At 42.1% G+C, this 60,948-nt stretch overlaps 1 protein-coding gene and 1 non-coding gene across 2 annotated transcripts; both read left to right on the forward strand.

The window, feature by feature from the left end:
• Positions 1-38,516: 38,516 nt before the first annotated feature.
• FUCA1 (alpha-L-fucosidase 1) lies at positions 38,517-57,648 on the forward strand. Its single transcript, XM_089676700.1, has 8 exons — positions 38,517-38,931; positions 48,753-48,887; positions 49,007-49,144; positions 53,275-53,380; positions 53,689-53,889; positions 54,433-54,623; positions 55,031-55,130; positions 55,276-57,648. Exons 1-8 carry the CDS (start codon positions 38,582-38,584, stop codon positions 55,414-55,416), a joined length of 1,362 nt encoding a protein of 453 aa, XP_089532826.1. The 5' UTR covers positions 38,517-38,581; the 3' UTR covers positions 55,417-57,648.
• Positions 49,562-49,664, forward strand: LOC149462667 (U6 spliceosomal RNA). Its single transcript, XR_016312640.1, has one exon. It is a non-coding gene; the product is annotated as a U6 spliceosomal RNA (small nuclear RNA).
• Positions 57,649-60,948: the final 3,300 nt, after the last annotated feature.

Raw genomic sequence — 60,948 nt, forward strand, 5'->3', positions numbered from 1 at the left:
AAGCCGTACAGTTTTACTGTGTCATTGGCAGAGACAAACATATACAGTGTGTATACTATGCAATAATAAAAGTTCTTTTTCATCTGTATAAACTATAATCCCTGAAAAAAGATTTTTAGGCTAAAAATTTAGACACATCAGTGCATATACCAATGGACCCAATGCCCATTGCACTGGAAGGTCCTGCAGCCCAACTTGTGTGCAATCCATTATATATTCCAGGATTATTGTTTGACAGAATGCCCAAGATTGCCACATGGTGGTAGTTGGCCAGGTCAATATGGTAAAAAATATTTTATTCTCACAGAATGTAAATTTAATGTATAACTCTCCAATATGGATTCACCTTAATCGATTTTAGAAGGGTAACTATTTTGTAAGGGATTTAATTTGCATTAAAAACACCCATGAATTATTCTGGAAACATTAGAGTGGGGAAAGCAACATGTTGATTATGACCTACTCCGCTGATTACTACATGTGACAGGTTGATCAGGTCCCTGCCATTCCGACCATTCATCAGAAATGTTCCCGCCCCAAGCAGAGCAGTGCAGGGAAGTCACATACAAGCACTTGGTATGCATAGGAGAGATGGGTCAGCAGGGAACTAGCCACCGAAACTCCAGAACAGTAAGCTGTGTCTCACCTTAACTTTCCTGCACCAATCTGCATAATGGTAGTACTGGAGAGACACAAAGGCGGCACTGGAAGGGGATATTGGTGGCACTGGGGGGAAATAGTGGCATTGAGGGTACATATTAAAAATGAGCAGCTTCATGATGAGGAGCAATACAAATGGAGGAGCTGTAATGGGGGCTCATTGACCACCATTGTAAGAGGGGATGTTACTAGGGCTCCGTACTGACCAACAATGAAAATGGGGATGTGTTTAAATATATAGGATTGAGTCTCCCCCACACAGTTGTTCAGCACCCTGGATACTGCTCTTTCAATTTTTTAAAAATAACCTCTTTTCTACATTACAATCAGGCAAATGTAAGAAAAGTGCATTACATGCTTTACTGTAAAAGGGCTACAGATTGACAAAATACCTTAGCTCATGGACGTTTGGTCCTAGTAGCAGAACTGCAAGGGATATTTGCAAATATACTTATCTGTTCCATTTATATCTGTCCACCACAAATCACTAACCTTTTTCACAACTGTCTACACCTGTGGCATGCAATTCTTGGGCAGGCTGGCTCAAGCACATGAAAACTAGATACTGCTTCTATTTTTCACATGCTCACAAAGGCCATTTTAACAAAGGTCAAATATCCAATCAGTATTAAATAGATAACTTTAGAAAATAATTAATTCAGCTGGCTCTAATTTATTCTAGAAAATAAAAAGTAACATTTTTATTTCTCCTTTTAAAGCCTCAAGGAGCCCTTATTGAAGTCCCATTGTTTCAAAAACTCCATAGCTGATATTTATTTGCTGCTTCTCTGCTATTTAAATCTAACTTCCAAAAAATGGAGAAAATATGAAATCCCTTTTATTACTGCTCCCCTTTTTTTCACTGTTTTCTTTTATAACAATTCAACTTGGAGCATGGACTTTTGTAGCACCCTCCTAGAATTAGATAGATAGATTCGGTTCTGGCTCACTGTTTTAAGTGAAGTTGCATTTTTGTTGTTAGGTAAATTTGGCTCATCTCATTGTACTCAGTGTGGCTGAAATCCATCCTTGTGTTAGGCAAATTTAGTTCTAGCTTGCTGTAGTCAGTACAGCAGAATGTAATTGGTGTGTTCTGTGCCTCACAGGCTGATGGTTGGATTGCTCTCTCCCTGTCTTTTCAGAACTCTTTAGTTAGTTTTGGAACATAGGTGTGGAGAAATGGTAACGGGCAGCATGAATATTTATACCGTTCCAGCCAATCTTGGTAAAGCCTTGTACAGGTGGTTCCTGGGAAAGGGTATAAATAGTCTAGAATCTGAAGAAGTCTTGTCTTGTCCTGAGGAGAGGAAGTCCAGCCTAGAGGGCATGTTGCCCTCCTGTCACGATATAAGGTCAGGTTCAGAGACCAGTTGCTACAGCAGTAGTAAGGCTTACCTGAAACCAGCAGGATAGGTACACCAGAGGCCCACCCTGGGAATGACGCAGGCTCACCTGAGGTGCGGGGTCTAAGCATCCACCGGTCTTCCCCAGAGCTCCTAATGGTGGAGATAGATTTGGCTGCGTGTGAATGCCAGGTCGCAGATCTCAGGATCACCCCACCAGGGAATGAGTAGGCTGGAAACCAAAGCGGATCAAACAGTTCAGGGATCAAACAGGAGCGGAGTCAGTCACAAGCCAAGGATCGGTCACCAATGGTAGTAGATAGGATGAGGCAGAATCGTAGTCAGTAGCAAGCCAAAGGTCGGTAACGTAGATGAAGACAGCAGCAGGAACAGTAAGCGGGATATTGCCTGGTAAGGCACAATAATCTGGCAAGGAGGAAGTGCATGGACATGGCTTTTATAAGGAAGTTCATGGGAGGAGCAAGGAGTTCAAGGTACAAGAGAAATCAAGGCACAAGGCAGGATTATCCAAGAATTGTCAAGGAAGCTGTCTAGCATTCCAGATAGCTCAGTGAGAAGAGACATTGCCTCCCACTGCAGAAGGACCAGGTTCGATCCCAGGCTCTGACACCTCCTCGGCAGCCAGCATGTGCTTCTGCTTTCTGATGTTCATCAAGGTACCAGCTCTGCTGGCCTGGGGACCCATTCTACAGTTACTTTGTTGAAGCTGACCAAGAAGAGGTTTTCTCCTTAGGGTTTAGTCTGATATCACTGGAAAAAGGAGCCTGGAATATATTGGAAGGAGGATGCCAATAATTATCCAAGGACTTTTGGTGAGTACAGACCTGTGTGAGAGATCTCTAAGACTGTTTGTTGCTATACCTCTTGCAATAGAGTCAGCTTATGTCAGTTCTACCTAAAGGGAGTGCACTATTATAGTGTTCCTGAAAAGCTCAGTCCAATATTTGCTGCAAGCAAGGACTCATGATCTCATTTCTAAGAGGAAGCTTATTGTCCTCAACTTTGTTGCTAGGGGTTACTAGAGTATCTTACAGACACCCTTTACCTATCCAAGTTCAAGATTTCACTAAAGCATCAAAAAGCATACCTCTAGAGTAGACTGAGCCTGAAGAATAACTGGAACAGTGTGTTTGGTGGAAGTGCTTTTAATAAGGAAAGAACCCAGGGCAAATACACAGCGGCCTTTGCGGGGTTGAGCAATACAACTTTCTTTTGCAAAAATATATGACTCTGCACCAACATAAATATATATGTGTTTACCTAACATTTTTCTCCACAGTGGTGGCTTCATCAGATACTTATAAATCATGTAATAAGAAAGATTACTATTCAGGTTCGCATCCAGTGATTCACTGACAAAGCAATGGCTGCTAAAGCACTTTTCCTATTTATAAACCATATGTAGATTAGAGCATTTTAACAAAATCTTTTATTTTAATGTATATTAGATTGCCTCATCATTTGCGAACAATATTATACAAATCAAACAAAAATGGGATGCTTACACTAACCTTGGTTTGCTTCACAGAAACTAAGGGCTCATGTACACGGGGCGTTTGGAAAACTCTTCTGAACGACGGAAACTGACTGCTGGAAAACATAGGTTAAAAAACGTCAGTTTAGCTGCATTTGCATACTGTGTTTATGCGCATTTGCGTTTAGAAGCATTTTTAAAACAACCTCAGGAGACCTTCCCAAATGCCCAGAATGCACTGAAAAATAGTAAAAAATTAACCATTTCACACATTTTGAGAGGAATAGAGAGATCAGAAGCAGAGAGAGCAGTATTTGTTGAGATTACCTATCTTTTCTGGTATTCACTATGGATCCCATCATGAGCATAATGCAGCACGTTCTATCATGTTTTCCTTCACACGAAACCTGGAACTGACTGCGCTGGTGTACTGGATACACGGAAAACGCTTTGCATGCATTTCTGATGAGGAAAAAAGGTTTTGGACAGCATCTAGACATGGAACAGTTAAAAAATGCTTATAAACACGTTTAACTGCGTTTACAAGCGTTTGGCATTTGAAATGCCGGTAAAATCTACCCCTGAATGCAACTTTGGTGCGTTAAAAAAAAAGACTGTAAACGCAACTGCCTGTAAATGACTGTAAACGCAACTGCCTGTAAATGACTGTAAACTACATAGTGTACATGGACACATAGGAAAACATTAGGGAGAGTTCAAGGGCTGCTGAAAAAAACACTCAACAGCTCCTGAACGTCATTTTAGGAGCTGCAGTGTACATGAGCCCTAACACATTTCTAAACCCTTTGGATGAATTGTACCCCTAAAAATTTATATATAATGAAAATCTTAGGGGAGACCTGTAATGCAACTGCTGAGCTCTATTCAGCTGCATAAGTTTTAGCCCTTAATGCACACTGGACGTTTTTACAGCGGCTGTTTTTGGCTTTTGACGGTTTTTTCTACAGCCAGTAAACCCCCTACCATGTTATCCTATGTGTCCATGCACACATAGACTGTAATCAACGTTTTTTGGCTGGAAAAAACCCAGGACTAGTGGGCTCCTAGAGGAGTTTTTTAGCTATAAAACCGCTCTAACAATGAAAAACTCAGTAAAACATGGTAACACGCCACAAACCAGCGTCTTTTGATGTTTTTTTAACCAGAAAAAAAATTTTCTTTGGTAAAAAAAACCGCTTAAAAAAAGTGGAAAACCGCAGCTAAACGCTAATGCAAAAATACTAAAAAAAGCTGAAAAACTCATGTTTTTAAAGTGACTTTACACAGATAATGTTACCAGCGTTATCAAAACGTCCAGTGTGCATGAGGGCTTAGGCCAGTGTTTCTCAACTCCAGTCCTCATGGACCCCCAACAGGTGATGTTTTCAGAATTTCCCTCAGATGAAACAGCTGTGGTAATTACTAAGGCAGTGAAACTGATCAAATCACCTGTGCAAAATAATGGAAATCCTGAAAACATGACCTGTTGGGGGTCCATGAGGACTGGAATTGAGAAACACTGGCTTAGGCCAAGAATAAATGTCTTCACCATCTTTGAGCACCTTAAAGTACACCTAAAGGCAAAACTTTTTTATTTCTTTTGGGTACCTACCTCACGTCAGCACACAGTGGGTTAACGCTTACTCTAGAACCCACAGCACCACCTGTTTCTTAGCAAAATAAAAGACAGCCCCTCCCCAACTGAAGTGTTTTGGCCATGCCCCAGGCTATCTGTTGATGATAGTTGGTAAGTACTTTGTTTGCTGCAGGTATTTCCCCCCGCCACACCTACCCCTCCAGGTTCAGCCTCTCCTGGTGTTGGAAGACCCAGAATGTTGAAAGTAAACCTTCCAGAAAATGGGTGCCCTGTGTTCTGGGCCATTGGCAATGCTGCTTAAATGACATGAGTATTGTACAGGTGTGGCATCAGAAAAGCTCTGCAATGTTGCCATTGCCTCTCCCTGGGGGTTTTTTTCTTGTCTTGCATAGGCAGCACACCACATTGCTCTCCTGGCTTTATTTTTAGTCAGAGTGGCTGTGGATGATGTCACAGAGGGCAGGGAGATGGGGCAGAGCGGGATAGTGACCCCCAGCTGCCAAGCAACAGCATAAACTGTCTTCAGGCTGGGTTCACACTTGTGCAGTATATCGCATGGGATTCGCACAGGAACTGCAATCCTGTGCAAATGTGAATTGTGTGCGGTGCGATTGGAGCCATACATTTTGTATGGCTCAAATCACACTGCATCCGCACCAAAAATGTGCAGGGTCCTTTTTTTTTGGTTGGTATTCACACCCATGCGATCTGATTCTGCACATCGCACTGAGTTTTGCGGACCGATGTCTGGGTGTTGTTAACTTAACATACACACCTGCAGCGGTTCACATGAATGGGGTGCGATTGTGAAGCGGTGCAGAATTCGCACAGGAAACGCTGCAAATTCTGCACTGCATCAGTGTGAACTTAGACTTGGTTCACATGTGTGGGTGGTGCCACTGTGGATCCACACGAAAATCCGTGCAGCCACACCACCCGCACAGAGGACCTAGTTCTAATGGCACGCTGCCCGGATTGGAAAATTCAACTGTACTGGTAACCAAGGTTCCCATGCAGGCTGCGTTTTCAGAAGTGCAGGGACTTCTTCCCTGAGTGGCATGGGATTCCATTCAAATGAATGGGCTCTTGTGCCTGTGCAAAGCAAGGCCACATATATGTGAACCAGGGGTTAAAAAGTCTGCAGAGGAACTGGCTTCTCTCCCTCTCTATTGTATTTGCATTCTAGCCAGGTAAAGACTTGTTGCTGTTTCCCCCTGCTGTGCTGTGTGTGCCTGGAGGTTGGGCAGTCTGCCTCTGGATGTGCTCCCCTGCTATGCTGTGTGCTCCTGTAGGTTTGACAGTGACTGGTTTTGGGTCTCCTGTCTGCCTCTGGATGTGCTCCCCTGCTATGCTGTGTGCTCCTGTAGGTTTGCCAGTGACTGGTTTTGGGTCTCCTGTCTGTCTCTGGAAGGGCAGCCTGGGCTCACCTGCTGCTGTTTCTGAAATGGATGAAGGCAGATGAGTCTTAAAGAGACAGTGTACCTGTTTTTGGTGAGAGGTAAATATGATTTTCAAGAACTGGAATTTTGGACATCGCCACTGTGCTCTTTTTGGGGCATGCCTCTCAGCCCAGAAGATGGGATGATTCTGACAGCAGATGCCAGTCTCCAGGGTTGTGGAGTCCACTGTCTGAAAAGGCTTGCGCAAGGCCATTGGAGGCCCATGGAACACAGACTCTTCAATGGTCTTGAATGGAAGGAAGCTTTTCTAGTGTTGCATGCCTTTCAGGATCTTCTTCATGGGGATTGACAACAAGACAGACTTGGCCCACAAGGGGACACCAAAAGTCTTTTTCTGTTACATCTTGCAACAAACTTTTTGCTGAGCAGAGAGCCACTTGCAGGCAGTTAATGGTGATCTTCTTGCCAGGAAAGTAGAATCAACGAATGATGGATCGGTTAGGTAGAATATTTTCCAATGAGTGCCTCAAACCAATATTATTATTATAGAGTATTTTATATAGCGCCAAAAAGTTTGCTTAGCGCTGTACATTATAGTGGGGGACAGTACATGAGACAATACAGTAACAATACAATACACGAGGGGTTTGAGGGCCCTGCTCTTTCAAGCTTACAATCTAGGAGGAAGGGGATAGTGGTACAGGAGGAAGTGGCTTTGGGGGATGGAGTGGTAGGAGGAGCGGAGGAGATCGGCTGTTAGGTGAGGGCGGGGTAGGCTTCCCTGAAGAGATGGGTTTTCAGGGTGCGCCTAAAGATGAGGAGGGTAGGTGACAGTCTGATGGATTGGGGTAGTGAGTTCCAGAGGATGGGGAAAGTCCTGGAGTTGGGCATGGGAGGAGGAGACCAGGGAGCTAGAGAGTAGGAGGTCTTGTGAGGAGCGAAGAGTACATGTTGGGTGGTATTTGGATATCAGGTGGGTGAGGTAGTTTGGGGCAGTGTTATGGATAGCTTTGTACATCAATGTTAGTAGTTTGAATTTGATCCCTTGGGCAATCGGAAGCCAGTGGAGGGAATGACGGGGGGGGGGGGGGGGTGGCAGATTTGGAGCGGTTGGTAAGGTGGATGAGTCTGGCCGCTGCGTTCAATATTGGCCCTATGGTGCTTTCCAGCTGTAGTTCTCAGGGAGACTTCACTGAACATGCAGCTTCTGATATTTGCAACAGGATACAAATGCAAAGACTCCATGATACAAGATATCTTCACCATGGGACTTTCTGTTTAATATTTGCCTCCCATGTGTCCTTTTTTACGTTTTTAAAGCTGCTGTTTTTGGCTTTTGACTTTTTTTTTTTTTTTCTACAGCCAGTAAACCCCCCAGCATGTTATCCTATGTGTCCATGCACACATAGACTGTAATCAAGGTTTTTTGGCTGGAAAAAAAACCCAGGACTAGTGGCATTTTTGGACTTTTTTGACCCCAAAAAAAGTTTTTTTGCTTCTGAAAATTTGACCAGCACAAGTTCATGCCATACAGGTGCTTTCCACCTACCAAGAAGGCCTTGGCTTTCACAGCTTCTCCAGATGTCATCAGCACCACCACTTTTGTTTCTGGTCAAATTAAATCTTTTATGGCAAGGTCAGTGACAGCACCCTAATTCAGTTTTGGATAGAATGGAGAGGGATTAGAACACCTGTCAATTTTTATCACCCCAATGGGACTCAGGTGGCAAAAAAACCTGATGGGGTTATACCCCTTCCTTACTCTATTCACAATTGAAAAAAAAAGGTTTTGCCTTTAGTTACACTTCAAAGAATATCTAAACCCAAGACATAAATGTAATATTTTGCAGCTTTTTGGGCCTTGTATTTGATGGCTGCATTAGTTTTCATATATCAAGCTAAGTATGTTTTCTTCAAGCACCAAAATTACTTGTTAATGTTGTCAGAAATGCAGTGTACTTGTCATTTACTGTGAGATTAACTGAATGCACAAACCATTATCTGCCTTTTACAAGTTATATGCCTTTTAAAATATCTGACCTCATTCACACTGGGTGTATAATACCATATGCCCATGCGGGGCCGTGTTTTCCCTCTCACGGATGCACAGTTGTTCTGTGTATCCCCATGCAGGAAGTCCCATTGAAGTCTATTGGGACCATGTCCCCAATCGCAGTGAGAGTTTGGGGATAAAGACCTGCACCAACACGGATGTCATATTGGGACACAGTATCTGTGTCCATGCAGCTGTTGTGCCCCAATAGATTTCACTTGGACTTCCCGCATGGGGATACACAGAACACCTCTGCATCTACGTGTGGTAAAGTTTGTACTTCAAATTAAAGGAGCACTCCAGGGTGACAACACTGGTCCTCTGTAGATAGTGACTGAGAATGTCCACCCTAGGACAGGAAGTGTTTAACGGCAGAGTCACTAGGTGAAAATAAAGAGAAAAAAGTAAACTAATGCAGCCACCACCTCCTCTAAAAACATTTGGTTTTCAATATATACAATTTTTTGGTGGGTTAGGATACACTTCAACATGTACTGTGGGATGTTTGAAAAATCTAGCTCTAGCACAATATGGTAAAAATGGCTATAATCAAACTGGTTAGAGATGTACTGATACCATTTTTTTTTTTTTTTTCAACACCGAGTACCGATACTTTTTTTTTTTTTAAAAGGTACTCACCAATACCAATTACTGATAACTATTGCAGGCATAGCCCCACTGCATGGGGAGAAAAAAAGTTTTCGCAGAGTTCTTTAAGATAATCGGCTAGGATTGTCAGAGGGGGATATGGAAGCATCAAAGTGCAGGGGACATGAAAGTTGTCCCATAGATGTGTGCAAATGTGCTGTTTGTGTGTGCAGTGCAGGCTCTGTGTCCTCTAATGTGGACCCCCCCCCCCCCCCCAATCCAGTGTGCTGATCACTTCTGGACGCAGGTGAAAGACCAGGAGATAGCAAGAGATCTCCATCTTTTATGGGTGTAAATCAGTGGACAATGATGTCCCAACTTTACACCATATGGATTACCTGCACAGGATCCTGGAAGCAGGTCAGGGGGCTGGGGGTATCGCCACTGTCCATGTCAGTTGTCCACACACAGGTTTTGCCTCTTCCTCCTCCTCTGGATCTTGTTTATTCTCTTACCTGCCTCATCCTCTGCAGGGAGCCTTACTGAGTCGTAACAGCAAGGTATATCTGGGGACTTTACTGGCCCTCCCCCATCATAGCGCCCTGCCTGTGATGCCTCATGCTGGCGCTGACCCTGTTGAGAGGGGAGGAGGAGATGGGAGGGGAAGGGGAAGCTGACAGCTGAAAGGTCATTGGTTGTCAAGGACGGGGTGGCCCCAATGCCAAAATTCAAAGGATCCAAAGCGTTACATACCACGAGCTTGTAAGCAGGCTGAAGTGCTGGTTAGTGAGACAGCTGCTGCCCCAACTGAAAGGGAAACTGTTAACCTGTTTCCCGCACTTTCTACTGAGTTTTGCCTCTTTCCCTGTGCTGATGATAAAAAATGGGAGAGCTCAGCCCAGTCAGTATGCATGGGAGAGAAGACAGACAAGCCACAGCATGTAATCTCCAGCTGCTTCCAGAGAAGAGAAGGGGGAGCAATTCCACCTCAGAGAGCAAGCCTTCCTCACATCCACTATGTTGGGCAATAGCTGGGACTTGCAGTGCTCCTGTGAGATGGGGAAACAGCACTCATTGTTTGAACACTGTGTGGAAGTAAATTAATGTTTTGACTGACATTCTGCGGTTTAGCCACAAGATGTCACGGTTTTTCTAACATAGCCTCAGACTGCATAGATATTTGTATATTCATGAAGAGGTGGGGTTTTGCACTGAGAGTTTGGAGTTGAGTGAACAGGAAGAGGAGACTGCAGCCATGTTTTGGACAATGCTGAATGAAGGGGCCATGTGAGCTGAGAATCTGATGACATCCAGGTGTGAATGCATCCCTCAGTAACCAGACCTGCAGCTGAGTGAACCTGATGTGTTTGCTGCCCGGAAGCTGATGAGAGCAGAGGAACTAAGCAACATATACGGCAAGACCACATGCTTTTTGGAGAGACATTTGTTCTGTTCAGAGTCACCAGCGGATACAAAGCAGACCCGGGTCGGTAAGATCGTGTACGCACCTCATTTCAGTGTTGGCGCCTTGAGACTGAGTTCAGGCCTATAGTTAGTCTCTGTTTGTGTCAGGCCACAAGTGTGGTTACTGATTATTGGAAGGACTCCACAACTTAAAGTGGCATTTCACATTGGAGAGCTGATAAAATCCTACAAACTCAAGCCAGACTGGCGTTTTGCTCAGAAGGAATACTCAGGCTTGTGCTACAGGACCAGTTATGGGAGCGGGAATACTGTAGATTTGTGTAAGATTGTAAGCTGTTGTGCTGCACCGCAGGCTAGCCCATACCGTACACCCATACACAGATTCCTGCTCTTTTAGGGTAATAACAGGTAAGGTGTGGCAGCTTAGTTGTGCCCGCCAGTAGGTAAATTACTACACTTTCTACCTTCATCCATCAGAAGGTGCCGTGCTGTGCAGCACAAGGGTCTTAGCCTTTGGGCTGGGTGTATGTAAATTTATTGTATGTTTCCAGCATTTGTGGTGTTTATTTGCCACATCTAAGTAAAATTCTGTTGTGGCAAAAGCTGGTGTTGGGGTTGCTTTCCTCGTTCGTAACTTCACTGTATCCTGGGGAGCCCACCCCGGTACACGGCTTACACTCTCAGACAAACACCAGTTCTGGAGATCTGCCACTGTGGACTCTGCTGTGTATGCCTATGCAGGTAAACTGGGGCAGCCAAAACCTGAGCTACGAACTAGGTTAGGGAAAGACCGTTGCTGCTCTGTTGGCTGTAATGCTGAAGGTATTTAAGTTAAGTGCTGAAACTTTTGTAATGCCTAGTCTGAAGTTACTAAAAGGGGTGCATGGTGTATGGAAGAACAGGGCTGTAACTCAGAGTGAAGTGGTGACGGGTGCTAGGGACAGCAAGTACAAGTGAAGGATGATATGACAGCCAGACAGCTGGAGAGCGGTACCGGTAGGGGTGACAGGTCTCATGTATGGTGAGGGGAGCAGTTCATAGCATAAGATGAGGAAAAATGATGTAGCACTACTCAAATGAATAAATCGCATATCATAAACTCATAATTAAATAAATGTGATAAAAAAAATATAAAGTGACACAGTGCAAATTTCATGAACGTGACCTGATCCACATGGGATCCATAAATGCCTGACCGTGACCTGATCCTCTACGGATCCAAAGTGAGCAAAGTGAATGGTAATCCACCAAGGTGAAGGTAATAACAGAAATGTGTACCAATACTTACAACAAGTATGGTATAAAAGTAAATAGATCCTAAGTGGGATCTAAATTGATGGTGGATAATCAACCAGAAAATAAACTAGTCCAAACTGGACTAATAAGTAAATATTGTCCAAAATATGGGACTCCACTCAAAGGAAAATGCACATACATGCAAGTGAATACTTCTATAAACCATTTTGCACACACTAAATATCGGAAAATATTTCAACCCAAACCCTGAATAGTGTTTCTATACAAAAAAATTAAAATATAAAAGTAAAAATATGTCACGTGACAATAAAAATAAATCAATAATAATGAATTATACCTCCTGAGCTGTTGGTGCCCCAGCAATAAAGATTGGACCAGCATGGTGGAGACCCTAGGAACCTAGCTATATGGTACGGAAAAGAAAAGGGTTAATTGTGTGCATACATGGGGTCTGCGCTGGTACCTGGCCAGACTCCTTTCTGTCACTGGGAGGGAGGTGGCAGACTCAAGCTGAACTGGTGGAAAGGGACACTCTAATCTGTGGTGTCTCCTTCAAAATGTTGCATCCTGACCAGGTGTATGTATGAAGAGACCAGGCGGCACCTGTATAACCGCTTCAGGTTATGATACAGAGCATGTACGGCTCACTTCTAGGTGGGTTACCACCATAGTGTTGATGTCACATGAATGTGGCCCCACCTGGTCCTGGGCATTAGCGAGAGAGCACACCAGAGAGTCTGAAGGAAGGAAAAGAGTTGGAGAGGGCAAAAGGCCCCATGTGCCCGGGTGAGTCAGCCCCACCCACAAGCTTGACATTCATTCTAGTCAGAGCAACAACAATTATCTAAATCTGTGTTTCTCAACAGGGCTTCAGTTTGTGTTTCCACCATGATCTACCTGTCAATCACAGACAGCTGATGGATAGATTGCATCCCCACTCAGCCAACATTCCTGTCATATTTTTTTTTTTTTTTTTTTCTTTTTTTACCTCTCATGCAGAGTGGTGCAGGGAAGTAACAAGTATCTCTGCAGTTCCCTGCCAGTCCCTTCTCTCCCCGTCTTTCCTAGGTGCTTATATGTGGGGACAGATGAGAGAGTAGAACTGGGGAGGGGGAACAGTGTGCCATAAGGACTATCACTGTGGCTTCCCTGCGTTGCTCTGCATAAGAAGGAAACCGCTACTGTAATGTGCCCTGCCTTCATGTAATGCACTCTCCTCCCATGTAATACACCCTGATCTCATGTAATGTGCCCTCCTGATCCCCCCTTATTCAAAGTGCCCTCCTGACCTCCTGTGCTCTGCCCTGCTAAACCTTTGTGCTCTGCCATGCTGACCTCCTGTGCTCTGCCCTGCTGTACCCCACCCTGCTGCCCCCCTTTACACTTGTTATCTCAAGTTTGACCCAAACTTGAGCATGTCTGTAGGAAAAAAACAAGCACAAGTTTCACATTAACCTCTTTCCCGCTGCCCTATAGCAGGAATACTGCTACTGGGTGGCAGGGGTGCACAAAATCACATATATATAGGGGCATGGCCTCAGCTGTCAATCACCGGGCACCCGGTGATCGACAAGTATTCCCCATGGGGGGAGATAACTGTATGTTAACAATACAGTTCTCTCCCCTGTCAGCTCCAGCACACTGCTTTGTATGACTCTGCATAGCAGAGCCATACAAAGCAGTGTGCTTACAATTGAAGGCATGCACATCTTACTGTGAAACAGCACACATTTAACCCTTTTATTGCCCCAGATGTTAATCCCTTCCTGCTCAGTGCCATTAGTAGAGTCAGTGCTTTTTTTTTTTTTAAGCACTGATCAGTGTATTGGTGTCACTGGGGATGTTGGTGACACCAAGTCAGTTCCCCCTAGTGTCAGAATGCCCGCTGCAGTCCCGCTATAAGTTGCTGATCGCTGCCATTACTAGTAAAAAAATAAATACATTCCAGTATCCATACCATTTGTAAACACTATTGTTGCAAATGTGCGCAGCACACAGTGAAGGACGCAGACTCCATTTTAAGAGTATCCATTTTCTCCTCTCACTCCCTCTCTGAGAGGAGACATTTGGCGTGTGTGTGTGTGTGTGTGTGTGTGTGTGTGTGTGTGTGTGTGTGTTGGTTGTGGGTCACTGGCAGGCCAAGGCATCTCTGAGCTAGGTGCCTAGCTGTCTCGGAAAGCTGTACCATTTCACACCTCGGAAGAGATAAGGCAAGCTTTCTCCAGAGTTGAGAGAAATTCCAACCTCGTAAAACTTAACTCCGCGTAGATGACAGAATCAGATAACCTCGGTTAAAACCATTTCTCCCCTATGTCTCATATCTTGGAATATGAGAGACTAGCATTAAAACCAAACATATTGTCAGATGGACGATGAGCAGGCGAACAATTTGATGGGTCACTCGCCTTGTCTCGGACACACAGGAAAGCCGAAAAATAGATCTTGTGAACCGTTTAGTGTACACTTTCATAATTCATATGTAATCAATCATCAGACTTGTCTGCATAATAATCTACCCGCAGGTCGAATGTCACTTGTGCAGATGAAAAGTTATGGGCCAAATATGAGTTATGGGAGATTTTTGCTCTAGTTGAAGCATCCACCCATCTCTCCACGCCCTAAGCGGAGATTGGTCCTTGACTGCAGAGCCACCCCCTGCTGGGGACTACAAAACCGGCTGTCAGGCCTAAGATTAGGAAGTTGAAGACGTCTCCCATTTTTAACATCAATACCACCTGGGGAGACACGTGCCCTCTTGCTCTGAAACTTGGATCTTCTAACGCAGAACTTTGGTAAGTACCTTAACCCTTTCACCTCTCTCTTATATCTCTTTGCTGTGCTATGGTTCTTTGTGTGTGTATGTGTATGTGTGTGTATGTATATGTGTGTATATGTATGTGTATATGTGTATATATATATATATATATATATATATATATATATATATATATATATATATATATATAATATCTTTGTTACATCTTGTTTCTGTAAATATTTTTCTTGCACCCGTTTGACCTTTTTTTTTTTTTTTTTTTTTTTTTTTTTAGTAATAAAGCTTTCTTTCTGAAAGTGTTGAACTGTTTCTATAGCTCTGTATTGCAATTTACGAATCCCTGCCTCTAAAGAGAACGCTACTGTTTGTTTAACCCTCTGTATAACAGGCCTGTGTTATGACCGTTTTATACAGACAATTATCTCAATCATTATAGTGTTATAGCTGATAACGCCGAGTTTCCTTTTTTCGCTGTACAAAAAGGAGGTGGTGGCAGTGTGAAGGGTTAATTGTGTAATTAACCTGACCCAGTAAAAATCGCCCAGGCTGCCGGTACATCGATTGTGGTCCATTAGCTGGAAAATCATTGTGCAGGGTGCAGCTGGGTATGGCATTGTTACGCACGTCACATCGCGGTTTTATGTTGGCTAGTCCTTCGGTCACGAGTGTGGTGAGAAGGTCTGACACTGCGATCGTGACATATTGGTGGCAGCGATCGTGACAACTATAACTTTCACTTAACCACTTGCCTACAGGGCACTTGTACCCCCTTCCTGCCCAGGCCAGTTTTCAGCTTTCAGCGCTGTCGCACTTTGACAATTGCGCAGTCAGGCAACACTGTACCCATATGAAATTTTTATTTATTTATTTTTTTCTTTTTGAGACAGAGCTTTCTTTTGGTAGTATTTAATCACCTCCTGGGTTTTTTATTTTTTGGTAAACAAACCAAAAACAACTGAAATTTTTGAAAAACCTTTTTTTTTTTTTTTTCTTTTTTGTTATAAAATTTTGTAAATAAGTGATTTTTCTCCTTTACTGATGTGCGCTAATGAGGCTGCAGTGATGGGCACTGAAAGGCAGCACTCGTATATGGCACTGATAGGCAGCACTGACTGGCAGCACTGTTAGGTGGCACTGATAGGCGGCATTGATAGGTGGCACTGAAAGGAAGCTCAGATGGGCACTGATATGTGGCATTGATGAGGCAGTGATGGGCACTGGCAGGTGACATTGATGGGCAGTGACAGCTGGCATTGATGGGCACTGACAGGTGGCACTGCTGGGGCTACACTGATCATCAAGGCACACTGATCATCAGTGCCCTGATGATCAATGTACATGTCCCCTCTGAGGAATGCCGATAACGGCTCTCCACTCCTCGCGAGCTGTCAGTGTGACAGCTCGTGAGGAAAGAAATGCCGATAAGCGGCAGTTCCCTATATACATGCGATCAGCTTTGATTGGACACAGCTGATCACATGACCGAGCCGACATCTTTGTCTCTCTCCATTAATCTGTGTCATATGTCCTCCCAGAACGAGAGAACCGCCTTGCGCCCGTCATTACCTTATATGGTGGGCGGGAGGCGGTTAAACAAATTAATTTACACATATTGGGATTTTTTTTTTTTTTTTTTTTTAGCAGAATACATTTTGGCCTAAGTTTGACTAAACTAGATTCTTTTAATTTTTTTTTACTGGACATGTTTATTAGCTTTTTTTTTTTTTTTTGTTTTTTTTTTTTTTCAAAATTGTCGCTTTTTTTTTTTTTTTTTTTTTTTTTTAATGGCATAAAAAATGCACAGACTGTCAAATACCATCAAAAGAAAGCTCTCTTGTGTGGGGTGGGGGGGGGGGGGGGAAGGACGTAAATTTGATTTGGGTGTAGTGTTGCATGACCACGCAATTGTCAGTTAAAATAACAGAGCGACGTCACACAAAAAAATGGCCTGGTCAATAAAGGGAGGTAAATCCTCTGGAGGGCAAGTGGTTAAATAGGTATGCTTTAATATTGATTATATTATGTAATGCTCTTTATAATAGTAATTGTTATATTAACTGCTTGCTGATCATACCAATGTTCCATGAGCTCTAGATGTGAATATTATTTCAGTGGTTCCCTAGATCTGACTTTTTGCCAAAGGAAAAAAGGATGAATAACTCTGGTCTAAATGCTTTCTAACAACATTTTACATGGTATTGTTGTTTTATGTGTCACAATAAGAATACTTTTTTATGGACGGTTAAACTATAATATTTTCTCTGTTATACTGACTTTACTATGCAAGTTAGATATACTGGAACTGGTTTTTCATGCTTTAGTTCGTTAGTAAGATAAGCTGTATGTACTGTGTGTAATAACCTGTTTTACTGGCTCATGTACCTTATTTCTCTGTGTTAATATGTAGTCTTCTTTATGTACGCCCATCAGTAGCGTTTTCAGAAGTGCTGAGCATATCTGCTAACATAAAACAGGTGTAATATTTTGCATGACTTTTTTCCAACTTCTTTTTTTATTGAATCTTGTATGAAAAAAGATACAAAACGCCAATTGGGCGTTTTCCGGCTTGCTCAGAAACAATAGAAAGCTATACAGTCAAACATTCAGAACAATACCTTACTGTCGCGTGCATTGCATGATACTTTTTATTTTGTACCTGCCTCAGAGGGTTGCCATAGAAAGAACTGCCAGAATATAACTAATTATCTTGAGTTCCATGGTGTTGCTTCAGGCACTCTGTCCTGAAGTTTCTGCTGATTTCAATATGTATACAGGTAAAACTCGAAAAATTAGAATATGGTGCAAACGTTAATTTATTTCAGTAATGCAACTTAAAAGGTGAAACTAATATATGAGGTAGACTCATTACATGCAAAGCAAGATAGTTCAAGCTGTGATTTGTCATAATTGTGATGATTATGGCTTACAGCTCATGAAAACCCCAAATCCACAATCTCAGAAAATTAGAATATTACAGGCAATCAATAAAACAAGGATTGTACATAGAACAATATCGGACCTCTGAAAAGTAGAAGCCTGCATATGTACGCAGTACTTGGTTTGGGCCCCTTTTGCAGCAATTACTGCCTCAATGCCACGTGGCATAGAAGCTATCAGCCTGTGGCACTGCTGAGGTGTTATAGAAGACCAGGATGCTTCAATAGCGGCCTTCAGCTCTTCTGCGTTGTTCGGTCTCATGTCTCTCATCTTTCTCTTGGCAATGCCCCATAGATTCTCTATGGGGTTCAGGTCAAGCAAGTTTGCTGGCCAATCAAGCATAGTAATCCCACGGTCATTGAACCAGGTTTTGGTGCTTTTGGCAGTGTGAGCAGGTGCCAAGTCCTGCTGGAAAATGAAGTCCGCATCCCCACAAAGCTCGTCTGCAGAAGGAAGCAGGAAGTGCTCCAAAATCTCCTGGTAGAGGGCTGTGTTGACCCTGGACTTAATAAAGCACAGTGGACCAACACCAGCAGATGACATGGCTCCCCAAATCAATACAGACTATGGAAACTTCACACTGGACTTCAAGCATCTTGCAGTGTGTGCCTCTCCATTCTTCCTCCATACTCTGGGTCCTTGGTTTCCAAATGAGATGCAAAAGTTGCTCTCATCAGAAAAGAGGACTTTGGACCACTGAGCAACAGACCAGGTCTGTTTTTCTTTAGTCCAGGTAAGACACTTCTGCCGTTGTTTGTTGTTCAGGAGTGGCTTGACAAGAGGAATACGACGTTTGAAGCCAATGTCCAGGATCCATCTGTGTGTGGTGGCTCTTGATGCACTGACTCCAGCCTCAGTCCACTCCTTGTGAAAGTCCCCAACACTTTTTGAATGGCCTTTTCCTGACAATTCTCTCCAGGCTGCGGTCATCCCTGCTGCTTCTACACCTTTTTCTTCCACGCTTTTCCCTTCCATATAACTTTCTATTAATGTGCTTTGATACAGCACTTTGGGAACATCCAACTTCTTTTGCAATTACCTTTTGAGGCTTTCCCTCCTTATGGAGGGTGTCAATGATGGTTTTCTGCACAACTGTCAGGTCAGCAGTCTTTTCAATGATTGTGATTCCTACTGAACCAGACTGAGAGACCATTTAAAGGCTCAGGAACCCTTTGCAGGTGTTATGGCTTAATTAGCTGATCAGAGTGGGACACTTTGAACCTAGAATTTTGCACCTTTTCACAATATTCTAATTTTCTGAGATTGTGGATTTGGGGTTTTCATGAGCTGTAAGCCATAATCATCACAATTATGACAAATCACGGCTTGAACTATCGTGCTTTGCATGTAATGAGTCTATCTCATATATTAGTTTCACCTTTTACGTTGCATTACTGAAATAAATGAACTTTTTCACAATATTCTAATTATTTGAGTTTCACCTGTATAGGCTCTTGTCTTCTAAAGCTGCTGTGGTGCCATTTTTCTCCATGTGGTGGAACTTCTTCAGGCGGTTCAACCTCAGGGTAATGTTTAGGAGGTCCCATTAATAGTTAATGTATATCCAATAACAATGAGGAGGGTAGCCATGTACTTTGTGAAGGGTAAGTCTTGTTTGATCCTAGCAGGATAACTGCAGGATACATTTAGTAGCGAAGATCCAATCTCGTGCTTCCTACTCCATGCCCAAGCCTCTCCACTCCAGTTCCATGATGCCCCATCTACTGTGAGTTCTCACCTCTTCTGCATTACTAATGCAGGAAATCTCCAATCAAGCAGACACAGGAGACTAAATCTGTATCCAGGTGCTAATAAATTCAGAAGAGGTGAAAAAAGTAGCAACAAGTGACTTTTGCTGTGCCTGCTGCATTCTAGCCTTCAGTGTTTCCAGATAAAGGGTCCTGGACCATCAAAGTCTCTCCCTGTGAAGACCATGGTTTGCATGACAAGTATTCCAGCAGGGGTGGATCTTGATTCATTTAAATCTACTTTAACCTAAGTAAGAGGTACATTATGGGGTGGAGCATCACTTTTGTGATTCAATGGTGTAAGACATTATGAGCTTCTCACATATAATCACATCCAAAATGCAACCACATATCATCTTCCCTGTTGTACCATCAGTTTGTAACGTGTATAGACAGTTTTAGGGTGACCCAGGTCTGTTGCAATTCTAGCAACACCACTGATGCCCACAGCTCTGCTTGTTCACATCCTTCTTTCCAACATAAAATTTTGAGGGCTGGAGTAAGCTGTGTCATGGGCTGTGTTCAGCAGGGAGTACTGCCTATGGAGCACAACACTGGAGATAAATGTGGCCAATCTGCATCACAGTTGTGACAAATGTACACCTCCACCCACTGGTTTTGTAACTTAAGGGGGGGGGGCAGTTTGGGGAGGGGCAGTAAAAACACAACTTAGCCCCCACCCCAACTGCAAGTGTAAACAATGTCTTACAGGGTAAAGCAAAATAATCAAACATGCAGCCTGGTGTGTTTCTTATAAGCTGGAATAGAGGGGGGGGGGGGGGGGGGGGGAGTTCTGTGAATTAAAAACATCCTGAAGCCCAAAGAGCCCTTTAAAGTACAACTATAGGCAAAACCTTTTTTCCCTTTTGGTTTAATATTAATATTATTATTATACAGGATTTATATATCACCAACAGTTTGCTCAGCTTTACAATATAACGGGAGACAATACAGTTCAATACAAGAGGGTTAGGAGGGCCCTGCTCCTTGGAGCTTACAATATAAGAGATGGAGTAAGAGAAGGTTATAACCCGTCAGGTTTTTTTTTTGTTTTGTTTTGTTTTGTTTTGTTTTGTTTCCCATTGCGAAGATTTCCCTCCACTTCCTATTCCATAGCCAAACAGGAAATGAGAGCATATCCCTGCAAATTAAGGGGGTTCTTTGGGGATCCCTAGGTCAGCAGAACCAGTGTCCCCATTGGCGGATTTACAATCTATTACTTTTCTGGGGACAACCTAAAATATGGGACTTTCTTTTACTTTCAATGATCATGGTAAACAGGACAAATGTAGGAGCTGAATCTCCATAACAGACAGCAATAAAAACTAGCAGGCGTTCCAATCCCTCTCCACTCTATCCAAAACTAAAAAAAAAAAAGTTTTGCCTAGTTTATATTTTGCTACTTGTGGTCAGTGAGGGTGAAAATAGCTGAGCTCCCCATTAAGCTGCAAAGGCAGCCTGGATAGTAATATTAACATACAGTGGTCAAAATGTTTTAAGGAGTGTCAAAAATTATTGCCCTTGTTGTGTTCAGTAGGGAGCACCACTGGTGAATGTAAATTCAAGTGAATAGGGCTGCGTTGCAACTACAAGTCAAACACCAAGCTTGCAGTTACAATTCACTATTATCATCCAAAAAGCCTTTTTGGTAGTAAAAAAAAAAAAAAAAAGCACCTGTGCTGCTCTATGAAAAGCGATCCACACAAATCGCTCTTGAATGACCCACAGGTCACACCACTTAAGGTGTGACTAGGTCTGCATGATGTCTAAATACAGACCTCCACATCACGTATCCAAAAATGATCACCTATAACCCTTGATGGAACAGTGCTGTGTTGTGTGCAGAAGCATGATGGAGGAAGTGGCAAAACAGAATTTAAGTCACCTTAACTAAGGTGACTTCCTTCCACACCTTAAAATGTTTACTGAAAACGTCTAAAGTCGGCTCCTGGACAGATTCAAATACAAAAAAAAAAAATCAACCAGGAACCACACGGATATGCCTAGCAACTTGTTACTGAATGTACCCAACACGATTGTTGAGAAGTGCCCTGTGTGAGCGATCAGGATAATGGGTTTATATGCATGGATGATGTTGAACAACATTAGCAGGCTACAAAAAACAAGACCTGCTCTGACAACACTTTTTTTTTTTTTTTTTTTTTTTGACTTGACTTTTTTTATATCGCTGTCTAAAGATGTAATAGTCTAAAGGAGCCGCAGTTTAAGATGCCCTGTATTACATCATCCTTTCTCATACTGATCATACAATGGACGGTAAAATGTTTTCCTACTGTTGGACCTATGTCATAGACATAGAACATTCCTCAGACTTTTATTAAAATTTATGTTTTACAAAATTCCTTTTTTCAAAGACAGAAGAATAGTCTATGGAAATACATGCTTTGAGAAGACCAGGATTCTTCCAAATCCTTTTAGGCCCCTTTCACACGGGTGTTCAGTGTTTGTTTTTTTTTTTTTTTTTTTCTTCATCAGCTCAGTCACATTTTTTCCAAGAAAAAAAGGATCAGTTTTTTGTCAGTTTATGTCCGTTTTTTCGTCAGGTTTTTCATCCGTTTACATCAGTTTAACAGAAGAAAAACAGGGTTTTTTTTAAAGTATGTTAATGGATGTAAACAGATTATCTTTTTACATCCGCTAGTCCAGTGGTCGGCAAGCCGCGGCTCGCGAGCCACATGCGGCTCTTTACACACTTTAATGCGGCTCTTCTGTGTGCCGGGCACCCGCTTCCCTCCCTCCTCTCGGGTGGCCGCCCCAAAAGTCAGGACTCTGCAGCTAGCCCATCAATGGGCAAACTACGGCCCGGCGGACCTTTTAATCCAGCCCGCGGAGCGTGGCAAACATTGGCTGTCAGGATGTAGGCGGGGCAGCGTGACGAACTCTTCTCCTCTCACAGTCCGCCCTGAAGACCGGAACGGCGCGGGAACACGGCGAGAGGAACGCGCGGAGCAAAGGTAAGTGAATTGGCACAATATGGGGAATGAATTACTATATGGGGGGTGAATTACTATGGGGGATGAATTACTATATGGGGGATGTATTTTAAGTTTTAAAAATGTGGCTCTCAAAATAAATTTCAATCGTGGTTTTGGCGAGATTTGGCTCAGTTTAAAAAAAAGGTTGCCCACCACTGCGCTAGTCCATAGAAATACATGGGTGTCCGTTTTTCACCCGTAAGTGGACATACGGAACACCTGTGTGAAAGCGGCCTACCGCAAAACTTCTGGCTAACAGCCCTGTTCCAGGCAATCCTCAAACAGCAAATTGCCCTAAGGTACACTGCTTACTGGCATCTGCCTCCTTCCCACCCTATATGAAAGATTCAGGCTGAAAAATATATTTATTTTTTTTTTCTCATATACCCTATAAACTTCATTGGCACCAGGCAAAGAAGCAATCAAGCTGGGCCACACAGACCTATACTGTAATTCCCCAATTGATGTGACTCTGCTGATGAATTTTGCCTTTTAATACTGGTTTAGACATGGGTCAGTGAGTCTAGAGGGTAGTGACCTAAATACCTCATTGTGACACCTATCATACAAACACTCTTAAAACTATAAAATCTAACATTCATTGCATTATTCTTAAAACTATAAAGCTATAAAATATAACATTCTTTGCAATAATTTTAAAACTTTAACATATAATGTTCATTGCATTTTCATGGATCTGACTAATTTTCTTTTAAACACATGACCACTGACAAAGCTTAATTTCAGGTTTACTATAAACTTTAAAGTTCATTTGGACCAAATTAACTTTTTCCTTTATAGCAGATACTCCCACTGGCAGTACTGTATAAACTGTATGTAGCATCAGCTAAATAGAGTATACAGCACTATGTTCCCGCAGCAGGACAGACTTCTGGTCCTGTTCCAGGAACAAAATCGAGTCAGGACCGAGAATTGCTCAGCCATTCATAGCCTTGTGTTTTTATTTATGAATACAAGGCTTCCTCTGACTAGCTGACTCATCCAACCAGAGGAAGCCTTGTATCCATTCATAAACAAATACAGTGCTTCCCAGGAATGGCATAGCAGCTCTCGGTCCAACTCTATTTTATTCTCGAAACAGGACCAGAAGTATCTGTCCCACTGTGGGCATAAAATGCTATATACTGTATGCAGTGGGGTCACTACATAGGGGCTGGGGGGCAATTTCCCCCCAGGTTATTCCTTTCCCACTCGTGTGCCTTCCCCCCTTTTGCTAAATTAGGCAGCTGGGCAGTGTCATTGCGGTGCATGCTGCATCCTGCGGGTGCCCATATGAAGAGATCTGACTGAGGGACATGCAGAATATCGAGGCTAGTACTTACCGGCTACCTCTTAACAACCACCCCCCACCTGAATAACCACGTGACTCTCCTTTTTTTGGTAAAAAACCGGCCATAGCAGCCCCATTTATTTAACATAACTCTTACAAAACATAAAATTTCTTCTGGTACAATTACACAATAACTCACATTAACAATCCCCAACCAGGTCCCAGGTCTTCAAAAGCACTGTTACTCACATCAATAACTTGGCTGTATCAGACGCCCAACGAAAAAGGCCCCCAGCCGCTGCTACACTGCCTCGGGGACAATACTACAACTAAGTAGTCCCAGATACAGCCAATGAACTCCCACCTTACCAACAACCTTATAATTAGGAAGGGACACCCATACCTAGGATGGGCCCAACCCATAATCCATAATGTATGGGCTGCCTTACTGAACCTACCTTAACCACTTGTCGTCATGAGGATTTACCAGCGTTCCTGCACTACGTTATTTTAACTGACAATTGCGCAGTCATGCAACACTGCACCCAAATTAAATTTCCATCCTTTTTTAGCTTTCTTTTGGTGGTATTTGATCGCCTGTGTGTGTGTGTTGTTTTTTTTGTTTTGTTTTTTTTGGGGGGGGGGGTTTGCTATAAAAAACCAACAATTTTGAGGAAAAAAAACAATATTTTGGATTTTTTGCTATTAAACATGTCCAGTAAAAAATGTTTAAAAATTACATTTTCAGTAACACCAGTACAGTGATCAGTGCTAAAAAAAAAACACTGACACTGTACTAATGGCACTGAGCACACAGTCATCCAAAGCAGTGTGCCCAAGCTGACAGGGAGAACTGTTGGTAAACAAAACAGTTCTCCCTGTCAGAAATCACTTGGCGCTGATGAGTAATTACCGGCCGGGACCCGGTGATTGACGGCCGCGAATGCCTCATTCCTACGAAATATATATGTGATTTTGCGCACCCGTGTTGCCCTGTAGCAGTATTTCTGCTATAGGGTGAATGGAAAACTGTTGAATTTCATTAATACCAGCAACTGCTGGGACAATGAACAGCTTAGTCAGGTCTATGTACAGTATAATGTATAGAATACAGGGGTCAGGAGTAAGTAAAACATATGGAGTGCAGCGGTCAGGATAAGCACCATGCTCACATCAGAGTCCTCCCCTTGCATCAAAGTCCCCAGCCATACCTCTATACATCAGTGTGCCCTTACATCACACCGTGGCGGGGCGCGCCCTTACATTGGACCGTGGCGGGGCACGCCCTTACATCACAGTTCAGTTGCTAACTGGACATGAAATGGTTAAGTGTGTGAAGCTCCTGGAAGAACAGAGAGGGGGAGGGAGATAGGTGGATGGGGGGGGGGAGAAGGGAGGGACATGGGAAAGCTCTGTTAGAACAGAGATCACTCACTCCAGGCTGCTCTGTGCAGGCTCAGAAAGCGGCATTAATGGTATAGCTAGATCGATCTTCAAATTTCCCACCCACACATCCCCTTCCTCAAGCAATCACTGGCCAGAGTTGGGCAGGGCAGACACAGAGGAGAGGGATGGGAAGAGGTGGAACAAAACGATCTCTCCTCCCATCTGTGCGGAGAGAGGGAGGGGGGTGCGTGTGCTTGGTGGATGAGTGTTACAGACACTCGGCACACACAGCTGCAGCCATTTTGCCACGTTCACTGGTGAAAGAAAAAAACATCTGCCTGGTGCCCTAAACTACATGTCCTGGACGTTGGGCGATAGGATTGGCACATCCCTGGTGTTTGCTGAAATTGCTTTAAACTATAAAGAATAGCGTTTGAGAGTTTTTCCTGTCTTTCCCAGGTTTGAAGCAATACCTGAGGAAGAAAGAAACTCTTGAAAACTTGTCTTTTGAGTGTTAGGTTAGTACAATGAGGTATAATTGCATACCACATTACTCTCGTATTTTGTAATTAAGTGTTCTTGCATGGCAAGACCACTTACTGTTATCTCGCATATATATTCTTATTATTATAGCCAAATTTATCACCCTAACTCCTCCCACAGTTTTTATACTACATAGACAGTAATATACCGACACGTGCGGATTGTTCCCGTTTGGTGTGCTATTACTTTGTGGAACGTTTCGCCAAATGGTTCAAAAATATCGGCATTTTTGTGGTGAAATTGGTCCCATAGGAATGAATGGCGGAATGTGCAAAACTAGAGTGGGAGCTGACAAAAGCTAGAGTGTGAGCTGAAAAATCAGGACATGATTTCTAAACTGCCATCACTCCCTCATTTGCAAGCCCACCTACACAAATCTTATATCAAAACGTTCAGCTATCCCTGCTGCCACTAAAAATGTCCACGGCTAAGCCATAGTCCTGATAGTTTTCACAATATGACCTTTTGTTTGCAACTCACGCAGCCCATTGACATTCATTGAAACTCCACTCTAGCCACCTCAAATTTGAAGGGACATATATAAACTGCAACTGTGCCTTCATTTTTAATATTTCAGAGACATAGTATGCATCAAAATGTAGGTCTGGGTCTTGTGATTCTCACAATATAAAGCTCTTCGGTGTAGGATTTACAATTTTTAAACTACAACCGTTTGATGTGCTATATAAATAATTAAAAGTTGAAATGCATTTCTCACTCTATCAAGCTTGCCATGTGCACTTTTTAAATTTGATCAATCAATTGGTTAGTGTAATGTTTGCTATCTTTACTCACTCCAAACACTCCACACAGTTACTCTGCCCACTCCATAAAGTTACTCTGCCCAGTCCAGCCTTTTCACCGTTACTCCAGCCACTCCAACCACACAACAGTTACTCAAGCCACTCCACCCAGTTACTCTGCCCACTCCAGTTGTAGACTACTGGTGGAGGCAAGAACACTTCACACAATTTCCCCAGAAATGGTAGCTTTTCTAGTTTGTATATAATTTTTTTTTTTTTTTTTTTTTAGTGGTGAAAATTATTAGTGACCCCCAGTTTTGTCTGTTACCTTATGTGCCCCCCCATATTTTGTTCCTAGAGTTGCCACTGACTATGTAGCTAATGCTACATACAGTTTTCTGTATATAGCACTCCCAGTAGGAGCATCTGTTATACTGTAGTTCACTTGCTCCAAATGCACTTTAGTCACAGTAAACCTGGAACTAAGCTTTATCAGTGGTCATGTGTTTAAAAGCAATTATTTTTTTCTAGGAATGGAAAGTAGGAAGTTCCTATACCACTGCCACAATACAACACTGAGAACTGTATGTAGCTGATGATACAGTTTCTAAGGTGCTGACATTTGACACAACTATTAGTATCTGAGCCCAAACAAACTATTTAAAGTCACCGTAAACCTGGAGTTAAGCTTTAAAGTTGTTGTGAACATACAATGGTATAGACACTTTCTAATACAGTTATAACTATGCAGGCACCATACTTGTTTTTGCTTCGTTTTAATAATTCTATTTCTTAGGCTTTGTTTACACCTGCTTTGCTCTCTGAGGAGCAAGCGGTGTTCAGATTGCTTTTCAGAAAGCATTAGACAGGACCTCCTCATATCCTGCTTTAACCCCATAAATATCACACAACTGCAGGTGTTGTGCGTGGTTGCGAGGTGATTGCAGCGCAGTCCCATTCAGAATAGGTCTTGTTCAGCATGCGAGACTGTACTACCTAATGACTGTGACAGGTTGAATAATTCCTACCACAGCCACAAAGCATCGTGGCCATGGCATGTGTATAAACCCAGCAGCTGAGGGGCAGTATAAACATGGCTCAACAGGGTTTTATTGCCCCCAATCAAGTGTAAACAAGCACTTACCTTTTTACAAGGTGAAAGAGTTCTGTCATCTGACCATGCATCTCTTATTCTTGATAGGGTGGGGGGGGTTACAGGACACTGTGCAGACACACAATGTGCCTGTTTTCCATAGTCTGTTCAACCTGAGGAAAGATGCAGGCTGTAATTGGAAGGGAGTGTGTGCCATAGGCAGGTTGAGTTTGGTAGGGGGCAGGGGCAGACTGACCTCTCATGGGGCCCCCAGGCAATAGGGGATCATGGGGCCCCTATGTCCTCACCCACACTCAAATAGCCCATAAAAGGTACCAGGGGCATTTCATGGGGCCCCTACTGACCCCTGGCCCTCAGGCAGTGCTGGAAAGGTCTGTCTGCCCCTGATAGCAGGGCATGGTGGTTAAGCAAACTACCCAATACAGGTATGTTGTGTGTCTGCACAGTGTCCTGTTCCTCTGAATGACCTCTCAAATGATGAAAACTGACCACACGAACACAGATTAACTTCTGTGCTTTGCGTGGTCAGTTTAGAACAAGGAAGAATGGTGGAAGACTGGCAGGATCTACCAGTTACTTCAGATGGATGAAAAATTAAAATGACAGACTATGATTTATAACCTATACATATGTGAACACACAAAATATTTACGGTAACATACACTTTAAGTACTGATGTGCACAATGAAAACATTTGTTTTGTTTAGGATTGATTAGTTAAATTGATCATTTTGTTTCATCATATTTGTCATGTTTGATTCATTTTTGGAATTTGTTTCTTATTTTGGGATTAGTTTTGTGTATTTGGATTAGTTTCATATATTCTGATTCATTTCGTATATTTGGGAAGATTGGCTATATTTGTTATAACATGTTAATTTGTTATTTCGGGAGATTACTTATGCACTCTGAGTCTTCCCTGCAAGTTCAACCCACAGAGAGAAATAGAATGAGCTGATTTTATTTTTAATTCAATGAAAATGTTAATGCTACATAAAAATTAAATGTATCTGAAAGAATGAACAGAATAGAACTGAAAATTCAGTATCATGTCAGGAAATTCACGTGACAAAAGCAGAAGTGCATACTCATTACTGACTAGGAACCTTTGTCAGATCTCCACATTTTTGGGAATAGTGAGTATTGAGTGTGTGGGGTCATGCACGGTCACGGCATTACATAACCCCCAAAAAACTTTCTTCATATGCAACTCCATGGATCAAAGCCTTTTTCATTTACCCCATTCATAATATTTACATTTCCAAAAGTTATAAGACTACACACAAAAATGTGGAGGGGTGTATTTCCCCCCCACAAATAGAGCTTTTTTTCGGCGGTATTTGATCACCTCTGCTTTTTTTGTTTTTGTTTTTCTGCGTATAAACAAAAAAAGACCGACAATTTTGAAAAAAAAAATATTTTTTACTTTTTGCTATAAAACATATCCAATAAAAATTTTCAACATCTAATTTCTTAAATTTAGGCAAAAATGTATTCTGCTACATGTCTTTGCTTAAAAAAACACAATAATTGTATATTAATAGATTTAAAAGAAAGTTATAGCTGTATATATATATATACTGGGTTTTTACATTTTTTTTATACTAGTAATGGCAGCGATCAACTACTTATAGCAGGTCTACGGGACTGCAGCTGGCATTCTGACTATTCTGAAAATGAAAATTCAAAATGCACTTGGCCGAAAACCGAAATGCGCAGTTTTTAAAAATGAAAAAAAAATATATATATTTTTTTTAAAATACACTTTGATTAAAAAAACAAAACACAACATATACCCCATTTTTTGGTAAAATATGAAAGCGGATGTTGCGGCTTTATTAGAATTATTGCTCTTGCTCCGACATTGTTCATGGCGATACCTCATGTGTGGTTGGGCATGGCCTACGTATGCGTTCACCACTACGTGCGGGCATGGGGGGGGACGGGGGCACGTTTTTTAAAACTTTTTTTTTTTTATCACTTTAAGGGCTCGTTCACACTAGGCTGTTTTGCCAACGCTTGCCAAACGCCCCTATAGCGTTTGGCAAGCGTTGGTCCGGTGTTTGCGGAGCGTTTTTAACGCTCGGCAAACGCTCCGCAAACGCCGCATGCGCAGTTTAGCGGAGGTTAATAGGCGTTTGCCGAGCGTTAATAACGCCCCACAAATGCCTATAATGCATTTGAGTGGTGTTAGTGGTGAGCGGCACCATAGACGAGAATAGGAGGCTTCAAAGCCTCCTGACTCGACCAGAGGCGTCCGTTTTGCCGCGACGCAACGCAAACGCTCCTGTTAGAACAGCACCATGTGCTGTAATGTGCAGAATTGGCAGAGGCGTTTGGGAAGCGGTAAAAACGCTTCCCAAACGCCTCTCTGCCGCCTGCACACAAGGCTAGTGTGAACGTAGCCTTATTCTTATCACAAGGAAAGCATGCATCCCTGTGATAGAAATAATTGGTGACAGGTTCTCTTTATGGAAAGATATGGGGTCAATAAGACCCCACATCTCTCCTCTACAATGTAAAGCATTAGATCAAAAAAGCATTGATCTAGTGCTTTAAAAAAAAAAAAATGTCCGGAACTGGAAGTGACCGCTCCGGTCATCCAAGGGCATAGAGATGAGTGGAGGCCATCTTTCCTTCACTAATCTCTATGCCCAGTGCCGGGATCATTCGATGGTTTCTCAGGTAAGGCCGGGTGGTGAGAGGTGGCAGTGGTGGGCGAGGGGCGGTGCTTTTTTTCATAATGGCGTGTTTTCAGCCAAAACGTTTCTGGCACTGAAATTTCAGTGCACCCCTAATTCTGACACTGGGTACTGACTAACTGCCACTGACATCCCAATGATACTAATCCAGTGATCAGTGCTAATAAAAAGCACTGACACTGTACTAATGACACGGGGCAGGAAGAGGTTAACATATGGGGCAATAAAATGGTTAAGAGTGTGCTGTTTTACTTGGGAGACATGCTGCTTTGTATCTCTTGGCTGAGATACAAAGCAGCATGTCCATGCTGGCAGGCGGAAGACCTGTGTTGTTTACACACAGGTCTCTCTTCTGTCAGCAGTGCCAACGTTCACTGAGTTCTGGCCTTACCCAGGAATTGCCAGCCAGGACCCGGTGATTTATATCCCCAGCCACCAATAGCGGCATGGGTAGGGTGGCGCACGCGTGGACCCGATACCCAGAAATGCAAATCGTGTGTGTGTGTGTGTGTGTGTGTGTGTGTGTGTGTGTGTGTGTGTGTGTGTGTATATGTGATTTTGCACAGCCGTGCCACCCTGTAGCAATATTTCTGCTACAGGTTAACAAAATGCCATACTGTACATTTCACACTATTCGTTGACGTGAATGCGTGGCATGCAAAAAATGCATGAAAATCCCCTACACAAAATTGCGAACGAGATTGCCAGTTTCCTCTACATGAAGTGTGACTGGGGCCTTAATTCTGTCAGCTGATCGGCCTCTAAGCACAGTGCCAAGAACAGAGAGAAACTGAGCATGTGCAGAGCAGGGTGAGACAGTCTATTACTGGATTTTAAGCAGTACTGGCACTTATTTGTAATGTTTTACATAACTGTAACGGCAAAAGGAGCTAGCCTGACGTCATCTAGCAGGACTTAATTTTCTGACTAAAGTTCCACTTTCACAAGGAACTCCAGGTTTCCTGTCACTTCAAATACTTAGGGTCAGCTTGGTTAAAACAAATTTTGACAATGCCAGAATGGTCTTGGCCACTGGGGCTGCTGTAATACACTGTATTGAAATTTGCTACACACAGCAAGTGCTGTCCTCTTCCTGCAGGGGTACCACCGACCTCCCCTCTGCTGCTGGAAAGATACCGTTGTTTACACAGCACATCTTTCATTCAGGAACAGCCTTGTATTTATTTCAATTAATACATCATGATGTCATTGAAAAAAATTACAGGTTTTTTTTAATTTCTGAATGGCAGAGGTGCCATTTAAGCATCTGTTTCTCTTTATGGCAGCAGAGGGGTAGTCGTGGTATCTGTTCAAGAAGGTAATAGCACTTACTGTGTATAGCAAAAGTTAGTACAGTGTATTACTGCGTCCAGACTGTTGGGGCATGGTAAAAATGTAGTTTTAACCAAGCTGGCCCAAAGTATTCAAAGCAACAGAAAACCTGGAGTTCTTATTTTAAATCATGCTGGATCATGAGCTTTGAGTACCTTACAATTGACTTAAGCTGGCCATACATTATACAATTTTTTTTTTTCTTTTTCAATTTCCTTTAGATTTAGCTTCAGCTTTGTAGTGCGAGGGCCTGCCAGCACACAAATTTTGTTTAGGTTTGACCTCATATTCTATGGTTTTTTGTAATGCAAACACAGGATGGCAGTGTCCTGCAGAACAGTGGCATTCACACTCTGTAGAGCAGCCTCATGGAACTTTTATGCTAAACCGCAGGACTTTACTAAAGAGCAGCATATCTAGGAACTACATTTCCCAGAGGGGCTGGCGTGTGGGCAGAGGGATGGATAAATATATATATTACACACACACAAAAGTCTGGGAGACTGGGGAAGAAGTGGGAGGAGAGAGATCTGGAAAGAGGAGTCTGCTGACTGTCGGAGGACCGGACCAGGACGCAGAAAGAGAGAAATGAGGCAAAGAGAATATGCTGATCGCTGCCTTGCCACATTGTCTAGAAAGTTAATAGGTCAGCAGGCAACCAGACGGAACACTGCAAGGTGGGACCAGAGAGTGCGTGGAGGCCCCATCGGAGGAGAGGACCGCCAGAATTTGTCAGATGCCATCCCTCAGGTTAGAGTCCCAAGCATAACCAAGGAAAGGGAACACTGACACTTGCTCAATATTTGCTATTTTCCTACACACAGTTGTGATCGCTGCACATAGCTATTGTTTGACAACACTCAACACAGCCTTATCAGAGCTGATAGCAGGACAGACATTCCACCAGCAGAACCACAGCTGTGTCACCACCATCATCATTTACTCTTTTAAAGAGCCCTTTTCCTGTTGTGCCAACAGCTTTGCAGTTCAGAGACGAGCCGCTCTGTCTCAACAGTCACTTCTGCCAACTTAACATCTTATGGCTTTAGGGCTACTAGTGACTAGTGCATTAAAGGGACATTATACAAGTCAACTGCTGCTTTCAGGAGGAGTGCTGTTCTTCCCTTTCTTTATTACATTGTTCTTCAGAGAACCATTATTCACACTTCCTCTCATTGTGCAACAACTGGGCCCCACCAAGCACACATAAGACCCTTCACTGCATTTAACAGGACATTGTTTGTTTGGGATAAAGAGCTCTTTTCTTGTTTCAGGTTACCCCCCTGCCATCAGGTCCTGAGGGACTGAAGTGAGCTAGTCTACCTGTTATAATTCTCGCTGCTCACTGGGGACTGTAAAGCCACCTCAGGTTGAAGGTATTGGGTTAGTTTCTGAAAAGCAGGCCTGTTAACACTAACTGCGGCTCTGTGATAAGTATTGTCTTTTGCTTATCAGTATGTGAGTTTGCTTTCTGGTGGTGATTTATCCTGGTCAAGTATGTACTGTGGTGTCAGCAGGGGTTGGGCTTTCAGGGAAGGGTCCAAAACAGGGAGCCAGAAAATAATCCAGCAAAATCTGTGTTTGCAAGCGTACGGCTGTGTACAGCCATTCACTTGTAGGGCAGGCTGTACACTGCACACGTGCCTCTCCGGGTGTGGGAAGGCACTGGGAGATTTACACTAAAAACACCTATAATGGTCTGTGTGCATGAACCTTCAAGGAGTTATGTCTTATGCCATCCTAAAATGGAAAACTTTGCCATCTGGAGAATACTTCTTATGTTAACTGACTTACTTTTGGAGTGAAGCCTGAGTTTTGCCCCTCCTGTCCTGATCAAACTGGCCCCCTGCATCAAGGACTGCTTCCATCGCTACCACATTGTAGTGAGCTATTTAGTTTAGGGTACAGCATGCACAGTATAGGGATCCACATAATTCTGCACAAGAAGGGTCTCTAAAGATGTAAAGTAGTAGTCATGTGCAAAACAAAACAAAAATTCACTTGGTTTCGATTCACCATATAAATATTTTTGTTTAGTTAAATTTTTGTTTTTAGAATTAGTTTCCTTTTTATTAAAATTTTCCGAATTTGGTCGAACTGAATTCGGAAAATTAGAACTGGTATTTGAATTTATTCTATTCGAAACTGAATTTCGGAAGACCGTTATATTCTAGTTTATTCTATTTTCGGAGGTTTTTTCAATTCCATTCTTTTTATTTATTCTTTTCTGTTCTATTGGAATTTATTCTACAAGAGATTTGAATTTCGGAAGACAATTATATTCTTTCTATTTTATTCTTTTTTTTTTTTTATTTTATTTTCTATTATGTTCTTTTTGTATTCGATTTGAATTGAAATTTACTCTGTTCAAATTTCGGAAGACCGTTTATATTCTATTTTATACTATTCTATTTTTTTTTTATTCTATTCGAATTTCAGAAGACGCTTATATTCTTTTATTCTATTTTATTTTACATTCTATTCTTTTTCTTTTGTATTTGGATTTATTCTATTCGAAATTCAAATTTTGGAAGACTGTTGTATTCTTTCTATTCTGTTCTACTCTATTTTTGCTATTCTATTCTGTTTTTATTTTATATTCTATTCTGTTTTACTCTATTTTATTTTTTGTTCTGTTTTACTCTATTCTTTTCCATTCTATTTTATTTTCCGTTCTGTTTTATGCTAATTCTTTATTTTCTAGTTTGTTCTATTCTTGTTTTCGAATTCGATTCACATTTCAGATGTAATTTTAGTTTCTTTATTTCAGATTTGTTTAAATTCCTTACTATTGTAATTTGGAAATTCGGATACATCCCAATTACTGAATAACAAAATATTTGTCTGAATTTCGATTTAGAATGAAAGGAACCACACGTCTAAAATCAAAAGCTGGAAAGGTTATTTTTCTGAAAATTTGAAATTTCGTTAAGTTTAACTCAATAAAATAGGAAAAAAAAAAGTTAGAGTGGATTTACAGGCTGAAGGTTTTTTCACCTTCATGCATTCTATGCATGAAGGTATAAAACCGTCTGTGTGCAGTATTCCCCCCTTCCCCCAACAATGTGCACTAGAATCTCAGCTATCCTAGGATTCCCTCTTCTCATTGGCTGAGACTGCAGCAGGAGCCATTGGCAAGTGACTCAATGAGGAGAAATAGGGCGGGCCGAGCTGTGGCTCCATGTGTGAATGGACACACAGAGCATCGGGTGCCCCCATAGCAAACTGCTTGCTGTGGGGGCACACAACAGGAGGTAGAAGCCAGGAGAGCCTGTGGGGGACCTGAGAAGGTGGATCTGGGCTGCTCTGTTCAAAACCACTGCACACAGCAGGTAAGTATAGACATGTTTGTTATGTAGAAAAAAAAAAAAAAAATGTTGCTTTGCAGGAATGCCAATCAGCTGCGCCACTGATCTATGTATTTTCGCAGCACCAGGATGCTGCTATCAGAATATATACGTCAGTGCCTGCAACGCAGCAAGGGGAGATTTCTCCATCAGCAGTTGAAAAATAAGAAAGTGTATGCCCAGCATTAGGAGCATGGTGGCAGTTACTATGCTTTGGCATATACTTTTTTTCTGGAAGAGATTTCTTCATCCACAGTGAACTATATGAAGCCCACAGGCTGAACAAAAAAAGAACATTACATGTTTGCTCAGCATTAGATGCGTGGGGTGGATGTGTGGCCCAAGCTTCTAATGTTGGGCATATACCTTATCTGGCAGAGATTTCTTCATCCACAGCAATGTCAATGAAGGAACCTGCTGAATGGGGAAAAAAAGAACATTACATGTATGATCAATATTAGGAGTATGTCAGAAACTCCTAATGCTGGCCATACACGTAATGTTTTTAGAGGCCCCAAAATACCAGGACACTTCAACCCCCCCCCATGACCCCTTTTTTGTACAGTAGACACCCCAAGCTATATGCTGAGAGACATATTAAGTCCATGGAAGATTTTAATTAGATATTTCTCACACATGTCCTGGGTACATGTGGCATTACACCCCAAAACACATTCTGCAACTTCTGAGTATGGGGATACCACATATGTTAGACTTATTGGGAGCCTACCCGTGTACAGGGCCCCAAAATACATTGAGCACCTTCAGGCTTTCAAAGGGCATCACTTGCGCATTTGAGTTCCTGACTATCGCAAGTTAAAGCCCTAAAATACTAGGATCATACAAATACTCCCCAAATTACCCCTTTTTAGAAAGAAGATATTCCAAGGTATTTGACGAGGCATGGTTTATATTTTGCACAAGGGTTTTTTGTCACAAGGTTTTGAAAAATAAATATATTCTTGTTTTCTTTTTTAATTTTTCAAAAACTTGTGGCAACAAATGAGATCTGCAAAATACTCGTCATTGCCTCCTTAGCAAATATTTTAGAGTGTCTACTTTTCAAAAAGGGGTCGTTTGAGGGCCTCTAAAACTGTGATATTGTAAAAACTGTGAAACTGTAAAAAAATTCATTTTTCAAAAACTTGTGGCAAAAAAAGATCTTCCAAAGACTCCCCATACCTCTTAGCAAATACCTTGTGGTGTCTACTTTTCAAAAAGGGATGATTTGAGGGTGTTTTATACTGTCCTGGCATTTTAGGGCCTCTGCATATGTGATAGGTAGTTAGGAAGTGAAATGAGGAAATTATGCCCTTTTGAAAGCCTGAAGGTGGTCATTGGATTTTTGGCCCCTGTACAAGGCTAGGCTTCCAAAAGGTCTCTCACATGTGCTATTCCCATACTCGGGAAAAGTAGTAAAATGTGTTTTGTGGTGCAATTCTACATACAGCGGGTAAAAAGTATTGAACACGTCACCATTTTTTTTTTTTTAGGTAAATATATTTCTAAAGCTGCTATTGATATGTAATTTTCACAGGTCGATAAAAACCCATGCATTCCATACATACAAAGAAACCAAAAAAAGTTCAGAAATTAACTTATGCATAATAAAATGGAATGACACAGGGAGAAAGTATTGAACACCTGAAGAAAGGGAGGTGCAAAAAGGCATGCAAAGCCAAGACACCAGCTGAAGTCTAACAGTAATTAGAAAGCAATCCTGCCCCTTGTCAGTGCAAATTATAATCAGCTGCTTCAGTCTCAACTGATGGCCTATAAAATCGTGCCTAATTACCAAGGTGTCACACAAGAAATATCTCATGATGGGTAAAAGCAAAGAGCTCTCTGAATACCGTTGCAACCTTATTGTTGCAAAACATACTGATGGCATTGGTTACAGAAGGATTTCTAAACAGCTGAATGTTCCAATGAGCACTGTTGGGGCTATAGTCCGGAAGTGGAAAGAACATCATTTCACCATAAACAGACTACAAGCAGGTGCTTATTTGCAAGATTTCTGACAGAGGACTGAAAGAAACATCAGAAAAATTGTCCAAGAGCCAAGGACCACCTGTGGAGAGCTTCAGAAAGGAATTAGCAGGCACAATTGTTTAAAAGAAAACCATAAGTAATGCACTCAACAGCCATGGCCTGTATGCAAGACTCTAATGCTGAAGAAAAAGCATGTTGAGGCTCATTTTAATGTTTGCTGCACAACATTTAGACAAGCCTGTGAAATACTGGGAGAATATAGTCTGGTCAGATGAGAGAAAAATTTACAATGAAGTCTGGAGGTGGGAACATCATGGTGTAGGGCTGTTTTTTTTTTTAAGCATACGGTACTGGCAAACCTCATGTCATTAAAGGAAGGATGAATGGAAAAATGTACCAAGACATTCTTGATTAAAATCTGCTGCCATCTACCAGGATGATTAAGATGAAGACAGGGTGGACATTTCAGCAAGACAATGATCCCAAACACAAAGTCAAGGAAACTCTCAATTGGTTTCAAAGAGAGAAAATAAAGCTGCTAGAATGGCCCACCCAATAACCTGACTTGAATCCAATAAAAAATCTATGGAAAGAACAGAGTTCACAGAAAGGCCCAGGGAGTCTTCAAAATTTGAAGATTGTGTGGAAGAATGGGCCAAAATCACACCTGAGCAATGCGCGCGACTAGTTTCACCATACAGGAGACGTCTAGAAGCTGTCATTACCAACAAAAGATTTTGTACGAAATAATAAATAAATTTCAGTTGGCGTGTGCAATACTTTTCCCCTGTGTCATTCCATTTTATTACACATAGCTTAATTTCTGAACTTATTTGTTTTGGTTTCTTTGTATGGATTGTTAACGACATGTGGTGAAAATTCCATGTGAAAAGCACCTTTAAAAATATATTTACCTAGAAAATGGTGATGTGTTCAATACTTATTTTACCTGCTGTATAACCATGACATGTATGAGAAATATCTCATTAAAATGACATTATGTAAAAAAAATAAAAAAATTTAATAAGACCAAAAATGTGGCAAAAAATAAAGTTTTCCATGGACTCAACATGCCTCTCAGCAAATACAGTGGGGATTGAAAGGTTGGGCACCCCAGCTAAAAATTTGTATTAATGTGCATAAAGAAGCCAAGGAAAGATGGAAAAATCTTCAAAAGGCATCAAATTACAGATTAGACATTCTTATAATATGTCAACAAAAGTTAGATTTTATTTCCATCATTTTTTTTACCAAATACATGTTCACCTAAATTCATGGAGAAATTTTATTTTATGAAATGCTTTTATAACTGACAAGATTTTTTTTTTTTCAAAATTTTTGGTCTTTTTATGTTTCTATAGCAAAAAATAGAAAACTCCAGTGGTGATCAAATACCACCAAAAGAAATCTCTATTTGTGTGGAAAACAAAAATGATAAAGTCATTTGGTACAGTGTTGTGTGACCAAGCAATTACCCGTTAAAAGTAGCACAATGCTAAACAGCAAAAAATGGAGGTCATGAAGGGGGTAAAACCTTCTGGAGGTCAAGTAGGTAAACTGCCATTTCATGACAATGTTTATGGTTTACTATTTACTTCAAGTACATAATTGTTTTATACTGCCTTCTGTAACGTTGTGTGGTGCGTACAAAGTACAATCCCTGAAATGTGTGATCACGTGGGTGACAACAAGGCTCTCTGATTCTATGAGTAGAGCCATCCAATGAGATCTATGCATTTCGCACAGGGCGGGGCTGATGAGCCCAGAGGGGCGGTCCCTGCAGTTTGTAAATAGGTGCCGCTCTTCCGGTCTCATGATAGGCTCTGCAGCATTAGCAGAAGCCGGTTGTAATTCGTATGGCGAGTCTTAGTTGTGGCAGCTTTTTGGTGTGCCTGTGCGCCCTGCTGAGCGGGGTCTCCACACAGTATACCCCCGACTGGGACTCCATAGACAAGCGGCCCTTGCCGGCCTGGTTCGATGAGGCGAAGTTCGGTATCTTCCTGCATTGGGGAGTGTTCTCTGTGCCGTCGTTCGGCAGTGAATGGTTTTGGTGGAACTGGCAGCAGGAGAAGAGCCAGGCCTATGTGCAGTTCATGAAGAAGAACTACCCGCCCGGCTACTCCTACGCAGACTTCGCCCCGCACTTCACCGCCGAGTTCTTCGATCCGGACTCGTGGGCAGAACTCTTCCAGCGGGCGGGGGCCAGGTGAGTGTACGAAGAGTGGGCTCTCTACAGTAGCCAATCAGGGTGGGTCTTTCACTATCTGCACCCAGCTTAGGGGATGTATGAAGTGAACCAGGAAGTCCGTGATACAATGTGCAGGACTATGAATACCAGCTTTTCATAGACAAAGCGCAGGTGCTGAGAGTGTGGGGGCGTGCCTACTGCCCGTTTAAGTTTCTATTGGTCACTTGCTATTAGGGACTGAGCCAATAAGAGTGCTGTACGAGGTGTCGGCACTCTGCCTGATATTGAGGTGATGGGGCAGAAATGGGAGGATGCTGCAGGTTTGGGCTTCTCCTCACAAGTGCTTTGGCAAGAGTTAGAAATAAAGCTCTAAGACCTCATGCACACAGGACGTTAAACAAAAACGAAACTCTCCTGGAAGCTGCCCTCCTTTGCAGAAAAAACTCAAAAAATTGAAAAAGGAGCTAATGCTTTTACAAGCGTTTAGGGACGTTTATAAGCGGCAAGCGCTTCGGCGTTCATTTCATTGGCCAGAATGATAGTTTATTCTGGCCATTGAAATGAATTAACGCTCATGCACTTAGCGTTTAGCTGCGACAAGCATTTTTCCTTCCGAAACGCTGCTGCTCCTGGATGCACTGGCCCTAGGTTTTTTTTCTTTCCTGCTAGTAAACGCTACTAAAAGCTTCTAAAAGTCCATGTGCATGGGCACACAGGATAATATAGAGGGCCATTTGGAAGCAGTAAAAAAACAGAACGCATGACGCCCCTAAAAATGGCTGCAAAACGCCCTGTGTGTGTGAGGCCTGAAAGACTCATTACTTGCCCTCCAGAGGATTTACCCCCCTTCCTGGCCAGGTCATTTTTTGCGATACAGCACTGTTACTTTAACACCCAAATGAAATTTACGTCCTTTTTTTTTTTTTTTCCCCACGAATTGAGCTTTCTTTCAGTGGTATTTGATTGCCTGTGTGTATTTTATTTTTTGTGCTATATAAAAAAAGACGAGAAAAAAACCAACATTTTTGAGTTTCGCTATTAACCTCCCTGGCGGTATTCCCGAGTGTAGCTCGTGGTAAAGTTTCAGTACAACAAGCGGTAACCCTGAGCTACACTCTGGAATACCATGCAGCGTTGCTCCGGGATCTCTTCTTCACTTACCTTGTCCTGCGCTCCCGCGATGTCCCTCCTGCAGTGTCCCCTGTAATGTCCTCCGGCCGATGCCGGTATCTGTCATCTGGGTTCTGTCCCCTGCGACGTCAGGACGTACGGGGACGGAACTGCGGGAAATTTGAAAATGACAAAAAGTGACATTCACTAAATACAGTAAAATCACATAGTAAAACATTACTGTATCAAACCATTTCACATACATTTTGTCCCTAGTGCTTTGTCCTGTGCCCTGCCTGCATGTTTACTGTTCTTTCTGCCTGGAAACTGAGAAATGTCCATGGCGTCCAAAAAGCGTCCCTTTAGGTCAAAATCGGTTTTAGACCAGCTAGAGAACAGCGATAGTAAATTAGAACCACTTGCAGAATTGAGTGATAATGATTTGTGGGGGAAATTCATCATCAGACACTGAAAATGATTTTGCAACTTTGCTCAGTGATGTGCGAACTTGACGCTATATTTCAAATTTCAGTGTTTTTGGTTTGATTATATTATTGAATTAAATTTATTATTATTATATTTTTTATATTAAATTATAATTTATGATTTCGTGTTTCAAATTTTAACATACTAGACTCTTGTTCGGACAGATTTCAGTGAGTTATTCTTAAAAATTACAGGCCTACAATAAAAAAAACATATTTCCATGCAAAAAAAGTACCGCTTTGAGCACAGAAATATGCACATAATCGGACAGCTAGGGAGGTAAAACATATCCAGTAAAAAAAATGTAAAACTCTAATTTCGTCATAAATTTAGGCCAAAATGTATTCTGCTACATGTCTTTGCTAAAAAAAAATTCCAATACATGTAATTTATTTGGTTTACGTGAAAGTTAGTGTTACCAAATGGCGGTATAGATACTGGAATTTTATTTATTTTTTCTGATCGCCTCTGCGGGTTTTTATTTTTTGTGCTATAAGCAAAAAAAAAAAAGACTGACCAATTTTGAGAAAAAAAATTAATATTTTTTGCTTTTGCTCTAAAACATGTCCAGTAAAAAAATGTTAAAAATATACTCTGCTACGTCTTTGTTAAAAAAAAAAAAAATCCCAATATGTGCAAATTGGTTTACATGAAAGTTATAGCGTTTTGGCATTTTGACGCGGGGGGGGTGGAACTGACTGTCACTGGCATCCCCAGTGACACCAGTACAGTGATCAGTGCTAATAAAAAGCACTGACGCTGTACTAATGGCACTGGGCAGGAAGGGGTTAACATCTGGGGTGATCGGAGGGTTAACTGTGTGCTGTTTTACTATGTGGGCTGTGTGTGATTTACTGTGGAAGTACCTTGCTATGCAGAGCCATACAAAGCAATGTGCAGGAGCGGACAGGGGAGAGATCAGTATTGTTTACATACAGGTATTTCCCCCCGTCGGTGATGCACGGCGATCGACAGGTGAGGCCATTAATGGCGGTGTGGCTAGGGCGCGCTTGCACCCGCCCCCTACTCGGACATGCAAAATCACATATATGTGTATATATACGTGATTTTGCAGAAACCTGCCGCCCTGTAGCAGTATTTCTGCTATAGGGCAGCGGGAAAGCAGCCAATGTGGCTGGAAGAAAATACCTTTGTAGTATTACTTATGCAGGCCATAGATGGGGAGAAAAACGGCAGATTTTTCTTTTAAAAAAACGAAAATTCGGTCGTTCAAGCGGCCGACGTTACCATCAATGGTAAAAAAAAATCGGCCGATTTTCATCCCTTCTACAGCCGGCAAAAAGTGTCCCTGCAGAGAGCTCCGCTATTTCTGACAGTTCTCTGACAGTTCCTTCACATTTACAGCGGTTGAAACATTGTATCTATTTGTTTCCATTTAGGATACAGATGTTTTTATTCGGAAACAAATAGATACATTGTTGCAACCGCTGTAAATGTCAAAGAACTGTCAGAGAACTGTCAGAAATAGCGGAGCTCTCTGCAGAGACACTTTTTGCTGGACTGGAATTCTTCTTCTTATTTTCATCCAACTTCTTCTTCTTCTTCTTCATCCTCATCCTCATCTTCTTCATCCTCATCCTCTTCTTCATCCTCATCCTCTTCTTCATCCTCATCCTCTTCTTCATCCTCATCCTCTTCTTCTTCTTCTTCCTCATCCTCTTCTTCATCCTCATCCTCGTCTTCATCCTCATCCTCATCTTCTTCTTCTTCCTCTTCCTCTTCCTCTTCCTCTTCCTCTTCCTCTTCCTCTTCCTCTTCCTCTTCCTCCTCCTCCTCCTCCTCCTCCTCCTCCTCCTCCCCCCTCCTCCTCCCCCCTCCTTCCTCCCCCCTCCTTCCTTCCCCCTCCTTCCTTCCCCCTCCTTCCTTCCCCCTCCTCCTTCTTCCCCCTCCTCCTTCTTCCCCCTCCTCCTTCTTCCCCCTCCTCCTTCTTCCCCCTCCTCCTTCTTCCCCCTCCTCCTTCTTCCTCCCCCTCCTCCTTCTTCCTCCTCCTCCTCCTTCTTCCTCCTCCTTCTTCCTCCTCCTCCTCCTTCTTCCTCCTCCTCCTCCTTCTTCCTCCTCCTCCTCCTTCTTCCTCCTCCTCCTCCTTCTTCCTCCTCCTCCTCCTCCTTCCTCCTCCTCCTCCTCCTCCTTCTTCCTCCTCCTCCTTCTTCCTCCTCCTCCTTCTTCCTCCTCCTCCTTCTTCCCCCTCCTTCTCCTCCTTCTTCCCCCTCCTTCTTCCCCCTCCTCCTCCTCCTCCTCCTCCTCCTTCTTCCCCCTCCTTCTTCCCCCTCCTCCTCCTCCTTCTTCCCCCTCCTCCTCCTCCTCCTTCTTCCCCCTCCTCCTCCTCCTCCTTCTTCCCCCTCCTCCTCCTCCTCCTCCTCCTCCCCCTCCTCCTCCTTCTTCCCCCTCCTTCTTCCCCCTCCTCCTCCTTCTTCCCCCTCCTCCTCCTTCTTCCCCCTCCTCCTCCTTCTTCCCCCTCCTCCTCCTTCTTCCCCCTCCTCCTCCTTCTTCCCCCTCCTCCTCCTTCTTCCCCCTCCTTCTTCTTCTTCCCCCTTCTTTCTTTTTCCTTTTTCCTTCAGGTCACTGCTCATGCGCAGATTTTTTTATCGGTAAAAAATCGGCCGATTTGCCCACTAATTGCCGCGAAAATCGGCCGATTTTTTTCCAACTTTACCGAAAAACAAAAACGGCCAAAATACCGAAAAACGGCCGACCAAATCGCCCACTAACGATCCGAAAATCGGCCGATTTTATTTTCGGCTGAAAAATCGGCCGATTTTCGACTCGTCTATGGCCTGCATTACTCTCACTCTCTTTCCAGCAGGCTTGCCACTGTTCTCTTCACCCCCAAAATCTCTGGCCCACGGGCTGTGGTGCATTTAGGTTTTGTACTGCCCTAGGCAATTCAAAAATCATCTGCCCTACTCATGGCCAGAGGCTGACAACAACCAACTCCCTCCCCCCTCCTCCCAGCCGAGAGACCTGCCATCACACCACCCCCTCAGCGAACGAGAGAGAGAGACACTCCCCTTCACAACTCGGGACATCCTTGGGGACGAGAGTCGGGCTCTGCATTCAGTCAAGCAGCCTGCAGCATCTCACAGCTCCCACCTGATCCCCATGTCACATGTGTCCCTTCCCCCCCAAGCCCCCATCCCTTTTTACCCCCCCAAGTTTACTTATACCTAGGTGGATGCTGCATCTGTCCCCCGCCTGCTCTGAGTGTGCTCGAAGTTCTCACCACCACTCCTGTGCCATACAGAGCAGTGTGCTTACAGTGAAGCACGCACACAGCTTACAGTAAACACAGCACACCGTTAACCCTTTGATTGCCCCAGATGTTAACCCCTTCCTTCCCAGTGCCATTAGTACAGTGTCAGTGCTTTTTATTAGCACTGATCACTGTATTGGTATCAGCGGGGATGTCAGTGACAGTCAGTTCCCCCCAGTGTCAGAATGCCCATCACAGTCCCGCTATAAGTCGCTGATAGCCTCCATTACTAGTAAAAAAAAATATAAAAAATTTCAGTGTATATAAACTGCCATTTGTAAACGCTATAACTTTCACGTAAACCAATTAATTTACACGTATTGGGCTATTTTTTTTTTATTTTTTATTTTTTTTTAGCAAAGACGTAGCAGCAGAATACATTTTGGCCTAAATTTATAACTGAATTTGATCTTTTTAAATTTTTTACTGCACATGTTTAATTGCAACAAGTAAAAAATATTGTTTTTTCTCAAAATTGTTTTTTTTTTTTTTTTTCTATAGCGCAAAAAATAAAAAACACACAGGTGATCAAATACCACCGAAAGACCGCTCTATTCATGGGGGGAAAAAAGGACAGAAAAGAAAGTAACGCAGCACCGTAACGCAACAAATGGCCTGGTCAGGAATGGGGGGGTTAATCCTCTGGAGGGCAAGTGGTTACTGTTAATGGGCACTATTGAAAACCATGTAATTGTCCTTGTCATGCGATTTAGTATGACTCAAGTCGTGCGTGAAGCCTGTAGATTATGCAATTTTCTTTTACATCACAGGTGGAAGAAAAGAAAATTGCTAGATTCCCCCATTGACACAGTCAGGTTTTATGATGGGGAAGTCCCTTCCACGGTGCTATTGTGGTCTGCTGATGGGGAGCCTTCCTTGCTGGCATAACACAATGATCACTGCTGGCGGGGCTATAGCTGCTGAGTGATTGCATTAAAAAATGAAAAAAATCAGGCAGTAGATCTACTTCATTCAGCCTGCCCATAGATGGATTGAAATCCATTCATGGCTGGCTTTACCCAATCTTCCATTCCTGGGTAGATGGGGTTCCTCCATACTCTGGTGGTTGACTGTCCCTTGGTATCCTTGCATACAATGCACGGCTATGGTCCTTGCATTAGTCTAGATCAATGGTGGTCAACTTGCTTGATATGCATTGCCTCTTGTGTGGCCCCCAACATCAGTGAATATTCATTATCAAAGACTGCAGACACACAACAGGACATGGTCAGGTTATGGGCATGATACATGAGATTTTCTGAGATTGCTTACTTTATACAGGAGATACCCAGAGATAGCAAATATAATGCATCCAGCTGCTATAAATCACTGCTATAACAGGGCAATAGGGAAACAGTATGTGCAGGGTTCAGAGAACCACACAAAGTGCTAAAGTGTCATATTAGGAGTTGGTAGAAGTCATTAAGGCTGTTTTCACACTGAGGAGTTTTTGAAGCGTTATTGCGTTAAGAAAACTGCTTCCCTGTGAATGTGAATGTATAGCTATGCATGTTTTCACACTGAGGCGTTGTGCTTGTGGTGCGGTGTAAAAACTCCTGCTTGCAGCATCTTTGCGGCATGTTTAAAAAAAAAACCTCAAAAATGCCTATTCCCATTGAAATTAATGGTAACCGCTTCAAAAACGCTTAAAACCACTCCAAAAACGCAATGCACATGTGGGAGGGTCTGGCTATTTCAGCTGTCAGTGTGATGTCCGCTGAATGTAAAACGAATTGCCAGCAATTAAAAAAAAAAAAAAAATAATATAATAATAAAACGGCGTGGGGTCCCCCCTCCATTCATACCAAGCCCTTCGGGAACCCAAAATCCATACCAGACACTTATCCGAGCCTGCAGCCCGGCAGGTCAGGAGGGGGGGGGGGTTGGGGGACAAGGTGATTTGGGGGGGTATGTGAGTCCCCCACCGCCCAAAAGCACACCCCCCTGTTGAGGGCATGTGGCCTGGTATGGTTCAGGAGAGGGGGGAACCCCTCGCCGTTTTTTATTATTGTGTAATTGCCGGCAATTCTTTCTCTTACATTCAGCTGTCCGTGGGGAATCCCGCTGACAGCTGGAACATTAACGCATGGTTTTCACTGCTAAAATACTGCATGACTTGATAAAATAACTCCTGCTGTATTTTAGTAATGTGTTTTTTTTAGTGAATTCAAACATGCAAATCTGCCCAATTTGAGCTACAAAAGTAAGTCATGTCCAGGATGTTCTGCTTGAAAAACGCTCCAAAACGCTAGTCATTTTTGAAGCGAACCAGTGTGAAAGCACTGTGGGGTAGGTTTAGTAAAACTGGAGCAATCTTTAGTAAATCTGGTGCAGATGTGCATGGTAGCCAATCGGCCTCTAATTTCAGCTTGTTCAATTAAGCTTTGGCAATAAAACCTGGATGCTGATTGGTTTCTATGCAGAGTTGCACCTGATTTTGCACTCTCCGGTTTTGGTAAATAACCCAGAGACGCAAAGGGTAAATTGGTCTTTATTACTTGCTGTTTAGACTAGCATGGGTCTTGTGTCTTAATCTAATCCTTGTAACCTGCATACTATGATTCTATTTCCATACTATCCGTCCGGAATGGTAAAACACCCATGCTCATGTCAGCCAACATTGTGAAAAAATTCAGACTGTCTTGACCCGGTGTAGCTTGGCTTCTATTGTGTTGAATCAGGATGTTTTATCATGTGACAGAGATCAGCTTTGTTGATGAGACTGCTTGACTGAACAGGACAGTTGTTCTTAAAGGTAAAGAGGGGAATTTCCAAGGTTTGAAAAACACCTGTCCTCAGCATCTAGCATAACCTGTTCCTTTGTTAGAAAAATTCATACAAGGCTAGAAAGTAACAATGTTGCACATTTTATCTTCCACCATCAAACCTTGGCACAGTTGGATTTGGAGTCTTCCTTTCTGTTCCTAAACACCTAGTTAGTATCTTGTGTTTTTTTTTTTTTGCTAGTCACTTGACGCCTCACATCTACCAACAGCAAGTCAGAGTTAAAAATGCATTTCTTTAGTAGGGTAGGGGAAGACTAGAATATTTTTATTTGTCTGTGTCCCTGTTGCATATTTTTCCTTGCTTTCTGTCTGGTGAAACCATTGTCAGCAGAACAAAAAGTGAAGGAAATTTCTCTAATGAAATCCCAGAGAGTAATTGAAACATGTTCTAATCCTTTCCCACTCTTAACATACACTTTAACAGGAATACATGGCCTGCTTTTGGTTGACCTGGGGCAGGTCCGTGTTGTCAATTATTAGTCATCGTCCAAGACAGATTACATGTGAGATAGGTTCCTCTTCCCACCAGGAAACGCCTGATCCACTTTTTCCTCCATAAGTAGTCTCTGCATCCCTGGGTCCATCCCTTGTTTTTCCAGGCTATCTGGAGGGGTACAGAGGCCTCCTGAATGTGCCTGCTCTCCTACCGGGCAAGGCAGGGGCCTTTCGGGCAGACCGCATCAAGGTTAATCTCTAGGGATTCCCTTCTTTGGCAAGACTGGAGGGGGGCACCCACCCTTCTCTTTATAGTTCCAGGCAGGCACACCAGGGGTGTTGTTGGCCAGCACGCTGAACCTTGGGGGCCTCAACCCTGTGGGTGCTCCTTATCTTAGCTGGGAGCTGACTTGTTTGTTCGGCGTGATCGTGGCAGTGATGTCCCTATGGAGCACCAGACATCACTTCCAGGTCACTGGCCTACACGTGACGTTCCTTCCGGGCATGCATGCGCTCTGGCAACAAGGAAACGGTCGTCGCCATCCTGGAAGAGGCGGACAGGACCCCTGCCCAAGAAACAGCTGCTCAGGATCCATGGTGGCTGTGAGGAGAGGTCAGTGACACTGGACCAGGAGAGGGGGCCGCTGAGGGCGGCGGTGGACCGCAATGTAGGCAGATCTGTCGGAGCAGGGGGAGGCCAGCAACAATGTAGGAGCCATACGGCTGGCAAAATGCTCTCACGCTGTTACAGCATGCTTGTTTTTCTCCTCCATGTTGTCTCACTCTTCAGTAGCGCACCTTCCGGGGGTTCTTGTTTGTTTTTTTAAGGTGGCACGCCCGGTAACTTGCATCGCAGATGCATCGGCTGAGACCATTAAATATACAGCCAGGTCTACCGGCCTTATTAATTCAACAAGCAAGGCAATTTGGCTAAAGTCTTGGCAGGGGGACACAGCATCCAAGTCCAGATTGCGTGGCCTGCCCTTTGAGGGGAAACTCCTCTTTGGCTCTGAACTAACCTCGGTGCTTGAAAGATCGGCTGATAAGAAAAAGGGATTTCCTGTCCCCAGTAGGCAAGCAGGAATTACATTTTTTTCGGCCCTACAGGCAATGTGCAACTAGAGAAACTAGAGAAACCCCAAGTCCAAAAGAAAAACTGGCTTGTAAATTTTGAAATTTGAAAAAATTGTACATTTATTTTTTATTTTTTTAAGGAGAACTTATTTAAACAATGAAAGAACAAGTGCTTGGTTGATAGACCCAATCCCCTTATCTGCACTGTATGTGATGGTAAATGATCCTTTTTGAAGGTTTGATTTTAAAGCTCACCATACACTATACAATCTTATTGTGCAATCTCTTTTCGATCTACCATCAACTGTGTAGTACAAAGGCCTGCTTGATTTAATACTAATTGATTGGATTACTTAGGATTACTGTCCTCCTGTTACCTAGTTTTGATCTAAAGGATTTGTAAAGTGTATGGCCAGCCTCTTCAGGGTGAGAGACTGGGTGTACTGATCTGCTGCATGCACATGGAAGGTGATGCAAAGCACCATGACTTTTGCTAAAGGTTTGTAGATCTAAACCTTTTCGACCACAGCTCAATGTTTTGCCATTTCCTTACCTCAGCTTCTCTAACAATTTCTTTGAACCTTTTGTGCAGTAAATTAATTTACAAAACATTTTTTAGTCATTGTTCCTCATTCTTGCAATGAAAATTGCTTAACCAAACGTCTTATTTTGCTTAGGTACGTAGTTTTGACAACAAAGCACCATGAAGGTTTCACTAACTGGGGCTCTCCTGTGTCCTGGAACTGGAATGCTGTAGACACTGGTCCACATCGTGACCTAGTGGGAGACCTGGGAGCAGCATTGAAGAAGAGGTTTGTTTTGCTGAATAGAATTGCTTCACAGTAAACCACCATGCAATGTCCGTTATGAAGTGGTCAGCATTGCTACAGATGACAAAGAAATGATAACTAATGAATTTTTTTTCCTCTAGGAACCTGCGTTATGGCTTATATCATTCCCTGTTGGAATGGTTTCATCCCTTGTATTTATTGGACAAAAAGAATGGCTTCAAAACACAGTATTTTGTGTTTTCAAAGACTATGCCAGAGCTGTACGATTTGGTAAAAAGGTAACTACAAATGTATTTGTTCTTTTGGATTGGTTAAAGTATAACTAAAGACAAAACATGTTTGTGTTTGGGGCTGTTCATCTGTGTCTGCACAGCTATCAAATTTTGACAGGCAGCTGTGTCATTGCAGCTGCTGCATCTGCATCCACTTCTATAGGCTGGCTGCACGCAGCTCGAGGTGGAAGCAGATGTCAAGCCAAAGGCAGCCTGCACACAGTACGGGTGCTAGTGCCCATCTGAAGGAGGCCTAGTTATCCTGATCACCAATGTCACTGGGAATAAAAGTGAAAGTAAATTTAAAATTTTGAGCTGCCACCAAGACAAGAATAGAGGGGAAATATTCCTATGGGAACATGGTTTCCTGTGACAACTGTTGAAGAGGTTTCCCCTCACATTGGAAAGTTACTGTTTCACTTCTTGTTGTTAACACACATATACTAAAATTAGAACGATAGAGAGAAGATTAGCATGGCCCCTGCGCAAGGATGACATGCAAATTTGTGAAGCGTTCCATGTTTTTCAAGTCATTAGTAATACCTCATCTGGAATATGCAGTTCAGTTTTGGGCACCAATTCACAAAAAGAACACTGGGGAACTGGAGAAAGTACAGAGAAGGGCAACCAAACTGATACGAGGTATGGAGGAACTCAGCTATGAGGAAAGATTAGAGGAACTGAATTTATTCTCAATTTATTCCCTCCTAGATTGTAAGCTCCAAGGAGCAGAGCCCTCGAACCCCTCGTGTATTGAATCGTTTTGTTACTGTACTGTCTCGTGTACTGTCTCCCACCATAATGTAAAGCGCTGAGCAAACTGTCAGCTCTATATAAATCCTGTATAATAATAATAAGAGGCGATTAAGGTTTGTTTTTGGTTTTTTTGCACTACATTTCATGGGCTAGGCCTTTTGGCCAAGACAAAGGCAATTTTTGTTACCAGGTTGCAAGGCCTAGCCATTGCACTGAACTGGCACTTGTCCGATGAGTTGAGAAAAGAGGGGTGGAGAGCTGAAATTACATACAGCTGTCAGTTGGCTCACAACCACTTTAAGTTCTGCTGTAATGCATCTGGCATAATGAATGTTAGACATATTGTAGATGCTGTATGAGGTATAGCTCACATTTCCTTACGTGGTACTCTCTAAACCTGTATAATCTCCTTAATTGTGTTTACTTGTAGGGTCAGTTATGACAAAACTGATATTGCAGTTTTTAACAGATGCTAGAGAGTTAAACCAATATTCCTTTGTCTTGACAGCTCACATCTCTTTGCTTCTTATCTGAGCCTGTTCACCTGCTGTAGGGGGTATGGGCATAGCATTCAAATCTGCAACATTGGCAGTAACAGAATCAAGAGCTGTTATTGGGAGATCTGTTTCGTGGGCTTTTGATGAGAAGTCAATGTATGATTTCCCAAAACTCTAACTGAAATATCACTTTAGGACGAACAAATTGGCTGATTTTTTTTTTTTTTTTTTATTATTATTATTTTTTTTTTTTAATGAATCTTTGCTGACCCATTACCCATATGTTTCTTTGATGGATTCCTCTGTCTGTGCTAGGCAGCTGAATATGGCAACCTTCCCTTGGTAATGTAGATACTTGAGTGGCTTCTAACAGGGCACTTTTTCACTGCTGTATTTCAAATTACCTGAATAGCTGTTAAAAAAGCACCACAGGAATAGGTAAACAAGTTTATTCATAGTTCGTTGGAATTCTGACTGTTTTCCCACCCAAAAGGTAGAACGCATAAAACTCAAATGCATATTTTAATAATTATGTATGTTAGAGATCTCATATGTGATACACAAACTCTAATCTAATTTATATACAGTGAAGGAAAAAAGTATTTGATCCCCTGCTGATTTTGAATATTTGCCCACTCACAATGATCAATCTAAAAATCAAATGGTAGGTGTACTGTAACACTGACAGAATAGCAAAAAAAAATTCTAAAGAAATGCATGTCTACCAAATTATGCACTGATTTGCATGTTCATGAGGGAAATAAGTATTCAATCCCCTATCATTCAGCAGGATTTCAGGCTACCAGGTGTCTTTCATACAGGTAACAAGCTGAGATAAGATTAGCAGCACTCCCTTTAAGAGACTGCTTCTAATTTCTTTACCTGTATTAAAGACACCTGTCCACAGGAGCAATCAAACAATCAGATTCCAATTTCTCCACCATGGCAAAGACCAAAGAGCTGTCCAAGGATGTCAGGGACAAGACTGTAGACCTACACAAGGCTGGACTGGGCTACCAAACTATCACCAAGGAAATTGATGAGGTGACAACAGTTGGTGCAATCATTCACAAATGGAAGAAACCCAAAACAACTGTCAGTCTCCCTAGGTCTGGTGCACCATGCAAGATCTCATGATCATTGACACTTCACGAGGTGAGAACAGTGAGGAATCATCCAAGAACTACACTTGAGGATCTTGTCAATGATCTCCAGGCAGCTGGGACCACAGTCATCAAAACAATTGGTAACACACTACGCCGACAAGGATTGAAATCCTGCAGTGCCCTCAAGGTCCCTCTGCTCAAGAAAGCACATGTCCAGGACCGTCTGAAATTTGCCACTGTACATCTGAATGATGCAGAGGAGGACTGGTTGAAAGTGTTGTGGTCAGATGAGACCAAAATCGAGCTCTGTGGCATCAACTCAACTCGCCGTGTTTGGAGGAGGAGGAATGTTGCCTATGACCCCAAGAACACCTTCCCAACTGTCAAACATGGTGGTGGAAACATTCTGCTTTGGGGGTGTTTTACTGCTAAGGGGACATGACAACTTCACCGCATCAAAGGAATGATGGACGGGGCAATGTACCGTCAAATCTTGGGTGAGAACCTTCTTCCCTCAGCCAGGGCATTGAAAATGGGTCGTGGATGGGTGTTCCAGCATGACAATGACCTGAAACACACGACCAAGGCAAAAAAGGAGTGGCTCAAGAAGCACATTAAGGTCCTGGAGTGGTCTAGCCAGTCTCCAGACCTTAATCCGATTTAAAATCTGTGGAGGGAGCTGAAAGTTCGAGTTGCCAAATGTCAGCCACCAAACCTTAATGACTTGGAGAGGATCTGCCAAGAGGAGTGGGCCAAAATCCCTCCTGAGATGTGTGCAAACCTGGTGGCCAACTACAGGAAACGTCTGACCTCTGTGATTGCCAACAAGGGATTTGCCACCAAGTACTAAGTCATGTTTTGTGAAGGGAATCAAATACTTTATTTCCCTCATGGACATGCAAATCTGTGCATAATTTGTTAGACATGCATTTCTTTTGAATTTTTTGTTGCTATTCTGTCTGTTACAATACACCTACCATTCAATTTTTAGACTGATCATTTTTTGTGAGTGGGCAAACATTCAAAATCAGCAGGGGATCAAATACTTATTTCCTTCACTGTAACCAACAAAAAAGTGAATTATCTATGCTGTGTTTTTGAACTTCTGTCTTTATAATCATGTAATTCCCTACACCTGCTGTCAGGAAACCTGTGGGGGGATGGTGTGGTATTTGCTTGCTCTTTCCATGTATAGCACAAGCACTACTTTTCATTAGTGCAATGCTGCTTACAGCCGTGATCCTTTTCATAGGGCTTCTGTTTTCCCTGGGAAGCTCTCCTCACACTGCTTTTCTGCTAGGTCTGCTCTTTTCAAAAGGATCCCCTAATGGGTCTCACCTGATGATCAAGGCAAAATGCAATACTGTGATGGTAATATCTGGATTTTTGCTCTTTTAGGGCCAGTTCATACCACAAAAAATGGACTCTGGATGTATTCCAGATACGTTTTTGCTTGCAGTTAGCAAAAAAACACAACACACTCCATTTTGGTGCAGTTTTGATGCAATGTTCCAGTACAGTTCTGTGCAAAAAAATGCAGCATATGTTCTACTGCAGCTAATGCGAACTAGACCTTAGAGTCTCCAGAATGCCATAGTAGACAGCTGCATCTAAAGTGTGTGTTTTTGTTTGTTTTTTTACAATTTAGTTAACACAACTATTTTAAATATACTTCCATACCCAGGAAACCATTTTAATGTAATTTCTCTTTTGTTCAGATGGCTTTTTATTACTGACTACATATATGAAATTTATAATTTCATACATTGCTTTTTAGATACCAGCCAGATTTGCTTTGGTCTGATGGTGACTGGGAATCGCCAGATACTTACTGGAACTCTACTGATTTTCTGGCATGGCTTTACAATGACAGCCCTGTTAAGGTATGTTTTTCACCTGTGTATTTTGCTACACTTTAGGGTGTAGGTCATCGCTGCAGATCCACATGGAATAATAAGCTGCATAAATATGTATGTTGACTTGCACATTATCCAGATTGCAAATGGTGAATTTGATTAGTTGATGTGAAAACCGTTGGTGCTATATAGATCCTTAATAATAATAATAATAATAATAATAATTATAAAATTATTGATACAATAATATTTGAAAAAAAAAGCATGTAAATAATGAAATGTTGTACAAATTAGTGTTTTTTGTTTTGTTTTTTTTAACTTTTATTTATATATAGGACAAAATTGTGGTGAATGACCGCTGGGGAAGTAACTGTTCATGCCATCATGGAGGATATTATAACTGTGCTGATAAGTTCACGCCTACTGAACTGCCTGACCACAAATGGGAGAAATGCACTTCCATAGACCACTATTCATGGGGCTATCGACGTAATATGCAACTCTATCAGGTTATGAATGAAGGAAACATCATCTCTGTGAGTAACATTTACCACCAAATGAAAGCCCAATTTGTCCTGAAAAAAAAAAAAACAGGTATAATTCACCTGGATGTACAAAGTAGTTATGATATGTGCAGTTTTACTAACACACGTCAACGTTGTACAGATTTACTTAGACTTTAAGATTTGTTTTACCCTTATGTGTGAAGGGGTTAATCTATGCTGCCTTTCCTAGGAGTTTGCCCAACTTTATTTTACACAGTGGCAAGTTTTTGCCATGTTGACTCTGACTTATGATAGCATTTTTATAGCTGACACCAATTTATCTTAAGTGTTAGTTGACCTACAGTATATTGGCCATAAATTGGAAGGGTCTGTCTGTTAAAGCCCTAGATACTTGGCTATTGGGATGTGTGCTCAGATCTACTACCTTTTTTTTTTTTTTTTTTTTAGATCGATGTTTACTGTATTCCTTCTCGAACCCCCCCTTCCTTTTTTTTTTTTTTTTTTTTTTTTCTTCTTCTTTACAAAACTGTATTTTATGTGATTTTTCTAATATTCTCCTATGTTGCCTCTCAGGACCTTGTGCAGACTGTGAGTTTTGGAGGAAATTATCTCTTAAATGTGGGACCCAGCAAAGAGGGCTTGATTATGCCAATTTTTCAAGAGAGACTTCTCAATGTAGGAAAATGGCTGTTTGTAAATGGTGAGGCAATTTATTCCTCCAAACCTTGGAGAGTACAAAAAGAAAATGGCACTTGCAGCATTTGGTAAGTGTTGTGTGTGTGGGGTTGTCTTTGTGTTGGGCTTAGGTTTAAATTTCTTTAGAATATAATGATGCTTGCATTACAGTCAGAAGCAGTGTTGGTGTATGGGTACAGCATTCATCATGCAGCTTTTGCAAGGAATGACATTGCTTCCAAGAATAGAACTATGGAAGCTTTCAGTGCAGAAAGGGAGCATTACTAGCTGTCCTTACAGGTTCCACTTTTAAATGCAGATTGGCCATGCTTCATGGAAGAATTGGAAAATTTGACGTTCAGTTTTTGCATTTCTGAATGTCTGTATGAATGCCATATATTATCATAGACAAATAGAAGTTGCCATCTCCATTTCTCAAATAGAAGTATGTTAAAAACTGGAAAGTATAAACAAAAGTCAATGTTTTTTTTCCCAGGTACACTTCCAAAGGATCAGTTGTGTATGGCATCTTCTTAACATGGCCTGAAGGAAATCAAATAAAGTTGGTTTCGCCTAAAGCCTCTCCAAGTACTAATGTGAGTTTGCAACAAATTTTATTTTGATTATGTATGTGGCTTTTATTATTCTGCTGTCTAATGTATTTTCATCCAAAAGTGTAATTTTTATACGTAATTTGAGCTCAGTGGCCTTCTTTTCACTTGACTGAATTGCTGCCTACAGGTGACTTTGTTGGGTCTCACAGGACAACTGCGGTGGAAACCAGGCCCAGAGTCGGGGCTCATCATTCAGCTGCCATCCATTCCTCCTGGCATCTTCCCTGTGGAATTTGGCTGGACACTAAAATTGAACGGAGTAAACTAAGTTTTAAAAGATAGCTAGTTGCATGTAATGAGGGCAATTAAAGGAAATCATCTGATCTTAAATATTTCATACAATCATGAAGACTGAAACTCAGCCAACTGTCTTTGCTGCTGAAGATGATCTGAGGTGATATAGAACTGTGTTTTTATCATTTGGATGTATTTTCTCACATTTCAAAGGAAATGTTGGTACCTTCAAACTGGGGTGTTTCTAGCCTGCTAGATCTGGGGAATTATGAAGTACTGATTGAGTCTGAATTGAATCTACTTTAAGAATGCCAATCACTCAGGGACTTGCAGTTGCTATACTTTCTCTGTAAGCTTCATTGCAAATACTGTATATTCCACTGAAAACAGGGGAATGTATTACAATGTTAATTGCACTGTCATTCTTTCTCGCTCATTCACACTTCTGAATTTAAGGTAACATTCCAGGTTTAATTTCATTTTAAATATTTTGGGCCAGTCTGACCAAAACAAACTTTCTACTACAGAATGATGTGACAGTTGTGTCTGCTGTAATATACTGTAGTAGCATTAGCTACATACAGAAGGAGGCTCTCAATTACAGCAACACAGGTTGCCCCTACTGTTGCTGGAACAGAGATTTAGGCTGTTTCTCCCTATTCAAGAGAAGCCTTGTGTTTTAATCAAATATAGAGCTCCCACTGCCAGAGGTGAAATTATGTCATCTGCCCGCCTCTCCACCTTAGGCAATCAGTCTTGTAATCTTTGATAAAAATAAAAGGCTTTTTTTGAATAGTGAAGAAGCAGTCATCCACTCTTTAATTCCAACAGCAAACCATAAGTAGCTTGCTGCTGTGAGAACACAGCACTGCTTCTGTATGTAAGCTAGTGCTATTACAGGCCATTACAGCACACACAACTGCCACATCGTTCTGCAATGGAAATAATTAATTTGGGCCATCTGGGCACAAACTATTTTAAATTGGGGAAAACTGGAATTTTACTTTAAATATGCAGGCATTTTAAGTTCGATTTTATGTGTCCCTGTACTCTGCAGTGTATTTTATTTTTTTATTTTATGGTTCAGATATCTAAAAGTTAAAAATTACAATCACATTTTTTTAATAAAAGTGTGAACGACCCTTCAGACATGATGGCTTAGAGCCAAACTGCGGCCCTTTGCTTGCTTTTATCTGGCCCTTGGGCAATGATTTCATCGACTGATACCAACAATGGGGCATAATGCCCCCCACTGGCATCAATTTTGGGGCATAATTCCCCCCTACTGAAACAAATGATGGGACACTATTCCTCCATATGACACCAATTGTGGGGCACAATTCCTTCCAATGATGCGAACGATGGGTCACTTTCTCCCAATGACACCACTGATGCGGCACAATTCTTCCGTCTGACACCAAAGATGGGGCATTGTTTTTGCTCCACTGACATCAGGACCTTTTCTACTCTCAAAGGTCACAATCCAGCAACCCAAAAGTCTGAAGGACCATAAACTGGCCCTTTTGTCTAGAAAGTTTGGAGACCCTTGGCTTAGAGTAAACCTGGGAGCCATATGGGGGTTGCTATTGCTCGCCTACTTGAGAGAATACTTAACTGGCTGCTACACTGATCCAGTGGCTTTAATGATTCCTGAGACACTGATTTGGAATAAGTATGCAGACTGAGCAGGTGAGGAAAAAGTGAGAACTCCTTATTGGCATACCTGTTGCAGGTTTAGCATATAAGAAACTGCCCAACAACTAGCATTTTCAACTGCAGAGATTTACATAAATACTTATGACACCTCTCATAAGAGAATCATGAAAGCAGTTTAACAATGCCCTGCAAAGCCATTTGATGCTGGTAATTTTTGGAAAGTGAGATAAATTACAAAATTTCCACATGTAGCTGCTAATCTTTCTGTGGAAGTTAGTGGGAAAACACTGACCCCCATCACTTTTTTTTTTTTTTTTTGGAGAGAGATCCTTTCTGCCAAGATCACAGGCATGAAAGGTTTATGGAATGCTGCCTTTACTTTGACTAGTACTGCATTATCTGTTCTTCTATATCTTTTTTTTAATTTTATTTTAAAGTTTAATATTTGTTGGTTTTGGCTATATAAAAGCCTATTTGAGCCATATTTGATGGTGAATGATTTGGGTGTGCTAGCTGACCATTGCACATATTCCTAAAGATCAGAATGTTTGTTTGGTTTTCAGGTTCACTTACTTTTACATATTTCTAATAAAATACCTATGTGTGGTCATTAGTGTTTTTATTGTGTTCTGTAGGACTGTACAAAGATCAAAAATATTGCTGTGGCTTACTTTACGTTGTCTTATTTTGTTTGTTGTTTTCTGAGCACCACAGCAGACCGCTGGAGCATAAATCTTTCTTTTACGAGGAAAGAAACTAAGTTCACCCATGTGGGTACACCCCCTGAACAAAAAGCTGCAGTCTGACTTTGGAGACCACTGGTTCCCTGTTCTGGGGGAAAGTGAAGTTTTTTTGTTTTTTAAATCTAGCTGAAGTAGAACCTTGCTTTGCCTTGTATATTTCTTAACTACTTCCTGACCCTCCTATAGCATAAGTACTGCTACAGAGCGGCAGGGATGTGCAAAATCATGTGTATTGACTCCTGTGCATGTCAATCACTGGGTCCTGGCCATTGTCTGTCTGTGGAGCTGACAAGGGAGAGGTCTGTGTGTAAACACAAATCTCTCCCCTGTCAGCACAATCGGGCTGCTTTTTGTATTGCTCTGCACAGCAGCGTGATACAAAGCAGCTTGTCTACATAGTAAAACACACAGCACACTGTTCTTTGATTGTCCCAGATGTTAACCCCTTCCTGTCCTGTATCAGTACAATGCCATTGCTTTTTATTTGCACTGATCGCTGTATTAGTGGTAGTCAGATCCCACCCAGTGTCAGAATGCCTGCTGCTGTCCTGCAGTCCCTCACGTTGCTGAACACCTCCATTACTAGTAAATCAAAAATTCCAGTATATCTACTGCCATTTATAGATGCTCTAACTTTTATGTAAACCAATTCATTTATACTTATTAGGATTGATTTTTTTTTTTTTTTTTGCAAAGACGTGTAGCAAAAGACATTTTGGCCTAAATTTATGAAGAAATTTTTATTTTTTAAATTTTACTGGATGTGTTATACCAAGAAGTCAAAAATGTATTCCCCCACTCCCCAAACTTTCGGTCTATTTTGTTTATAGCGCAAAAAATAAACATACAGGTGCTCAAATACCACCGAAAGAAAGCTCTACTTGTGGGGGAAAAAAGGGACTTAAATTTATGTACAACGTTGCATGACTGTGTAATTGCCAGTTAAATAACACAGCTATATTGCAAAATAATGGCCTGGTCAAGAGCGGGGTAGTAAACACTCTGGAGGGCAAGTGGTTAATTGTACAACACAGGACTTTAGGCTTGACTATAAGTAAATACAGATACCTTCAGGTGATTGGATGCTGGCAGAATAAAAAAAAAAAAAAAAAAAACTGCAGGGACATCCTGTGTATAACACCTCCCAGGAAGCCTCAGATTTTTTATTTTTTTCCCCCCTCTTATTCAGATAATGGATGTTTTCTCTCTACTGCAAGAAGCTTGCCTCTTACATATGGAGGCAATTTTCTTTAAATCTTAAAGATCCCTTTATCAAGACTCCTAGTGGCTACATTGCCATATTAATGTTTCTGCAGCATCCTTACATGTGTAGCTTAATAGCAGTGTGGTGATAAACTGCTAGTGCTCTGCAAGTAAACCTTGTGGGAATGTCTCTCTGTATGTTGTCTGTACAATGGCCTATGGCAGGGGTGGGTAACTGTGGCCCTCCAGCTGTTGTAGAACTACAAGTCCCATGAGGCATTGCAAAACTGACAGTTACAAGTATGACTCCCAAAGGCAGAGGCATGATGGGACTTGTAGTTCACCAACAGCTGGAGGGCCACAGTTGCCCACCCCTGGCCTAGGGTGATCCAGGCATTTGCTGCCTTAACCAGGTTATCTCATTGGAAGACTTAGCCACACCTCCTGTGCCTGCTCACATTTTTGGCTTTCCTATTACTTTTGGCACCTTGACATTAGTTATCAGCATAGAGTTAAGCTCTGAGAAAGCTGAACCATAACAGCAATGAAAACCTGACTAGTTCTACCTCTTCCATTATATCCCAAACAAAAAAAAAAAAGTTGGTTTTACATTAGGCCACCACTCTTTAAGCATAAGGTATTCAGGGAAATGAGATGGCTGTTGCCTTGCCTGACTGGATTAACCATTGGCAACTGTGCTATAGTCAAATGATGGCTACAGTGTGGTTGTCCAGTTCTGGGAGGGTGTCATATGACAGCCTCCTAGAACGCACCCCCAGCAATCTCCGTGAATGCTTCGTCCCACGCCTTTTACAATGTGATCAGCTGTGTTCAATGACACAGCAGATCACTGGGTAAGTACAGTTGCCGGTTATCAGCTGTACTTTCTTCACGCTGTGAATGTACTGCCGATAACTGGCAATTGTCCGAACAGATTGGCACTGATGATTAGTGCTGCCCAGCAGTGCCACCCACCTGTACATGCAGCAGTGACACCCCCCCCCCCCCCCCAAATCAGTGCTGCTCAGTAGTTCCGCCTATCAGTGCAGCCTTATCGCACAGAAGTGAAGGAGAAAAATGACCTGTTTGCAAAATTTTTTAATAGAAACAAAAATTTTTTTTTGGTTATAGTGCAAAAAATAAAATACCGAGTGGCAATTAAATACCACCAAACGAAAGCTCTACTTTTATTTTTATTAAAATTTTATATGGGTACAATGCTGCATGACCATGCAATTGTCATTTAAAGTGGGACAGCCCTAAAAGCTGAAAATTGGCCTGGGCTGGAAGGGGGTATAAGTGCCCAGTAGGCAAGTGGTTAAGGTGAGAGCCTTAGGTTTAAGTTCTGCACCTGTCTCGACCTGGCAGATCTTGAGCGAAATAATAATTGTACAGATTTAATAACAGCCATAGCTTTAGGTTTTTTTGTTTTTCTTTTCCTGGATTGGTCTGTGCATGCCTCACCTGTTTCCAGAGGCAGAAAGACTTGACCAAGCTGTGCTCATGCAACAGCTTTGTTACTGGGCCCCTTCACTGCATTTAGCAGGGATAGCTGCTTGATATAGAGGTAGCAAGTGTTGTTACACTGCAGTCAAGGGATCAGTAACATTTTAAACCTACCTATGTTCTAAACTTAAAAAGGTCATACTGTACATTTTGTAATACACTGAACAGATCTAAGCTAAATGATTCCTTAAAATCATTTTTAAAATAATTTGTAAATCATAAGTACACATTGAATGCATTTTTGCTAGTCATTTGGAATCCAATTAAGGTGTCTATATTGTCTAATGTATTATTCTGTATATTGTAATCATAAATGTTGACATAATCCTGTTGCACTTTCATACTCCTCAAACATCAGATACAGTGTAACTGGAAGAGTACTGCTACAAGTGGAGAGATGGCCGCTGCTCAACTGACCCCAGGAGTCCAATGTTAAGGAATGGCCTCAGCCGCCTTAC

Source organism: Staurois parvus, unplaced genomic scaffold, assembly GCF_062004578.1.
Source record: "Staurois parvus isolate SC_StPar_1 unplaced genomic scaffold, SC_StPar_1.0 ptg000172l, whole genome shotgun sequence".
NCBI lineage: Eukaryota > Metazoa > Chordata > Amphibia > Anura > Ranidae > Staurois > Staurois parvus.

Coding starts and splice junctions, on each gene's coding strand:
- FUCA1 (XM_089676700.1), top strand. CDS start 38,582: ATGGCGAGTCTTAGTTGTGGCAGCTTTTTGGTGTGCCTGTGCGCCCTG. Junction 48,888..49,006: donor GGAGCAGCATTGAAGAAGAG/GTTTGTTTTGCT, acceptor TTTTTCCTCTAG/GAACCTGCGTTATGGCTTAT. Junction 55,131..55,275: donor AAGCCTCTCCAAGTACTAAT/GTGAGTTTGCAA, acceptor TGCTGCCTACAG/GTGACTTTGTTGGGTCTCAC.